At 46.3% G+C, this 71,670-nt stretch overlaps 2 protein-coding genes and 1 long non-coding RNA gene across 3 annotated transcripts in view; all 3 read right to left on the reverse strand.

Annotated features, from left to right (window-relative positions):
* Nucleotides 1–476: 476 nt before the first annotated feature.
* On the reverse strand, nt 477–40,452 carry LOC115083798 (zinc finger protein 11-like). Its single transcript, XM_029587819.1, has 4 exons — nt 39,408–40,452; nt 25,922–26,048; nt 14,668–14,787; nt 477–4,774 (listed from the first exon to the last, which is right to left on the reverse strand). Exons 1-4 carry the CDS (start codon nt 39,429–39,431, stop codon nt 1,482–1,484), a joined length of 3,564 nt encoding a protein of 1,187 aa, XP_029443679.1. The 5' UTR covers nt 39,432–40,452; the 3' UTR covers nt 477–1,481.
* A 4,097-nt stretch (nt 40,453–44,549) lies between these two features.
* On the reverse strand, nt 44,550–48,772 carry LOC115083799 (zinc finger protein 729-like). The gene has a single exon (XM_029587821.1). It carries the CDS (start codon nt 48,709–48,711, stop codon nt 45,310–45,312), a length of 3,402 nt encoding a protein of 1,133 aa, XP_029443681.1. The 5' UTR covers nt 48,712–48,772; the 3' UTR covers nt 44,550–45,309.
* A 17,652-nt stretch (nt 48,773–66,424) lies between these two features.
* LOC115083806 overlaps nt 66,425–71,670 on the reverse strand; it is a 7,218-nt gene continuing 1,972 nt past the window's right edge. The window contains exons 2-3 of the long non-coding RNA XR_003854408.1: nt 71,482–71,608; nt 66,425–67,936 (exon numbers count right to left, since the gene is read on the reverse strand). This is a non-coding gene — a long non-coding RNA (uncharacterized LOC115083806). The remainder of the gene's footprint in view (nt 67,937–71,481; nt 71,609–71,670) is intronic.

Here is a 71,670-nt window from a genome sequence, read left to right on the forward strand (position 1 = left end):
GCATTAACGGAGCGGGATGCCAGTGGCCGGTGGTAGGTGTCCACCTTCACAGAGTAGAAGGATGAAGGGCATCCATCTCCCAATTAAAAAAAGAAAAGAAAAAAAGAAAAAAAAACAGGGATGGGTTCATGGGCTTATAGGTATTACCAATTATTAGGCTTTTCAATATTTGATGATAGTTAATGTGACTTTCAAGGCATTCTTCACTTTCGGTGCATGTCCGGCATGACTCCTTGCTTCAATGACAGGGGAAAAGAAAAACTGATACTTCACACATTTCCAGCATTGCCCTCTGCTTCATGGCAGAGAGCTATGCTGCCGCTTACCCAACTAATCAAACTTAATATTTCACTTGGAAGCAGCTCCAGCACTGCTCTCTACATTAATGGTGGGGGTGAAAAGGGAATTAGAACATAAGGTTACTAAGAGCCAAGAGAAACAGTTAAGTATGAGAACAAATGTGTGAAGCTTGCTGGGCAGACTGGATGGACCGGTTGGTCTTCTTCTGCCGTCATTTCTATGTTTCTATGGAATGGGGATGTCCCAGGTGATCACAACTTCTTCATTCTCTCAGGGTTGTGATCCCAGTCCTTTTCTGGTACAGAGATGCTCTCCTGTTTATACAATTCCCAGGGGATGAGCCGAGACACCTTACTACGCCTTTCTGTATCCAGGACTTCTGACATCAACACTTGGCGTCCAGCAGCGAGGTGTGAAACTGTTTCTAGCTCTGGTTTACTGAATCTGCTTTTAGCTGATTTACCTTTTCATTCTGTGCTGGCTGTAACCATCTTCTCTGTAATCCGCTGACCTGTGCTGCGATAATCAATCTCTCCCCTTCAGGTCTAAGCTCCCCTCTCTTTCCCACTCCTGCTAGCACTTTACTCCAGCTCTCCTCTGTATTTCTCTTTCTGCAGCAGCTCTTAAGGGCTCCAGACTGGCATCACTTCCACACTTCTTTTTCTTATTAAAGATCATACAGTTTCCTTTTCCTTATTATTATTCTGCTTTCTTCCAATTTTTGGCATGCTTTATGTACCTCTTGATTTAAATATAGGATTTGTAGCATGAAAACAGCAGGGCATTACCTCCGTTTTGTATTCAGAGGTCCATGGTGTCTCCAAATGGGTTTGTTTTGCACATACCTGGAGAGGAATAAACTTCACTTGTCAGCCGCTTTACAATGAATGCCCTTGTTAGTACTTTAATTGTGCCAAAGAGGTAATAGAACAAGATGCACATGAAACCTCTTCTTAATCAGGCACCCAATATAACTGGGACTATGCATGTATTTTTCTGCCACACTTAATTGGTCTCTGATTACATCCCTTGATACTTAAGGATCAATGTGGATCCTCTGCTGCATTATTGAGTCCGATTTCTGTTTGAAGCTACTATCATACCTAGTAGATGGAAACCATTTCTCCCTTGCATGACTTATGTGGTGCATTGTCAGTTCTGATAGCTGGCAGAAGCTTTTATCACACTCTGTGTATCATTTGATGCTTTTTCAGATCTGATCTCCGTATGAAGCTTTTATCACATTTAGTACATTTATATGGCTTCTCACCTGTATGTATCACTTGATGCTTTTTCTGTTCTGATCTTGTTTTGAAGCTTTTATCACACTCAGTACATGAGTATTTTTTTTCAGTCAGGTGGATCATTTGATGACTTTTCAGGTAAGATTTCTGTGTGAAGCTTTTATTACACTCAGTACATGTGTATGATTTCTCTCTCGTATGGATTCCTTGATGTCTTTTCAGTTCTTGTCTCCTTTTGAAGCTTTTATCACATTCAATACATGTGTATGATTTATCTTTCATGTGGCTCACTTGATGTCTTTTCAGTTCTGATTTCCAATAGAAGCTTTTATCACACTCAGTACATTTATATGGTTTCTCTCCTGTGTGTATAACTTGATGCTTTTTCAGTTCTGCTCTTCTTTTGAAGCTTTTATCACACTCAGTACATTTGTATGGCTTTTCACCCAGGTGGATCATTTGATGCAGTTTTAGGTCAGATTTCAGTCTAAAGCTTTTATCACACTCAGTACATGTGTACGGTTTCTCTCTGGTGTGAATCATTTGATGTCTTTCCAGTTGTGATCTGCAATAGAAGCTTTTATCACATTCAGTACATTTATATGGGTTCTTTCCCTTGTGGATCATTTTATGCTTTTTCAGTTCTGATATACTTATGAAATTTTTATCACACTCATTACATGAGTATGTTTTTTCAGCCATGTGGACCATTTGATGAGTTTTTAGGCACAATTTCTGTATGAAGGTGTTTTCATTCTCAGTACATGTGCATGGCTTCTCTCTCATGTGGCTCACTTGATGCCTTTCCAGTTGTGATTTCCAATAGAAGTTTTTATCACACTCAGGACATTTATATGGATTCTCACCAGAGTGGATCACTTGATGCTTTTTCAGTTCTGATCTCCTTATAAAGCTTTTATCACAGTCAGAACATGAGTATGGTTTTTCAGCCATGTGGATCATTTGATGCATTTTCAGGCAAGATTTCTGTGTGAAGGTTTTTTCACATTCAGTACATGTGTACAGTTTCTCTCCCGTATGGATCACTTGATGTCTTTTCAGTTCGGATCTTCTTTTAAAGCTTTTATCACATTCAGTACACATGTATGGTTTCTCCCCCATGTGTTTCACTTTATGCCTTTCCAGTTTTGATCTCCTTATGAAACTTTTATCACACTCAGTACATGAAAATGGTTTTTTAGTCAGGTGGATCATTTGATGTAGTTTCAAGTTACGGTTTTCTGTGAATTTTTTATCACACTCAGTACATGTATATGGTTTCTCTCCTGTATGGATCACTTGATGCTTTTTCAATTCTGATCTTATTTTATAGCTTTTAGTGCACTCAGTACAGGAGTATGGTTTTTCAGACATGTGGATCATTTGATGAATTTTCAGGTAACATTTGTGTGTGAATCTTTTATCACACTCAGTACATGTATACGGTTTCTGTCCAGTGTGGATCAATTGATGTCTATTCAGTCCTGATCTCCTTTTAAAGCTTTTCTCACACTCAGTACATTTATATGGCTTCTCTTCTGTATGCATCACTTGATGCCTTTTAAGGTCTGATCTCCTTATAAAGCTTTTATCACACTCAGTACATGAGTATGGTTTTTCAGCCAGGTGCATCATCTTATGAATTTTCAGGTAATATTTGTGCGTAAAGGATTTATCACACTCAGTACATGTGTAAGGTTTCTCTCTTGTGTGGATCACTTGATGCCTTTCCAGTTCTGATTTCCAATAGAAGCTTCTATCACACTCAGTACATACATATTTTTTCTCTCCTGTGTGGATCACTTGATGCTTTTTCAGTTGTGATCTCCTTACAAAGCTTTTATCACACTCTGTACATAAGTATGGTCTTACAGCCATGTGGATCATTTGATGAATTTTGAGGCAAGATTTCTGTGTGAAGGTTTTTTCACACTCAGTGCATGTGTATGGTTTCGCTCTCAAGTGGATCACTTGATGTCTTTTCAGTTCTGATCTCCTTTTGAAGCTTTTATCACACTTAGTACATTTGTACGGTCTCTCTGCTATGTGGGCTATTTGATGTATTTTTAGGTGATATCGTGACCTGAAGCATTTATCACACTTAGTACAAGAATATGGTTTCTCACTCATATGGATCACTTGATGCCTTTTCAGTTCTGATCTCGTTTTGAAGCTTTTATCACACACGGTACATGAGTATGGTTTCTCTCCTGTGTGAATCATTTGATGACTTTTCAGTTCTGATCTCGTACAGAAGCTTCTATCACACTCAGTACATGGGTATGGTTTGTCTTCTGTGTGAATCATTTGATGCCTTTTCAGTTGTGATCTTGCACTGAAGCTTTTATGACACTCACTACATGGATATGGTTTCTCTTTCATATGATTCATTTGGTGAGCTTTTAATATTACTTTATTTACAAATCTTTTTCTACATTCACTGTATGAAATGGGTCTCATCCCAGTAAGCACTCTCGGGTGTTTTGTAAGATATTGTTTCAGCCTGAAGCTTTTCCCATATTTAATGCCAGGAAAGGGTCTCTCTCCAGTGTGAATACTCAGGTGTTGTGCGAGAGATTGCTTCCATCTGAAGCTTACTCCACATTTACTACCAGGAAAGACTCTCTCTGAACTCTGAACACTCAGATATTTTATTAGAGATTTCTTGAGCCTCAAGACTTTCTCACATTTAGTAGACTGCAATGGTTTTTCCTCCAGATGCATTCTCTGGTGTTTTTCCAGGTATTTTTTCTGAAGGAATTTTATTCCACACTCAGGACAGGGGAATGATTTATCTTGGTTAGTATGGAATTTCTGGTGCGCTGTGAGCTGCTGTTCCAGATAGAAGCTCTTACCACGGTCTGTGCGTGTGTTTGGTCTCTCTCCTCCATGCAGTCTCTGGTGTGATTTTAGAGATCCCTGATCCATGTAGCAGTTCCCACAATCATTACACACATACTCTTCTCCTATTGTCTGTTTTTCCTGTTGCTCCGTAGTGTGAGGGATATCACAGGTACTTTGCTCATGGGGAGTCACATTCTCAGTGGAGTCTCCTGCTGGGTTTCTTGGACTCTCCTCTGGTTTACATTGATCCCAGCTGTTTCTCTCCCAGTCACAACATGGACAGGTATCCCCTCCCTCTTCCCCTGTTACAGTGTTAGTCACTTCCAGCTGTTTAGTGGGTTCCTCAGGATGCGTCTCCTTGTGTCTTCTCTTCAACTCATTGATCTCTGGATAACAAAATAAAGGACAGACATTACTTGATGTGAGGGAGACTCTCGGTGATAATTGTCAGGGTTTACTCAGCATGGATGCACATGTGAAAGGGAACGGGGTGTAAAGCAGTCACGTCATTCCAGGATGAACTAGATCAGCGTTTCTCAATCGTGTTACATGCCAGGGGCCGGCTAGCTACTTTCCTTAAATGCTGTGGGCCGGTGGTAGGACTGGTGGTAGAAATACACCCTCCCGCACTCACTCTTTAGTGTCATGAGTCAGCCTGGCAGCTGGTCTGTGTCTTTTTAAGGAGGTAACTAGCCAATTTTCTAACTTTCTTTTGAAAATAGTTACTCTTAAAAAGTCCCCTCTTCTCTCCCAACCAGCCAACAGTATCATCCACAGGGAGGAAAAAACCCCCCACTCTCCCTCCCAGCCAGCCACAAGTTCATGATTGGGAAAAAAAACCCTCTCCTTCTCTCTCCCTGCGTAGCTCTATTAAAATTAATTCTCCCTGTGCACCCCCGTGGACCTTTTCATTCCAATTGGGCCCAGCTCCGATCTCTGGGAGAGGAGCAGCCGCAGCTGAATGTTAAAGGCTCGACATGAGACTGCGTCAGCAGCCAATCAGAATTCTCATAAAAAACCCTGCCTCCTTAGACGCCAAGGTAATAAATGATCAGTCCCTGCTTCAATAAATAAAATAAAGTTAAGTAAAAATGCAAAGTACACTGAGGCGCAGTCTCTAGGCAACAACGTCCAGGTAGAAAGGGCGGTGACTGTTTCCTGGCTCCTAGGAATCCGATTTCTTTCACGGACGGCACTCAGAGCAAACCTTCACTCCCTGCTCCCAAGGAGAGATCTCACTGGGACTGATCAACGTAAGTAAGGACCAAGGTTGTGCAAGGCCTTCAAAACTGAGTCCCAAAGGAACTCTGGAGCCAGGGCAGCTCCTTGTGAAGAGGGGAGATGCTCTCGCTGTGAAACTGACGCCAAAAGGAACTCTGGAGCCAGGGCAGCTCCTTGTGAAGAGGGGAGACGCTCTCGCTGTGAAACTGACGCCAAAAGGAACTCTGGAGCCAGGGCAGCTCCTTGTGAAGAGGGGAGACGCTCTCGCTGTGAAACTGACGCCAAAAGGAACTCTGGAGCCAGGGCAGCTCCTTATGAAGAGGGGAGACGCTCTCACTGTGAAACTGAGGCCAAAAGGAACTCTGGAGCCAGGGCAGCTCCTTGTGAAGAGGGGAGACGCTCTCACTGTGAAACTGAGGCCAAAAGGAACTCTGGAGCCAGGGCAGCTCCTTGTGAAGAGGGGAGACGCTCTCGCTGTGAAACTGACCCCAAAAGGAACTCTGGAGCCAGGGCAGCTCCTTATGAAGAGGGGAGACGCTCTCACTGTGATACTGACGCCAAAAGGAACTCTGGAGCCAGGGCAGCTCCTTGTGAAGAGGGGAGACGCTCTCGCTGTGAAACTGACGCCAAAAGGAACTCTGGAGCCAGGGCAGCTCCTTATGAAGAGGGGAGACGCTCTCGCTGTGAAACTGACCCCAAAAGGAACTCTGGAGCCAGGGCAGCTCCTTGTGAAGAGGGGAGACGCTCTCACTGTGAAACTGAGTCCCAAAGGAACTCTGGAGCCAGGGCAGCTCCTTATGAAGAGGGGAGACGCTCTCGCTGTGAAACTGACGCCAAAAGGAACTCTGGAGCCAGGGCAGCTCCTTGTGAAGAGGGGAGACGCTCTCGCTGTGAAACTGACGCCAAAAGGAACTCTGGAGCCAGGGCAGCTCCTTATGAAGAGGGGAGACGCTCTCACTGTGATACTGACGCCAAAAGGAACTCTGGAGCCAGGGCAGCTCCTTGTGAAGAGGGGAGACGCTCTCGCTGTGAAACTGACGCCAAAAGGAACTCTGGAGCCAGGGCAGCTCCTTGTGAAGAGGGGAGACGCTCTCGCTGTGAAACTGACGCCAAAAGGAACTCTGGAGCCAGGGCAGCTCCTTGTGAAGAGGGGAGACGCTCTCGCTGTGAAACTGACGCCAAAAGGAACTCTGGAGCCAGGGCAGCTCCTTGTGAAGAGGGGAGACGCTCTCGCTGTGAAACTGACGCCAAAAGGAACTCTGGAGCCAGGGCAGCTCCTTATGAAGAGGGGAGACGCTCTCGCTGTGAAACTGACGCCAAAAGGAACTCTGGAGCCAGGGCAGCTCCTTGTGAAGAGGGGAGACGCTCTCACTGTGATACTGACGCCAAAAGGAAATCTGGAGCCAGGGAAGCTCCTTATGAAGAGGGGAGACGCTCTCGCTGTGAAACTGAGGCCAAAAGGAACACTGGAGCCAGGGCAGCTCCTTATGAAGAGGGGAGACGCTCTCGCTGTGAAACTGACGCCAAAAGGAACTCTGGAGCCAGGGTAGCTCCTTATGAAGAGGGGAGACGCTCTCACTGTGAAACTGACGCCAAAAGGAACTCTGGAGCCAGGGCAGCTCCTTGTGAAGAGGGGAGACGCTCTCGCTGTGAAACTGACGCCAAAAGGAACTCTGGAGCCAGGGCAGCTCCTTGTGAAGAGGGGAGACGCTCTCGCTGTGAAACTGACGCCAAAAGGAACTCTGGAGCCAGGGCAGCTCCTTGTGAAGAGGGGAGATGCTCTCGCTGTGAAACTGAGGCCAAAAGGAACTCTGGAGCCAGGGCAGCTCCTTGTGAAGAGGGGAGACGCTCTCACTGTGAAACTGACGCCAAAAGGAACTCTGGAGCCAGGGCAGCTCCTTATGAAGAGGGGAGACGCTCTCGCTGTGAAACTGAGGCCAAAAGGAACTCTGGAGCCAGGGCAGCTCCTTATGAAGAGGGGAGACGCTCTCGCTGTGAAACTGACCCCAAAAGGAACTCTGGAGCCAGGGCAGCTCCTTGTGAAGAGGGGAGACGCTCTCGCTGTGAAACTGACCCCAAAAGGAACTCTGGAGCCAGGGAAGCTCCTTATGAAGAGGGGCAAAAGGAACTCTGGAGCCAGGGCAACTCCTTGTGAAGAGGGGAGACGCTCTCGCTGTGAAACTGACGCCAAAAGGAACTCTGGAGCCAGGGCAGCTACTTGTGAAGAGGGGAGACGCTCTCGCTGTGAAACTGACGCCAAAAGGAACTCTGGAGCCAGGGCAGCTCCTTATGAAGAGGGGAGACGCTCTCGCTGTGAAACTGACGCCAAAAGGAACTCTGGAGCCAGGGCAACTCCTTGTGAAGAGGGGAGACGCTCTCGCTGTGAAACTGAGGCCAAAAGGAACTCTGGAGCCAGGGCAGCTCCTTGTGAAGCGGGGAGACGCTCTCACTGTGAAACTGAGGCCAAAAGGAACTCTGGAGCCAGGGCAGCTCCTTGTGAAGAGGGGAGACGCTCTCACTGTGAAACTGAGGCCAAAAGGAACTCTGGAGCCAGGGCAGCTCCTTATGAAGAGGGGAGACGCTCTCGCTGTGAAACTGAGGCCAAAAGGAACTCTGGAGCCAGGGCAGCTCCTTGTGAAGAGGGGAGACGCTCTCGCTGTGAAACTGAGGCCAAAAGGAACTCTGGAGCCAGGGCAGCTCCTTATGAAGAGGGGAGACGCTCTCGCTGTGAAACTGAGGCCAAAAGGAACTCTGGAGCCAGGGCAGCTCCTTGTGAAGAGGGGAGATGCTCTCGCTGTGAAACTGAGGCCAAAAGGAACTCTGGAGCCAGGGCAGCTCCTTATGAAGAGGGGAGACGCTCTCGCTGTGAAACTGAGGCCAAAAGGAACTCTGGAGCCAGGGCAGCTCCTTATGAAGAGGGGAGACGCTCTCGCTGTGAAACTGACGCCAAAAGGAACTCTGGAGCCAGGGAAGCTCCTTATGAAGAGGGGAGACGCTCTCCCTGTGAAACTGACGCCAAAAGGAACTCTGGAGCCAGGGAAGCTCCTTATGAAGAGGGGAGACGCTCTCACTGTGAAACTGAGGCCAAAAGGAACTCTGGAGCCAGGGCAGCTCCTTATGAAGAGGGGAGACGCTCTCACTGTGAAACTGACGCTAAAAGGAACTCTGGAGCCAGGGCAACTCCTTGTGAAGAGGGGAGACGCTCTCACTGTGAAACTGAGGCCAAAAGGAACTCTGGAGCCAGGGCAGCTCCTTGTGAAGAGGGGAGACGCTCTCGCTGTGAAACTGACGCCAAAAGGAACTCTAGAGCCAGGGCAGCTCCTTGTGAAGAGGGGAGACGCTCTCGCTGTGAAACTGAGGCCAAAAGGAACTCTGGAGCCAGGGCAGCTCCTTGTGAAGAGGGGAGACGCTCTCGCTGTGATACTGACGCCAAAAGGAACTCTGGAGCCAGGGCAGCTCCTTATGAAGAGGGGAGACGCTCTCGCTGTGAAACTGAGGCCAAAAGGAACTCTGGAGCCAGGGCAGCTCCTTGTGAAGAGGGGGAGACGCTCTCACTGTGATACTGACGCCAAAAGGAACTCTGGAGCCAGGGCAGCTCCTTGTGAAGAGGGGAGACGCTCTCACTGTGAAACTGAGGCCAAAAGGAACTCTGGAGCCAGGGCAGCTCCTTGTGAAGAGGGGAGACGCTCTCACTGTGAAACTGACGCCAAAAGGAACTCTGGAGCCAGGGCAGCTCCTTGTGAAGAGGGGAGACGCTCTCACTGTGAAACTGAGGCCAAAAGGAACTCTGGAGCCAGGGCAGCTCCTTGTGAAGAGGGGAGACGCTCTCACTGTGAAACTGACCCCAAAAGGAACTCTGGAGCCAGGGCAGCTCCTTGTGAAGAGGGGAGATGCTCTCACTGTGATACTGACGCCAAAAGGAACTCTGGAGCCAGGGCAGCTCCTTGTGAAGAGGGGAGACGCTCTCGCTGTGAAACTGACGCCAAAAGGAACTCTGGAGCCAGGGAAGCTCCTTATGAAGAGGGGAGACGCTCTCACTGTGAAACTGACGCCAAAAGGAACTCTGGAGCCAGGGCAGCTCCTTGTGAAGAGGGGAGACGCTCTCGCTGTGAAACTGATGCCAAAAGGAACTCTGGAGCCAGGGCAGCTCCTTGTGAAGAGGGGAGACGCTCTCGCTGTGAAACTGACGCCAAAAGGAATTCTGGAGCCAGGGCAGCTCCTTGTGAAGAGGGGAGATGCTCTCACTGTGAAACTGAGGCCAAAAGGAACTCTGGAGCCAGGGCAGCTCCTTGTGAAGAGGGGAGACGCTCTCACTGTGAAACTGACGCCAAAAGGAACTCTGGAGCCAGGGCAGCTCCTTGTGAAGAGGGGAGACGCTCTCACTGTGAAACTGAGGCCAAAAGGAACTCTGGAGCCAGGGCAGCTCCTTGTGAAGAGGGGAGACGCTCTCGCTGTGAAACTGACGCCAAAAGGAATTCTGGAGCCAGGGCAGCTCCTTGTGAAGAGGGGAGACGCTCTCACTGTGAAACTGAGGCCAAAAGGAACTCTGGAGCCAGGGCAGCTCCTTGTGAAGAGGGGAGACGCTCTCACTGTGAAACTGAGGCCAAAAGGAACTCTGGAGCCAGGGCAGCTCCTTGTGAAGAGGGGAGACGCTCTCACTGTGATACTGACGCCAAAAGGAACTCTGGAGCCAGGGCAGCTCCTTGTGAACAGGGGAGACGCTCTCGCTGTGAAACTGATGCCAAAAGGAACTCTGGAGCCAGGGAAGCTCCTTATGAAGAGGGGAGACGCTCTCGCTGTGAAACTGACGCCAAAAGGAACTCTGGAGCCAGGGCAGCTCCTTGTGAAGAGGGGAGACGCTCTCGCTGTGAAACTGAGGCCAAAAGGAACTCTGGAGCCAAAGCAGCTCCTTGTGAAGAGGGGAGACGCTCTCACTGTGAAACTGACGCCAAAAGGAACTCTGGAGCCAGGGCAGCTCCTTGTGAAGAGGGGAGACGCTCTCGCTGTGAAACTGACCCCAAAAGGAACTCTGGAGCCAGGGCAGCTCCTTATGAAGAGGGGAGACGCTCTCACTGTGAAACTGACCCCAAAAGGAACTCTGGAGCCAGGGAAGCTCCTTATGAAGAGGGGAGACGCTCTCGCTGTGAAACTGACCCCAAAAGGCCCCAAGATATATATTTATAATGATTTAGCAGCAGTTACTCTGCGCAAATGTTATGAACTGCGGGCAGCAACCACAGCCTTACAGGAACACAACACACGGTACGGATGGACATTTCCTTTTGGCCTCATGTTTACCATTGATGGTACCACATACAGAGTTAAAAATCTGGCAGAGGCAAAAGAAGCCTTCACTAAAACAAATCTACCACTCTCCTGTGCGCGCGATTCACTATTCAAATTACGCCCGGCGGTAAAAACAGACAAAAGGAGGCGCTAGGGACACTAGCACCTCCTTTTGTCCAAAAAGAGACGCTAGGGACACTAGCGTGTCCCTAGCGTCTCTTTTTGGACAGGAGCAGCGGCTGTCAGCGGGTTTGACAGCCGACGCTCAATTTTGCCGGCGTCGATTCTGGAGCCCGCTGACAGCCACGTGCTCGGAAACTGGCAAAATTGAGCGTCTGGTTTTCGCCTCGTGAGCCGCGGGACGACTTCAAATTTTTATTTTTATTTTTTTACTTTTGGTAACTTTCGGGACCTCCGACTTAATATTGCCATGATATTAAGTCGGAGGGTGCACAGAAAAGCAGTTTTTACTGCTTTTCTGTGCACCTTCCCGGTGCCTGAAGAAATTAGCGCCTACCTTTGGGTAGGCGCTAATTTCTGAAAGCAAAATGTGCGGCTTGGCTGCAGATTTTACTTACTGAATCGCGTGGGAATAACTAATAGGGCCATCAACATTCATTTGCATGTTGCAGGCGCTATTAGGTTGGGGGGGTTGGACATGCGTTTTCGGCCCCTTACTGAGTAAGGGGTAAAGCTAGCGCGTTGAAAACGCGCTTCCAATAGAGGGTTGCCAGAGCGCACTGTACTGTATCAGCCCGTTAGTGAATAGGGATCAAGTTGGATTTATACCACAGAGAATGGCAGCGGAGAATGTGCGCCAAGTCACTGATATTCTACGGTGGGCTAAAAAAGAAAACGTACCACTTGTGCTGTTAGCTATCGACGCTGAAAAAGCATTCGACTCAGTCCACTGGGATTTTTTATTTGCCACTTTGGAAAAGCTGAGATTTGGTGCGATGTTTCTCCAATGGGTAAAAAGTCTTTATCAGGATCTGGCAGCTCGGATTAAGGTTAATGGGGGGCACGGTGACCCATTTCCAGTTCAAAGAGGGATGAGACAGGGGCTGCCCGCTGTCCCCTCTATTATCTGCCCTTTTTCTGGAGCCTTTCGCTACGAAGGTCAGGGACTCTGATCAGATTGAGGGGATACGGCTGGGTAACTCTACATCTAAAAATCTCCCTCTTTGCAGACGACATTTTACTGCCTATCCCAAACCCCGAGGCATCCCTCCAAGGTGCAACCGCCGAGATGCAGGCTCTCAGCGCAGGATCCGGTTTCAGGATTAACTTGGATACATCTGAACTTCTCAATATATCCGCTGGCCAGGCAGTGGTACAGGAGCTGAGACACAATACCCCTTCAAATTAGCCTCAAATTCAATGAAACATCTCGGTGTGCACATCGGACCGGAGGCGAGTGATCTCTTTCAGCTTAACAACAAGCCATTGGCTTCAGGCCCATCCAGAGGGACATTCAAAAGTGGGAGAGGGAACAGTTTTGCTGGTTTGGATGCATTGCCATGGTAAAGATGAACGTGCTGCCCAGGCTCCTGTATTTGTTCCTCACTTTACCGGCTTTCTTAAGCTCCGCTGTACTGCATTTGTGGCAAAAAAAAAATTCCATTTGATTTCATCTGGCGCAGGCGCCCCCCTCAGGCTATCTCGGCGCTTGCTATACCAACCAAGGGATGGAGGGGGGGGGGGGCTGGGTGTACCGAACCTGGAACGGGTAACCACGCCTCAGCGCAACTCGCAGCGATTCCAGATGTGCCCAGACAGGCGTCAGCGAAGCATTGGGGGACTTTGGAGGAACAGCTGCCTTGGTGTGGCAACCTCGCAGCGCCCGGCTGTCAACGAGCAGATTGCCCATTGCCGCTGGCCACCGCTGTGAAACGACGGCCCAAATGGAAAATTCGACCAGTGGGCAGCAGGGGCACATTTCGATTCCGCACGCCTCTTTTATCGCACCCGATTCCCAGCTGCTTACCCTTAACCAGACTTTTAGGGAGCGGCACAATAAAGGTATAACAAAGACAGAGCAGGTTATCAGCAGGGGGGTCTGTAATGCCGTGGAAAGAGATGCAACCAATTCATCAATTGTCATCCTTGCAGGTTCCCAAATTATACATTTTTTTGAGAACACCCGACATTGTATCCTCCCTAAGACAAGGGGAAAACACTATTTGCGCTTCTGTGTGAGGATAGAGATAAAAAAAAAAAAAAAAGGGGGGCATGGTATCCAAACGTTATGCTAGGCTGTTGAGCCCTGAGATGCATCAACCTCCGCCCACTGCTGGGTGGGAAAAAGATCTGGGACTCCCCGTAAGGGCAGAGGACGGGGCGCAGATGTCCATGCCGGCACGGAAATGTCCGACCTCTGCTGCGCTGCCAGAGAATTGCTATAAAGTGATCACAGGCTGGTACATAACGCCACACGCCTTGCATCGCAGATACCCTCAAGTCAGTGAACTATTGCTGGCGTAAGTGTGGGCACGTTGGCTCGCTTTCTCACATGTGATCATGTGCATAATCTTTGGAAAAAACAAGTTTTTATTGCACCCAGCTTGGCCATTGCAAAGTGTTGGAAACAGACCGACATCCCAACCCTGAGTGTCGTACCACAAAAAAAGGTCATCGCTTTTGCAGGATGGCTGCAGTGACGGTGGAACTACATCACATGACATCTCTGTTCAGGGCAATATGGACACCACATCTGCAATGGGAGAAAGCGGCTGCCATACAGGAGTGTCACATGTACTTTGGGACCGGATTGCGTGGTTTATATATATATATATATATATACTTACTCTCTTTCTGACACTTACCCAATAGGGACGATCAGAGTTCTTTCTATAAATGCGACTCAGTGAGCTCATGGGGGGATGGGGGACCAGGGGGGGGGGGGGGATTTCAATATTGTTATTATTATTGTTCAGTATTCGTGCTATGGTTTGTTTCCATACCAACATTTTACATTGATTTGTTTGCTAATGTTTAAACCAATAAAAATTATAAATTAAAAAAAACAAAACAAACCAGTAAGGGAGGAGAAGCTGGCAGATAAGGTGGAGGGGGTGGGGAGAGGAGGGAAGGAGAAGGAGAAGGAAGGATCCCATCAGTCCTCAACTGAGGGAGGGAGCACCAAGCCGTCTCCTCAGGAGCCAGGAGCTTCAACCTTTTTTTTTTTTTTTTTTTAATTGGTACCACCAAGGACCTTGCTCAACTCAGGGACAGAGACAAATTTGTCAGTTCTGAAGCCTCCAGCAATTCATTTCCTGCTTCAGCTTAACAAGCCATTACCCACAGCACAGGATGCACGTCCACCATCTGCTGGAGACAGAGAATACCGGCAGCACAGGAGTGTACATGAAGTGACATCAGCGAGCCTGTAATCTCTGTCTCCATCTGCTGGCTGGCATGGAAAACTCATTTGTATGGTCTGGCCTGACTGGATGAAGAAGAAACAAAGTTTTATGCACATAAATTGTGTTATAAAATTGTCAGGGGAACAGCTCATGTAGAAGTTTGGATTTTGCACTTACTTTTAAGCACAGAGAAAAAATGATCTGGGGACAGATCATATTAGGTAAATCACATACTCTACTCCTTTTGGTATCTGAATATGAATAAATGACCCAGACACAGCCAATGCCTGTCACGGAAACCCTGTGAGTGATTACAGAGATCTGCAGAGGAGCTTGTGAAGGGGTCTCTGCACTTCCACTCTCCAGCTCAGCAGTTTTACCCCGGTCCCTCTTATTCCCGCACTCACCTGAGCAGCTGCTTCTCCCAGTTCCTCCTTCCTCTGATCCCGGCTCATCCCTGACGTACGGCTCTTCCCCTCGTTCAATGTGGGAGATAATCTCAGGGGTGGTGGTCGGGGAGCCTGTTCCTGAGGTAAGAAAGCCGCATTAGGTTTCTCACAGTCACTCGGAAAAATATTATTGGTTAATTTATGGAGAAGGCTTGCAATGAACTAAAATATGAAGAAGGGAAAGATGGGCTGCACCAGTGTACAAGAATGGAGCATTTCCTATAGAAAAAGGCTCTGGGCACAGAGATAGGAGGAGGGAGACTCAAGAGGAATCAGGAGGAAATATTTCTTTACTGAGAGGGCAGGGAAGGCCTGAGAGAGCCGACCAGAGGTAGAAGAAAGCACAAGAGTGACAGAAATTGAGCAGGTTAGGGGCAGATACTGAGGGGACTGGTGAGGGAGACCAGAGTCAGGCAGGGTCAGGGGTGACGGTGATAGTGTGGAGGTCCTAAACTGAAAAAAGCTGCTGTGTAAGTATCTCAAGAACATTTATCTCTTTTAATCTGCAAACAAAGAGGAAACACAGTAAGCGTCTGTGCCTCCAGCTCGGGACACGTATGAAGAGAGTTCACTGTACACAGGAAGCCTAACTCCCAAACCTCTCCGTGGTACAGCCTGTGTGTCCTTAAGACGACGCGTGGAGATTAATGTCAGTATTGCACAGAAGTGTAAACAGCACATACTTCTGCTCCAGAAGCAAGCAAGCTTACATTTCAGAACGTGCAAATATTTCCAGTGCAAGAGCATGCAGACCTTCTCTCTCCTACGAACACGCGCGTGTATTATTTACCCGTGAAACAACTCAGGCGCTGCATGGGTAAACACCCAGAATTAAATGCGGAGGCCGGGATATTTTAACGCGGGCGCGTGTACCGGTTTGAAAATACTTGGAATCACCGGTTCCACAACACCTGCACCAGTTCACCCAAACCCTCTAACACTTCACCCAGATCTCCCAGCCAGTAACCGCCGGCAACAGACAATTCGGATCTCACGTGCAGGCGTCAGCAGGGTAAAAGCGCAGGCAATGTGTACAAAATGGCAACTTCTCAGCTCTTTCATCCCCCAGTAAAATGGAGACAGGAAACCAAAAACCACACGCGTACTCTCGACGTTTACAAAACAGCCTGTGCCCACGTGCGTGCTACTTCCACGTGTCCCAGCTATTTCTACATGAAATTCCCTCCGAACGTGCAGAGCCAGATTTCCAGCCTCTCCGCCTCACAGAAATCCTACCGGGGTGAGGGTTCCCTGGAGTCTCTGAGCTCGCACCTGACGAAGGGGCCTGTGGGGGTCTCAAGAGCTCTCGCACCAACTTCATCTGTGGAAGATTCTCGTTTTGTACTTTAAAGTTTATTCACACACTACAGTGGTACAATAGTAAAGGCGCAAATCTTTCAAACTGCCCAAGATGGAACAGAATAAAAGTAACAAAGCAATATAAAGCAATACACACCCTGCCACTCGTTCCTCCCCCTCCAGTCCTGGGACCGATGCCTCGTCGAGCACTAAACAACATATAAATATAACCTTACATAGTCTAACCGATGGAAAAGAGATAGATAAAGCCGTACTGATTCACGAGGAATTAGGCTGTGACCAGTTCATACAAGGCTGCCATTCGCTATTAAACTTCTCAAGTGAATTCTGGCGTATCGCAGTCAATTTTCCCTGAAAAAAAAATCTTATGAAGGCGTTGATGAACCTGCAGAAGTGAAGGGAGCTCCGGTTGTTTCCAATGTGCCACCGAGGACACTCCTGCCTCAAGGAATATTTGCAAAATTAAAATCTGGAGAGATGTAGGCCCATTTGGTATTGGAATACTTAACAGAAAACATTCAGGGTCTTTTGGGTATCCGGACCTTCACTATTTATTAGATTAAAAACAATCATATCCCAAAACTTCTGGATCTGGGGACAAGCCCACCAGATATGAAACAAGGAGCCCTCTCCCTCACGTAACTGCCATCAGATTTAAGATGGGGGTAAATTTTATGAAGTCTTTCTGGTTTCAAGTATTGTATGGAGACCCCAAATTCTTACCAACTGTAGATGTGGCTAAGATGGATTCTCGGCCGTTGGCAAAATGGACATTGGCCTGTTTGCATCCGGCCGCAGAGAGCAAGAGATGAGAGACTTTTCTAGTCAAGATGTGAATGCGCGCAGCTTATCCGATTCACAGAGCCGCGCCAACCACGAAGACTCTCCAAGCGCAGAGAAAACATAAGGACACCGGGTGCTGTGTGTCTGTGAAAGAGAGAACATCCCTGAGCCCCCGGTTTACAGGACTCAGGCTAATCAGGGCCGGACGCTGCCAGCTGCTTAGTCCCAGCCTGGCCTGAAGCTGAACCAGGAGAAGGAGACAAAGAATACTTGAAGCACTCGAGAGATGAGCCAATCAGACTTTTAATTGTGCATTCACCTTAGTATGCATTAACTCACACAATAATATAGAGTAACATAGTAATAACGGCAGGAAAAAGACCAAATGGTCCACCCATTTTCTTATGGTAGAAACTGCCGCTCCGTCCAGGTTACCCCAATGCTTTCCGTTAGGAGTAATAATCTCGCTCCATGCAGGTTACCCCTAGGTTTCTGTTAAGGGTAGTAAATGACGCTCCATCCAGGTTACTTCCATGTGTTCTGCTAAGGGTCTGGGATTCCACTTAACAGCAGGTTACCCCATGTTTCTGTCAAGGGTAGTAACTGCCGCTCCGTGCATGTTACCCCATGTTTCTGTTAAGGGTAGTAACTGCTGCTCCATGCAGGTTACTCCCATGTTTCTGTTAAGGGTAGTAACTGCCGCTCCGTGCAGGTTACTCCCATGTTTCTGTTAAGGGTAGTAACTGCCACTCCGTGCAGGTTACCCCCACGTTTCTGTCAAGGGTAGTAACTGCCGCTCCATGCAGGTTACTCCCATGTTTCTGTTAAGGGTAGTAACTGCCGCTCCGTGCAGGTTACCCCCATGTTTCTGTCAAGGGTAGTAACTGCCGCTCCATGCAGGTTACTCCCATGTTTCTGTTAAGGGTAGTAACTGCCGCTCCGTGCAGGTTACCCCCATGTTTCTGTCAAGGGTAGTAACTGCCGCTCCATGCAGGTTACTCCCATGTTTCTGTTAAGGGTAGTAACTGCCGCTCCATGCAGGTTACCCATGTTTCTGTCAAGGGTAGTAACTGCCGCTCCATGCAGGTTACTCCCATGTTTCTGTTAAGGGTAGTAACTGCCGCTCCATGCAGGTTACCCCCACGTTTCTGTCAAGGGTAGTAACTGCCGCTCCATGCAGGTTACCCCATGTTTCTGTCAAGGGTAGTAACTGCCGCTCCATGCAGGTTACTCCCATGTTTCTGTCAAGGGTAGTAACTGCCGCTCCATGCAGGTTACCCCCATGTTTCTGTCAAGGGTAGTAACTGCCGCTCCATGCAGGTTACCTCTATGCATTCTGGTAAGGGTAGTAACTGCCGCTCCATGCAGGTTACTCCCATGTTTCTGTTAAGGGTAGTAACTGCCGCTCCATTCAGGTTACTCCCATGTTTCTGTTAAGGGTAGTAACTGCCGCTCCATGCAGGTTACTCCCACGTTTCTGTTAAGGGTAGTAACTGCTGCTCCATCCAGGTTACTCCCATGTTTCTGTCAAGGGTAGTAACTGCCGCTCCATGCAGGTTACCCCCATGTTTCTGTCAAGGGTAGTAACTGCCGCTCCATGCAGGTTACCTCTATGCATTCTGGTAAGGGTAGTAACTGCCACTCCGTGCAGGTTACCCCCATGTTTCTGTTAAGGGTAGTAGCTGCCGCTCCATGCAGTTTACCCCCATGTTTCTGTTAAGTGTAGTAACTGCCGCTCCGTGCATGTTACCCCCTTGTTTCTGTTAAGGGTAGTAACTGCTGCTTTGTGCAGGTTGCGTCAAAATCATGTAAGCTAACTGCCCAAGCCTTCTGTTAGCGGGAGTAGTTGCCACTCCATGCTGGATACCCCTTGTTTCTTAATTTCCAACTCTAGGCTTTAAGGATCCACAGTGTTTATCCCATGCCTTTTTGAACCCATTTACTGTTTTTTTTCTTCACTGTCTCCTCCGGGAGGGCATTCCAGGCATCCATCAATCTCTCCATGAAGAGTCACCCTCCTGGCATTCCAGGCATCCATTAATCTCTCCATGAAGAGTCACCCTCCTGGCATTCCAGGCATCCATCAATCTCTCCATGAAGAGTCACCCTCCTGGAGTTTAATTTCATGACCCCTAGTTCTACTGATTTCTTTCTAATGGAAAAGGTTCAAAGTTTCTGCTTCATTAAAACCTTTCAGGTTTCTGAAGGTCTGTATCATATCCCCCGTACCCCCTTCTCTTCCAGAGTATAGATATTAAGATCCTTCAACCTCTCCTCATAAGTCTTCCGATGCTGACCCCACAATATTTTGGTCGCCCTTCTCTGGACCGCCTCCATCCTGTCTCTATCCTTTTTGAGATACGGTCTCCAGAACCGAACACAGTACTCCAGGTGAGGCCTCACCAAGGACCTGTACAAGTGCATTATCACCTCCTTTTCCTTACTGGTTATTTCTCTCTCTATGCAGCCCTGCATTCTTCTGGCTTTAGCTATCGCCTTGTCACGTTGCTTCACCATCTTCAGATCATCAGACACAATCACCCCAAGGTCCCTCTCTTGCTCCGTGTACAACAGCCCTTCACCCCCCATCACATACAGCTCTTTTGGATTACCGCATCCCAGATGCAGGACTCTGCACTTCTTGGCACTGAATCCCAGCTGCCAAATCTTTCACTACTCTTCAAGCTTTCTTAAATCACTTTTCATTCTCTCTATGCCTTCCGACGTGTCCACTCTGTTGCAGATCTTAGTATCATCTGCAAATAGACAAACTTTACCTTCTATCCCTTCCGCAATGTCGCTCACGAAGACATTGAACAGGTCTTAATACCTATCCCTGTGGCACTCCGCTTAACACGGCTCTCTCTTCAGCGTGGGGTTCCGTGTCCCCTTACACGCTGTCTCTGGTCAGTCAAACAGTTTGTAATCCACGCCACCACCTTGGTGTCAAGTCCCAAGCTTCTCATTTTATTCCTGAGCCTCCTACGTCGGACCGTATCAAAAGCTTTGCTGAAATCCAAGAAAATCACATCAAGCGTTCATCCTTGATCCAATTCTCAATGTAATGCATAGGTAATACATTAGTAAGCCCTTGCAAACAGCAGGGAGTGAAAGCAATGGGTCGCTGACCATCCCAGAGAAGCTGAAACAACCCTCAGCAGTGTGCTGAGAACCCGCTCCGCGGCTCGCAAGTGACAGGGTGAGCTCCCTTTTAGCAGGAGGCATTTCAGGAGACCGGAGGAGAGTGGAGACAATCAGAGCACGAGATGCAGCCTCAGAGATTCCAAAGGGAGAAGCCTGGTCAGAGGTCACAGCAGGGGTGAGAAACAGCTCTGGTCAGTGGATTAGTCAGCTCGGCTTCTTTACCACCTTCCTATGCAAGTCCAGGCTAGGGTCATGTCATAATGTTGCTAATTCTTTAATCTGCTAAGATCCCGCTGTCACGTTTCCTAGTAAGAAATGTTTTGCCTGGCTACTAAAGTTACTACAGTAATCCCTCAGAGTAAAGCAAACCTGTAATAAAATGGTTGGCATTATCTAAGCCAAAGGAAGGAGGGTAATTCTGATACTCTCAAGACTGCTGGTAAAATGAGAAATGACTACTTACCTGAGAATTTCCTTGTCTTCAGTCAGATGAATCCAGGAGAAGTGGGTTATGCACCTCTGCCAGCAGACGTCACAGTACATATAGCCCGGCAGTGACCTCGGCCCGCCAGTATTCTCGTCAAAAGCAACAGTGGACAGACTAGCAAAAGACTTGATTAAAAAACAGATAACCATTTCAATACTCAGCCAACAGGCAACACTGAGCTCAGAAAAGAAAGTAATAACACTAAGCTAGGGACCAGTAAGCCCTGTAAAACGTCAGCACACAGAAGGATCATCTGGCAGCCGAGGGAAGGAAGCTGGATTCATCTGACTGTCCTGAAGATAAGGAAATTATCAGGTACGTAGTAATTTCTCATTTCTTAGCATCCGGTCAGATGAATCCAGAACCAGTGGGATGTACCCAAGCTACTCCCGAAGAGGGTGGGAGGCTGCCCGCGCTCCAGTCAAAACCACACGCATAAAGGCCGCATCCTCCCGGGCCTGCACATCCAGACCACATCGCAGCTCGGCAAATGTCGATGGGAGACAACGGTCTAACCTCTGCCCATGACACTGCCTGAGCCCTAGTGGAATGAGCCCTAATCTGACTAGGCAATGGCTGCTCAGCATCCACAGACACGGCCTCCTTAATCCAGCGAGCTATCGTAGCTCACGAGGCCGGCTCTCCCTGTCTAGCCGGCCTCGCCATGCAGAACAAACAGGCGATCCGATTTCCGCATAACTTCCAGTTACCTGTCAATACGTCTCTTGACATCCAAGGGTCGCAACAGACGATGCACCTCTGCATCTCCCTCTCTGTCCAGAGACGGCAGAAAGATGGATTGATTCAAGTAAAACTTTGGTAAAAAGGAAGGAACAGTACGCAGCTGGACTGCCCTGGAGAAATGGCTCCCAGCAGGACAAGGCCTGCGGTTCGAAAACCCTACGCACAGAACAAATTGCCACAAGAAACACCTTCAAGGTCAGCAACTACAAGGACAGAGTACATAGTGGTCTAAATGTAGGGCCTGCCAGAAACTCCAAAACCAAATTAAGACTCCATAGGGGAACCGGAAACTGCAAAGGAGGCAGCAATTTCACTTCTTTCAGAAAATGGGCCACATCAGGATGAGCCGACAAGGATCCACCATTTACCTGACCCCCTGAAACAGGTGAGAGCCGCTACCTGTACCTTTAAGGAACTGAAAGCCAAGCCTTTATTCAAGCCAGCCTGCAAAAATTCCAAAATAAGCAGAATCCTGACCAAGGAAAGGAAGAGTACCTCGATCCTCATACCAGGCCTCAAACGCTCTCCAAACCTGCACATAGGCCAAGGAAGTGGAGAACTTTCTAGCTCTTAGCAAGGTGGAGATCACTGCCACAGAGGATCCACGTTTCAGCAAGCGAGTCCTTTCAAGGGCCATACCGTAAGACAAAATCGAGTCAGATCTTCGTGAAGGACAGGTCCCTGCCACAACAGGGTCCTGTGTGCTGGAAGTCAAAGAGGCAACTCCACCAGGAGCCTCCGCAGATCCGCATACCATGGATTCCTGGGCCAGTCTGGAGCTACCAAGAGCACCATCCCTCTGTGGCATTCAATTCTTCGAATCAGTCTGCCCAACATGGGCCATGGAGGAAAGGCATTCAGCAACTTGTCTTCCGGCCACTCCTGCACTAGGGCATCGATCCACAATGACTCTGGATCTCTTCTGCGGCTGAAGAATCACAGAACTTTCGCATTGTGCGAGGTCACCAACAGGTCTAGGAACAAGAGACCCCAGCAATCCCAAATCAGCTGAAACACTTTGTCTGACAATGCCCACTCTCCTGGGTCTAGACTCTCTCTGCTGAGAAAGTCTGCTCTTACGTCTTCTTTGCCTTCAATATCTGAGGCTGATATCATCTGGAGATGTACTTCTGCCCACTCCACAAGTTGAGCTATTTCCTGCAACACTTGCTGGCTCTTGGTACCTCCCTGCCGATTGATGTAGGCCACAGTCGTTGCATTGTCCGACATTACTCAGACCGACTGAACCTGCAGCTTGACGCCAAACTGTAAACATGCCAACTGGACCGCCCTGGCTTCCAGCTGATTGATGTTCCAGAGAGACTCTTCTGCATTCCAGTGCCCTTGCGCTGTCAGTTCCTAACAGTGAGCTCCCCATCCCAGGAGACTCGCATCTGTCATCAGAACTAGCCAGTCCGGCGGGGATAGGGAAACTCCCTTCCGTAGATGATCTGCCTGCAGCCACCACTGCAGTTGAGAGGAGACCTCCATCGGCAGATGGAGCCGCATCGAATAGTCCTGGGACTGCGGATTCCACCGAGATAGCAGGAAGTGCTGAAGAGGATGCATATGCGCCCTCATCCATGGTACCACTTCCAGGGTCGCTGCCATTAAGTCAAGACCACACAGAATCAGAGTGTTCAACAACAGATGGAATTGAGCTAGCAACTTCTGAATTAGAACTTCTGGCAGGAACACCTTGCCCTGCTTCGTGTCGAACCAAACCCCCAGGTATTCCAACGACTGAGTAGGCTGAAGACTGCTCTTGGCTAGGTTCACCAACCAGCTGAGCTCCCGCAACAGAGAAATCGGCTTGCGAGTCACCAGGCGGCTCTCTTCCAGCGACTTGGCACAAATCAGCCAGTCGTCCAAATATGGGTGTACCAGGATTCCATCCTCTCTCAACTCTGCCGCAACCACCACCATTACCTTGGAAAAGTTCTGGGAGCGGTGGCCAGACCAAAGGGCAGTGCCCGAAACTGATAATGGCATCCCAGAAAGGTGAACCGCAGGAAGCGTTGATGTTCTAGTTGGATGGGAATGGGAAGATACGCCTTGGACAGATCCACAGGGGTCAGAAATTCTCCCAACTGAATGGCCATGATCACTGAGCATAAGGTCTCCATTCGAAAACGCTTCACTTGCAGATGACAGTTGACGCCTTTGAGACCCAGGATGGGACGAAAGGAGCCCTCCTTCTTTGGCACAATGAAATAAATGGAATATCGCCCCGTGTTTTCTTGCGACGTGGGCACAGGGACCACAGCCTTCAGACTAAGGAGACTTGCCAATGTACCCTCCACTGCCCACTTCTTTTGCGGGGAGTGGCAGGGAGACTCCATGAACACGTAGCATGGAACAATGCGAAACTCTATTGCATACCCTTCTCGTATCACCTCCAGGACCCACTGATCCGATGTGATTTCAACCGACCTCTGATAAGAGAGAGAGGCGTCTCCCTATCTCCTGTTCCCAGGGGAAGGTCGGCAAAACTTCATTGGGAGGTTCAGGAAGTTCCACTATACGAGCCTGCACCTCTTCTGGGTTGACGGGGACAAAAGGCCTGAGACCTACCAAAAGATCAAGTCCTTTGAAAGGTCGCTCCTCTATAGGATCAAAACGCTTGGATCCCCTAGCACGACCTCTCATGTTGGGGGAGCTCTGCACCTGATACTTATCTTCCGGCAAACGAGGAACCGAAGATTCTCCCCACTTACTGGCCAGTTTCTCCAATTTGCTGCCAAACAAAAGCGAGCCTTGAAAGGGCAACTTGGTGAGATCAGCCTTTGAAATCACATCGGCCAACCAATTTCTCAACCATAATTGACGCCTGGCCGCCACTATCGAAGCCATCCAGTCTGGCTGAGTTGCAGACCAAATCACAGCCCACAATGTGCCAAAAAGGCAGCAGCTGGTTCCATAACTGCCCTGGAATTTACCCCAGAATCATCGACCTCCTGGGAGAGAAGCAAATAAGAGCCACCAGGGGACAACAAGAATCAATCTGCAGTCATTGCTACGGCTTCAAAGGCTTCCTTAAGGATACTATCAATCGTTTTATCATGAACATCCATCAAGGCTGCACCTCCTTCCACAGGAATAGTGGTCCACTTGGAGACTGCACACACAAGTGCATCCACCTTAGGACAACATAAGTGCTCTCTTACGACTGGATCCAGAGGGTACAGGCCTTCCAAAATCTGACTCCCTTTGAAATTAGCCTCAGGGGTGCCCCACTCAAGATCAATCAATTCTTGAATGGCCTCCATCACGGGGAAAAAACAAGAGGCTTTATGCAAGGAAAGCTCTTCCTCACTACAATTACTAAGAAATACTTTCCCTTTCTATCCTGTTACACTCCCCTCCCTCATTTATCCCCATCCCCCTCCTCTTCCTCACAATTACTAAGAAATACTTTCCCTTTCCATCCTGTTACACTCCCCTCCCTCATTTATCCCCATCCCCTCCTCTTCCTCACTACAATTACTAAGAAATACTTTCCCTTTCTATCCTGTTACACTCCTCCCCCACCTCCCCTCCCTCATTTATCCCCATCCTCTCCTCTTCCTCACTACAATTACTAAGAAATACTTTCCCTTTCTATCCTGTTACACTCCTTTCCCACCTCCCCTCCCTCATTTATCTCCCTCCCCCTCCTCTTCCTCACTACAATTACTAAGAAATACTTTCCCTTTCTATCCTGTTACACTCCCCTCCCCTCATTTATCCCCATCCCCCTCCTCTTCCTCACAATTACTAAGAAATACTTTCCCTTTCTATCCTGTTACACTCCTCGCCTACCTCCCCTCCCTCATTTATCCCCATCCCCCCTCCTCTTCCTCACTACAATTACTAAGAAATACTTTCCCTTTCTATCCTGTTACACTCCTCGCCCACCTCCCCTCCCTCATTTATCCCCATCCCCCTCCTCTTCCTCACTACAATTACTAAGAAATACTTTCCCTTTCTATCCTGTTACACTCCTCTCCCACCTCCCTCCCTCATTTATCCCCATCCCTTCCTCTTCCTCACTACAATTACTAAGAAATACTTTCCCTTTCTATCCTGTTACACTCCTCTCCCACCTCTCCTCCCTCATTTATCCCCATCCCCTCCTCTTCCTCACTACAATTACTAAGAAATACTTTCCCTTTCTATCCTGTTACACTCCTCTCCCACCTCCCCTCCCTCATTTATCCCCATCCCCTCCTCTTCATCATTGTAATTACTAAGAAATATTTTCCCTCATACCTCCTGTCATTTATCCCCATCGACGTCCTCTTTCACACAATTGCTAAGAAATACTTTTCCTTTCTTTCTTCTTGTGACCTGGTGGTTTTCTCCTGCTGCTTTATACTTCCAGTTCATTCAGATCCAGCATTGGTTCTGGTACCTTTATTTTTCATTCCCAGCTACCTGGGAATTTCTCCCCCCATTTTACATTCCTCCCAAAACGCTGAGCCTGCTCATTGCAATGATGGCCCTGGGCTGGAAGGGGAGGGGGCAGATGTCAAGGCACCTTCCAGAGCCCTGCAATCATGGAATATGAATCCAACCATTAGGTGTCACCTCTGAGCAATGACGACTCTGTGTCCTCCACTGGGGCAATGAATGCTGCCTCTGTAGAATTCCCAGCCCCTGGCAATGCAGAAAGCTGAACTTCACTCAATAATCAAATAACATTCTGTTTTCCCCTCCTAAAAATATGAATTTCTTAAAAACGTCTCTCCTTACCTAGTGAGCTGAGCATCTGATAATTCTCCTTCATCACCTCCTTGTAAAGCTCCTTCTGCCATTCTTCTAAATCCTCCCACTCCTCCTGGGAGAAATAGACAGCGATGTCCTGAAAGGTTACTGGGACCTGAAACACAAACCAGAAACACTCAGCACCTTCTGCATTACATCTCCCAGTACCAGGGCTCAGAAGGGTAGGAGGGAGCTTCCTGGTGTATATAATTCACAGTCACATAACACACAGTCCAGGAGCAGGACTACTGCAACCGGAAACCAGTGACACCCAGAACATGGGACACAGAATCTCTCTTTGTGGGACTCCTGTTCTCTCTTCTCACACCCAGGAGGGTCCCAAATTGCCTCTTCTGTGTCTCGGGTATGCTCAGGGTCCCATCAGAGTCAGAGCTGACTGCAGTATCCCAGGTTACAAACCTGCAGCAGTGTTTGTACAGAGAGGGCAGGATTGCAATGTTTAATACCTGTCATTATGAAGCTCTCCCTTTTTGAACCACTAACTTAATAAAGAATGACAGGAGGGACGTCCGGTGACGTCATGCAGCTGTGAAGTTGGGAACCTGAAGAACTCTGCTCGGGCTGCCCCTTGAGCACCTCGATTTTGTTGTTATTTGTGAAAAATTCTCACAAACGGCAAGTGACCACCAGCAGCGTGACTAATGAGAGGTGCGAGAAGGAATGACGACGAGACCGCAATGACAAACGCAGGATAAGATAAAGGCTGGAGATTTGCAAATGGCGTCGGAGTTTGAAAAATCGATGCAAGAGCTCAAAGCTGATTTAATTAAAGAAATTTCCAAACATGGATCAGCGCTTTTGGAAGACAAATTAATCAAATTGCAATCGTCAACAGACGAAAGAAAAGAATCTTTTGAGACACATAATCGTAGAATCAAAGAACTAGAGTCCCGAATGGTGACACAGGAAACACATATGGATGTACAGAGATAGAATTGCAAGCCTTAAAGAAAGAAAATGCGGTCTTGAAAGATCAACTCGTAGATCAAGAGAATAGAGGATGGCAAAACAATTTACGTAACCTTGGCGTCCCGGAATCGGTGAAAGATCCCGGTCTAGTGCCGCTAGTCCAAGTGTGGCTGCCAGAAACTTTGGGCCTATCTTTGACGACGGAACCGGTGGTAGTGGAAAGAGCCACCGATTGGGGACAGCCAACCAAAACACTACTAAACCGAGGCCGGTGATAGTTAGGATATTGAACTTTGCCAAGAACCCCTAAAATATGAAGATTCCCGGATCCTCCTGTTCAATGACTATTCAGCAAAAGTCTCAGAGGACCGACGGGCCCTCTCAGGCATATGTGCAGCACGTTATAAAAAAGGAATCAGATTCACTCTGCAATATCCCGCCAAGTTAAAAATTACCCACGCTGGGAAAACGACTACATGTTTATCTAAAGAATCAGCGCTAAAATTCATGGCATCATTATATTCCGAGAATCATGCCCAACAGGATTCCTAAACTCCTGCGCCATTTGAATCTAAACAATGGAAACGCAATGGACTGGGGCCTATTCGTCCCATTAAAGGCCTTCCTTCCTGCCACTCATGGTAGGCATCGCAGCAGCGTTTCTAACAGAAAGAAGGAAGGACCTATTGCTCACGGTGAACCAAAGGCAGCTCGAAATAGCTGAGAATAGTATTTGGATCGATTGACTGTTACGCTTTACAACTTTCCATATTGCATAGCGACAGCTCTCCCTCCTATTCCAGTAATTATTGAGAGCCAACACTGACCGGGTGACCAGTGGTGATGGTTACTAAAAGCAATTCAAAGCCCCCCTGGAACGATGGGACAGCGAATCCTCCAGTCTATACCCGATTGCGAACTACTGGTCTGCAACAGATCGCTTTATAATGGGCAAGCCCGACGGACATATCTTCACCCAGAAGGAAGCGGATCAGAACCAAATTGGGGAGGATGTGCATTAGGAGCAAGGTTTTTGGTGTGGATGTGTTGTGTGACTGAATGTATGATTCAGAGCGTAAGTATGCCTGAGGGAATGAATGTAGTAAAATGTAGAACAAGAAATAATCGACAGAGTGCGGGTGTTGTTTGACTGGCTGTGATGTCTTACTCTAGGAAAAATAATGTAAAAGTACTTGATAATGTGTTTAGAACTGGGACCCTCGAGGCTGGGCGGGGTTTCAAGACCTTATCACTGCTTACTACGTTGGCGTAGCAATGCTGAACTGATCTGAAATTAGTATCCCTCAATGTGCGGGGATTACATTCCCCTATTAAACGAAAAAGATTTTGGACCATTTAAAGAGGGCAAAAACACAAATAGGGTCCTTGCAAGAAACCCATTTGAATGACAAGGAGCATGGAAAATTAAAACAAGATTGGGTAGGTCAATGCTATTATGCATCCTACTCTACAAAAAGTAGGGGAGTTGCCATCGTAATCCATAAGGATTGTCCATTTGTCTTGGAACACCAAGAAAAAGATTAAAATGGTAGCTTCATAATCCTATGCGGCACTATTGACCAACAGAAAATTCTGTTGTGCAATATTTATGCCCCTAATGTCTGTGGCCTCGAATTCTTTGTGGGTCTGACCTCTGAAATAGGCCACCATCTTCAGCATAAAGTAATACTGGGAGGAGATTTCAACCTGCCGCTGGACCCTAAATTAGATACTAACCCAATTAGAACTGGAACCCCCGGCAGAGGCACAGAGGGGATATATTTTTTAACGAAAGAGCTCCAACTGATAGATGCTTGGCGAGTTCTCCATCCAACAGAATTAGATTTTACATATTACTCAAAGGTCCATAATTCCTATTCAAGGATAGATTTTTTCCTAATCTCAACTGATATATGCTCCCTAAGCTTCGAGATGCCAGTATTGATCTTCTAGCGGTTTCAGACCATGTGCACATATCTATAGATTTAGCTATCCTGACACGGCCCAAAACTCCCTACCAGTGGAGGCTTTCGCCTACTTTACCATGATACAGAGTTTGTCACATCCCTACAAAATAAATGGGAAGAATATGCTGAATTCAATCCTGAAGCAGATGTTGCAAGTGATACCTACTGGAACGCTGCTAAAGCTGTACTACGAGGACAAATAATAGCGTATGTAGCTCATAAAAATAAACTCCGAGATCAAGAGATACTCTCATTACAACGTCGACTCAGAGACTTAAAAAAAAAAAAAAAGCATATCGCTAGTTTGGCTAACTCGCTGCAAGATGAAATAACTTTGGTTACAAAACACTTAATCACTTTCTATATCAAAGGGAGGTGCAGCACATTCTCCAATTTAAAACCCAATCTTTTAGGCAAGGCAATAAGGCCGGCAAACTGTTAGCACGGTTAATCAAAAACATCAAACCTAAACACTTCATTACGAATATGGTTGACTCTAGTGGAAACATTCAAACCTCCCAAGCCAACATCACGGCAATAATGCTTAAGTTTTACAAACATTATATTCCAAAAAGGAAACAGATAAAAACGCCCAAAAAAATTCTTTTGCGGATTTACAGCTCCCACAGATCTCAGAGGTTGGCCTCAAAGATTAGCGAATCCCATCCCTACCTCGGAAATATCATATGCAATTCCTCGGCCGTCTCTGGCAAAGGCACTGGGGTTGGATGGCTTTGGGGCGGAATTTTATAAATTCCTGAAAGAGGACGTAGTCACCCCCTTGCAAAATCTATATCAGACCTGGGTCCAAAAAGGCTGCTGGTCTCCAGAAATGAGACTTAACACAGGCAGGCAGCCAGGCAAAGACTTAACACAGGCAGGCTCCTATAGGCCCATTTCACTGATTAATGTGGATATTAAAATCTTAGCCTCAATATTAGCCAATAATTGCTCCTGATCTCATTGCTCCAGACCAGGCTGGCTTTGTAAAGAACAGGAATGGAGTTACTAATATACGTAAGCTATGGTCCTTAGAAAATCCTGATGGCTTAATTGCTAGCTTAGATGCTGAGAAAGCGTTCGATGACGTCCAATGGGACTATATGATCTATATGATGGTTTTCCATCAACATTTATAGCATGGCTCAAACTATTGTATATGATGCCCACTGCCTGTATAAACATAAATGGTGAATTATCTGAGTTGTTTTCCCTAGAAAGTGGTACAAGTCAAGGATGCCCATTGTCTGCCCTACTATACATCCTGTCATGAATTCACACAAATATAAGAGAGCCAAACTGTATATATAAAACATACAAAATTTATTCAAAAATATCACACATGTAAACCTACATAGACAATAAAACTAAGCTAGCACACTCACACATTCATACCCACAAGTTAAAAAATATGTTTTTTTGAGATGCAAATTTCAAACATTAGCATGAATTCTTATTGTAAATTAATTTCACAAATGCTTATAGATTAATCAATTAATAATTACATATGTCACATATTTTCGTGACCAGGATCATTTGTTCGTTCGTATGTCTGACAAAAGATGATACAAGATCTCTTCGTTTCACCCCTATCGTTAGGGGCTTCCTCAGGGACTGATGTTATTCATATATTTTAAATATGCTGATACACTGAAAAACACATGTAAACAGCTATCAATAAATTACACTAAATTGAAAGCAAGTTTTATAAGTACCCAAAAATAAAAACTAGTTTAACCCTATTCCCAAAACCTTACAAACTACAATACGTCATTTCCCTTCCCCTAATTTTTAAACCATAAAGTATAATAAATCTATTTATGATCAAATCACACAATTTTTCTCCTAACCCTATACTGAACACCTGAGTGAAAACTCAGATCTGATTTATTAAAAGGCCATACCTACCTAAAGATAGAAAACTTGTCATATATATGACTCAAAACGTCCTTTAAAGTTCATCCAATACAGCGTTCCCTTCTGTTTACTGAACACGTTTTTCAAACATCTGTGTAGCGCGGCGTTCCCTTTAACTATTATGATGCCTTTAAAACTTCACATGTTTACACATCTATTATGGAACCGCCGACCTACAATCTCAAGAAAACATATTCTGCAACAATATAAACAGAGGGTTACCATTAAATTGAAAATAACGCTTACCGTTAACCACAGGATTACCTACATCACAAAACGAAAGGTTTCCGATACTCACGTTAATCGGAAGTGACGAAACACGTCGTCACCCGCTGAAATGTGAACTACCAGCATATCCAAAAACTTTATATAGAGGAAACAATAGCCATTTCGACAATCAATTCAATTATCTTTTAACAACCGAAGCCAATTATCACAAATGTTGCAAGGGCAATACTAAATTACATCTGTTAATAAAATGCACTCCACTCTATTGGTCCATTTAATCCTGCCGGGGCAATTGTACGCCAACTGTAAATGAATCGCTGTTCAATCTTTCTTAACATCAAAGACAAGTCTACCCCATGCTGAAGAGTGACTTGTTTAATCACAAAGAACCGAATTTCTTCCACAGTGTGATTACTTTCAACCCAATGACTTACTAAAGGGGCATGTTCACGTAGTGCCTTAATGCGGCTCCGGTGCTCAATAATACGACAACGAATGGGACGCGTTGTTTGCCCTATATAAATTAAATTACAAGGACAAATATTATACATCCTGACAGTAGAGCCACTGATTATCAAAATAAAAGAATCCCTGGATATTCAGGGCTTTCATCCAGGGTCAAAAAAGTATAAAATGGGTTCATTTGCTGATGACATGCACCTCTTTTTAAGAAATCCCCCTACTGCCCTACCAGCACTAATGAATCTTATCGAGCAGTTCGGGCAGTTCGCTGGCTTGAAAACACATTTTTCTACATCCGAAGCACTGCCTATATCACCCTCATTATAAGCGACATGGCAAGGCGTCTTTCCTCTATCATGGTCCAAAAGGTCTTCCAAATATTTGGGGCTGCAGATCCCGCGAGATCTCTCTCAATTGTATGATATGAATATCTCTACTTTGATAGAAAGCATGCGGGAGGGAGCAAGTGACAATCTGGAAGGACCTACCCCTGTCATTGCTTGGTAGAAGCGCCCTATTCAAGATGGCCCTTTTGCCGAAATTGCTCTACAAACTGCAAATGCTTCCAGTATGGCTTAGGCGCTCCGATTACTTGCAGATACGTACAGCGCTGATCCTAGTTCCGTGGCGAGGAAAGAAAGCCCGCGTGAGCTATAAAGTACGGGACTTATGTTGTCAAAAAAATATGGAGGCTTGAAACTGCCACATTTCTATTTCTACAACACGGCCTGCCAGCTGCGTTTTTGTTGGGAATGGTATCGTGCACAGTAGAAGTTTGAAGTCCCAGAATTAATAACAGATATTGTGAGCCCCCTGAAACCTATAAATGTGTTACACAGTCGAAGGGTTGATCTCCCTGCGGTTATTAGAAATCATATTTTAATAAAACCACTTAGACTGGCTTGGCAGTACTTTTGCCGTGAGTTCAATGGTAAATCCTTTCGGCACTAAACTGATGAGTTTGACTGGAAATCCGGCGTTCTTACCAGGACTGAACCACCAGATATTTGAAAAATGGGCATCAAATGTTGACTAACAAACTTAAAATGTGGGAGAACCTACCGTTGTCCTTGACAGGGAGAATAGCCTTATTAAAGATGCTAGAACTGCTGCGGTGGCTTTACATTCTGCAACAGATCCCACTTTGGCTAACCTCGGGAGATATAAACAGTATTAAGAAGATAGTGCGGAAGTTCCTTTGGAGGGGACGCAAAGCTAGGCTCTCCCTTGATACCTCACGGCTAGAAAGAAATCAAGGAGGTTTGGGATGCCCGAGCTGGAGAGATTATAATCTTGCATGCTTATTACGACATATTCGAGACTGGTTGGATGGGACAGGCCTATACACACCACTTGAATTCCTAATGGAATGGTGCCGCCCTTATACAACTGCCGGGATCACTGGTACCAGCACATTGTAAAAGGAGTATGATCCTATGTTCGGGTAGGAAAGCCTGGCGTTTCTTATGCTTAAATAAACTGAAAATGGGGACATGTTTGACTCCACATATTCCGCTGAGGGGAAACCCCCAATTTATACCAGGGATCTCGAGTTCGGTGTTCCGGGCTTGGGGAATGAAGGGCCTGAAAAACGTATACCAGCTAGATGCTCCCAGGACAGGGATATTATGGAGCTTTACGGAACTCCAGGAAGTGTATGAGATACATAACCATGATTTCTATGCCTATTTGCAGATCAGGCACTATGTGTCCCAGGGCTTCAGATAAATAGGGCTCATTGGGAAAATTTAGATAATGTCATAGATCCAGGATGTAAAAAACGACATTCTTGCTCTGTGTTCTCTCGAGCCTTAAAAGAGTTGAAGTTCACTTCAGCGGTGGTTTCTATACAAAATAAATGGGTCGTTCATGCTGATATTTACTTATCACTACCGTCTAATTATGCACCTCTTGCAGAGTAGTTATAAGTTGTCAGAAAATGTGATTCTATGCGAAATGAGGTTCAAAATTCTGCATTGCATATATATACCCCAAATTAGCTGATTCCGATTTGTGTATTAAATGTCAGACTCATAAGGGTACATATTTACACAGTTTGTGGGAGTGTGACACGCTGGTTTTGTTTTGGGAGGAGGTACTGGAACGGTTGGGAAGGATTTGGGGAATTCAGATACCTAAGGATCTTACACTGTGTCTGTTGCATTTGCAAATGACTCACTTCAAACACTGTCAGAATATGATCAACAGTTTCTGCATAAAGCCCTGCTCGTAGCTGTTCAAGCTATTTTGTCGAGGTGGATCTCAACGGAGGAGACCTACGAGGGAGCAGTGGCAAGGTAGACTCGAACTTTATGTCAGCACGAACTTAGGACGGCGTCTACGCAGAAATTGGTGAAACGGACTGAGTGCCTCTCCATATGGAATAAGTTTTGGTGGTCACTCCCAGCTTCCAAGAGAGACATTATTCAAAAACTCACCAGACATCAATACCAGGAGAATACGCGCCTAGCATCTAATTAGTAGATACTCAAATGGAGGGAGATACCTTTGTCTTTGTAAATGTTACTGTTTGTTTGTCCTGCTGCAGAGGAAGGGGGGTAAGGGGGGGGGGGGGAAATAAGGGGTTATGGGGGTTAAAGTTTCATTTCTTGCACTGTTCAAGGTAAATTGGAAAGTTGTTTGATTATGAAAATCCTAATAAAAAAGATTCAAAAAAAAAAAATGGGCATCAAATGGCGTAATATCTTTGGAGGACTTATACTGTGTAACCAGCCAAACAGTCATTTCTTTCGATCAATTGAGCTCCCCAATTTCAAATACCACCTAAGCATTCTATATTTTTTTGGAAGCGAGACACTATCTGCTGCGCACACTGGGGGCAGATTTTTAAAAAGTATGCGCACGCGAACCAAAGTACGCCGGATTTTAAAAGATACGTGCGTAGCCGTGAGTATCTTTTAAAACCAGGTTCGGCGCGTGCAAGGCTGTGTAAAAATGGCAGCCTGCGCGCGCCAAGCCACGCAGCCTGCCTCCGTTCCCTCCGAGGCAACTTTTCTTTTGTCACCCCCACCTTTCCCTCCCTTCCCCTATCTAATCCCCCCCCCAGCCCTAACTAAATCCCCCTCCCCTACCTTTTTTCGTTGAGTTACGCCTGCCTCTGGCTCCCTGCCCCGGCACAGGCCGCTGTGCCGGAGCACTCGGCCCCACCCCCAGACCACCGTCACACCTCCGGCCCCGCCCACTGACTGCCGCCACGCCCCCCCCGAGCAAAGCCCCGGGACTTACGCACGTCCCGGGGCTTTGCGCACGCCGGCACGCAAGGCTTTTAAAATCTACCCCACTGTCTTGCACCCACAAATCTTTTTGGCCCAATATCTGTTATTAACATATTTGCTAAGGTAAAAAAAGATTATAACTCATTGTCATTTTGCTATAAACTGCGATTTAGCAAAGAGACTGAACATCTCTGTGCACCAACAGCCAAATCATGGTCGAACCTACTGGGACATTTGGTATCCCAAAAGGACATATTAAAATATTTTGGATATGTCTTTTCCACAGCAGTGGATGTCAAGATTCAGGAAATGCAATTTAAGTCGTTACATAAACTGCATATAGATAATGTATGTGCCTGCAAGATGCACATTTCCACTACAGATACAGGTCTGAAGGGCCACAGAGATAGAGGCACAATGCGACATAATTTCGTGTTTTGCCCTTCTGTATTCCCCTTTTGGAGTGCAATGTTCCAAGTCATAGAAGGCTCCATCCAGCAAAAACCACCTCTCACTGGAGATTTTATATTGCTAGGCTCCACGCAATGGCTATCTGTCGCTACGAAAGCCGTCGTGAAATACATGCATACGGTGACCTGTTTGGCCAAAGCGTGTATCCTCGTTAACTGGATTAAGCCTCTCAGTCCCACGCCCCTTATGTGGTTCCGGAAGCTGGCGGATTGGATGCAAGTTGAGAGATCGGATGTCACATGTACTAATCGTAAGGTATCACGGGAGTACTTAAAGCTTTGGGACTTGACGCACGCTCAATTGCCAGAAACCCTCCGCCAGTCACTTTTAATCAGTCACTACCCCAGTGACTGGTAATGCGTGTACGTCTAACATATACGCTCCAACCACAACTCACCACGTGACTTGTCATATTCACTAATGAACAATAAGCGCTTTGCACGCATTGTTTGGAGAAGACATCAGAGCTCAGCCGGTTTGACTGGAAGAATGATTCAAGTGCGGATGTGAGAATTAGGGTATGAATGGTTAGTGTGAATGGTGTAAAAAAAACCCACCAAAAACTAAAAAATGTACGCAGGAGTGGTATATTAAAAGCATTTATTATAACCTGCCACCACATGCACAGCCAGATGTTGTTAATTATGTTTACGGTTAATGTACAATCAACCATCATTTATTTATTTATTTATTTAAGTTTTTTTTATATACCAACATTCAAGACGATAGTCCCATCATGCAGGTTCACAAGAAACAGGGGTGCAATTAAAATAAACTTTACAATTTGAACAATAGTGCAGAAAAGCAGTTACATGTAACAGGGAAACAATAACTTGGAGTAAGAAGGAAAATGAAGATCAGATAATTATATATATATAAAAAAAGTCATGGCATTATACATTTGAAAGATATGCTTACAATGTACATCAAGCGTTTACTTGTAAATGTCTCTTTCTTGTGTTAAATAAAGATTTAAAAAAAAAAAAAAAAGGACGACAGGAGTCGGGTGGCACCTTACAGACTGTCATTGTTTGCCACACCAGACTTAACTCGGCTATCCTTCTGAAGATTAGTAATTACAGGATATTAAAGGCATAGCATGATAATATGTGGGCAGTTATAATCATCCCCAGTAGTAGTTTCTTTAACCTTTATTAGATACAGTGAAGGGTTCCATGATAAGACTGGGAGAGGAAGGCTTATTTTAAAGAAACTGAGCTATATATACATTTCCTTAAAATATCAGCTTCAGCACTCATTGATCCTCTTGCCTTCTATCTGTCGGCTCCCAGACTTCACCTTTTCACACAGGAAGCAGTTCCTAGGCTGCCACCTCCTTAGCATTTTTATGTCTGTATTTCGCGATACCCCCACACTTTTTCCAATATATCACTCTGTAATGGCTTTTCCCACAACGCCTGCAGCCGTGTGACTGATCTTTGCCCCACTTCCTACCACTACTGCAGATGCTCTTCCTCTGTGCTGCTGTTGGTCCCATTGCTCCGAGTAAGAACTCCACAGGCCAGCTTCCATCGGTTATTTCTTACTGCCGCCAGTCTCTCCTGCCTGGCCCTGCCAGAAGTAGCTAACAACAGTGGCTCACAGTAAAGGAAGACGCGTGGATTTAGCAGACATGGTGGTGGTGGGGGGGGCACAGGAGCAGCAGTCCCTTATCCTGTATGTTTGTCTTATTAGATTGTAAGCTCTATGCAGCAGGGTCTGACTGACTTTTTGCATGTTTGTACAGTGCTGCAAATTTCGTGCAGCACTTTAGAAATATTAAGTAGCAGCTAATAAAGCAGGGAGGACTTACTGGGGAGCTGGAGGAGTAAATGAGAGGAAGGCTATACGGCAGGATAGGGAGAGTGAGCAGGCAAGAGAGAGAGAGGAGAGGAAGGAGATTAATGAGCGAGGAGGGACTGGTTGGCTGGAAGCAGACTAAAGGGAGACACTGGAATGACATGAAGGAAAGTGAAAAAAAGACAACACTGTGGGACAGGTCCATAAATACGTATGTGGCCGGACGACCTCCGCCCCCAGTCACCACTAATTGTCCCTAGGTCCCAGGTTTGGATATTTCATCATGAGCCATCCATCCCTTTTGGCCCCTCCCAACCTGGAGGTTCTGGATTGGATGCTTCACTTCCTTTTTAACCCAGCCATTTTGTCATTCGAGGTGTAGCTGGTGGTTAGAGTTTGATAAGACACAGAGCAAGAAAGACGTCTGTTTTCTCCTTCCTAGTCAGGCCTCCCTGCCTCATCAAGCTTTTACCTTTTGAAGAGGACCTCCACCGTGCACTTCCTGCCAGTGGCTCTTTTCGGTTTTGGTTGCAGTAAGATAGACTTTTGTCAGAACCCCTGTGGGCCTCCTGTTCCAAGGCAGAGGACCCCTGAGCCCATTCCCTCCCTGAATGAGGCAAGCACCTGTGTCAGGCTTGGCAGTGTTAGAGGTCTGATAGCCAGAAGATATCTATTTTGAGAAGGGACTGTGTTTAAAACTTGCTTCTTTGGGGAAGATCATCCTCATTGGCCAGTCAAAGGAGTAAGCCGCCTAGTGGGTAGAGCAGCTGGTTTTGAACCAGGGAGACCAGGGTTCAAATCCCATTGCCCCTCCTTGTGACCTTGGGCAAGTCACTTTACCCTCCATTACCTTAGGTACAAACTTAGATTGTCTGTCCCCCTCTGGGGACAGAGAAATAAGCACAGTATCTGAACGTAATCCACCTTGAAAAGTGGAATATAAAAATCTGATAAATAAAATAAATAAGGGATGAAGATCAGTGAGCTCATTCACCCTGTGAATGAGGAAAGCATCTGTGACATCAAAACACCCAGTCAAGGAAGATTTTGTCTTCAGTGAAGAAATGTCTCTGTTTTTGAGGTTTTTTAGCCCCCCATTCTTAACATAGAAACACAGAAATGACGGCAGAAAAAGACCAATCGGCCCATCCTGTCTGCCCAGCAAGCTTCCACTTATTTTCCCATACTTCTCTGATTCATCAACCACCAAATTCAGGGCCCTTGCTGCTGTTTGATTCAAATTTCCTGCCATCCCCTGTCATTGATGCAGAGAGTAATGTTGGAGTTGCATCAAAGGTGAGCATAAGGCTTATGGTTAAGGGTAGTAACCGCCGCATCAAGCAAGTTACCCTGATGCTTGTTTACCCTGACTGCACAGATCATTGCCTTGTTGGATGTTGTCTGAATGTAAATCCTCTTTTCTACATTTTCCCCTGCTGTTTAAGCAGAGAGCAACGCTGTATATGCTTTCAAAGTGATGTATCAGGCTTAATTGGTTTCGGGTAGTAACCGCCGTAATAAGCAAGCTACCCCCACGCTTATTTGTTTACCCAGATTATTAAATTTAGTCCTTGTTGGTTGTTGTCTGAATGTAAACCATTGTTTTCCACATTTCCCCCTGCCATAGAAGCTGGGAGCAACACTGTATATGCATTCAAAGTGATTCTCACTGGGAGCCAGGCTGGTATAGCAGGGACCTGAATTTAAAGACTTTTCAACATGAGGAGTCACCATTTAAACAACTAAGGAGACAAAGTAAGACCTGGAGACATCCATCTGGATCTCCACCTAGTTGGGACCAGGACACAGGGGTGGGTGTTCGAGAATGAGTGTGAGACTCGAGTAGGACTGTTTTCGGGGGGACCCCTCAACTAGCATTCCCGGTGTGTCAATGGGAGAGCTTTTGTGCATTCAACTATCACCATGGGGAGCTCTGCTTAGAGGTCTGAACAAAGGGTACCTACTCAGGAGAAAAGCACATCTCTGTACCAGAATTCAACTGTAACTTCATACTTATGGATAAAATGAATTTTAATTTGACTTTTAACAAATCAGTAAAATTATAATTTAACACCCAGTGCCTTCTTCTGCTTGATCTGTCCCAGCATCTCACCCCTTGGATACAGCAGCTGAGAGCAACACAGCCACTGCCTGGGCCATAAGCGAGAAATTGCCCCCCACAGAAAGAATCCCCCTCTGAGACAGAGTACAAGCCATCGGAGCAGCCCCAAAGATAATAAATAAGTTTGTGTGCCCTTGGAACTAAACACTCATTAGTTTCTCCATCTCTTATTTCTTCCACAGAACAACATAAAACAGACTTTTGTATTTTGCTGGCTACATCCCGATCACCTAGTGGAGACAGAATGCTGGGCTCAGTGGTCCACTGCTCTGACCCTGCCTGGCATTTCTTCTTTTTAGTATTCATATAGAGAAGGCAGGAAGCTGGGGGCAATCTCCTACCTGAGCAGAAGCTCCTGCAGGCATTTTCCTCTCTGCTGTTGCTTTCAGAATTAGAAATCTATCGGGGGCTCCTTCTCGGGCTGGGGAAGAGCTTAGTGTTTATCTCTTTCTGTTAGAGGGAACGAGTAAAACTGAGAATTGGAGCTTAGCGATGGAAGACGAGTCTCGTTTTCTTTAGAATGGACTCTCAGCAGCTGCAAAAGTGCAAAACAGCTCCACCTCCTGCTGGGCGCAGACTGATGACATCACACAGGAAGCAAAAGAGACTTGCACTGCACGCATAATGATGACATCACAGAAGATTTTTTTTTTTTTTTTTTTTTAAAGCTCGTTGAGGATGTGGGGAATGTCAATATTGCTAATTGTGATTTTGTAGCTAGATCTGGCGACTCTTTGAACCAAAAGGAGATTTTAGAAATGTGAAGGAGACAGGGAGATAATTTAGCTATTCTTGGACAATTTAGTTACAAATCTAGTGACTCTCACAGCTCTAAAATTTCCATCGGGCACCCAATTTAGGGAGCATGGCTAGAAGCAGAAAAGTGCAAGAAAGTGAGCCCTCGGACTAGAGTGCCCCAGGAATGGGCAAGAGAGATCTTCTCTGACTATAGAGTGCCCCAGCATATGCAAAACAGCAAGACTTCCTCTATCTAGAGTGCCCCAGGCATGTGCAAGAGAATGAGACCTATTCTGTCTAGAGTGCTGCATGAGATTGCAGAGTGAGACCTCCTCTGGTACAGTGCTGCAGGGCATGCGAGAATGAGACCTCTTCTGACTAGAATGCCCCAGAAATGTACAAGAGTTGAGACCTCCGACGAGTAGAGCGCCCCAAGCATATGCAAGAGTGAGACCTCCTCAGACTAGTGTCCCAGGCATGTGCAAGAGAGTAAGTCCTCTGGCTAGAGTGCCCCAGGCATGTGCAAGAGAGTAAGTCCTCTGGCTAGAATGCCCCAGGCATGTGCAAGAGTGAGACCTCCTCTGGCTAGAGTGCTGCAGGAATGTGCAAGAGCGAGACTTCCTCTGGCTAGAGTGCTGCAGGAATGTGCAAGAGTGAGACCTCCTCTGGCTAGAGTGCTGCAGGAATGTGCAAGAGTGAGACCTCCTCTGGCTAGAGTGCTCCAGGAATGTGCAAGAGTGAGACCTCCTCTGGCTAGAGTGCCCCAGGAATGTGCAAGAGTGAGAACTCCTCTGGCTAGAGTGCCCCAGGAATGTGCAAGAGTGAGACCTCCTCTGGCTAGAGTGCTGCAGCAGTGTGCAAGAGTGAGACCTCCTCTGGCTAGAGTGCCCCAGGAATGTGCAAGAGTGAGACCTCCTCTGGCTAGAGTGCCCCAGGAATGTGCAAGAGTGAGACCTCCTCTGGCTAGAGTGCTGCAGGAGCATGCAAGAGCGAGACCTCCTCTGGCTAGAATGCTGCAGGAGTGTGCAAGAGCGAGACCCTCCTCTGGCTAGAGTGCCCCAGGAATGTGCAAGAGTGAGACCTCCTCTGGCTAGAGTGCTGCAGGAGCATGCAAGAGCGAGACCTCCTCTGGCTAGAGTGCCCCAGGAATGTGCAAGAGTGAGAGCTCCTCTGGCTAGAGTGCTGCAGAAGCATGCAAGAGTGAGATCTCAACTGACTAGAATAGGACAGGAAAGTACAAGAGAGAGACACCTTCTCTGGCTAGAGTGCTGCAGGACAGTGATACCTGCTCTGGCTAGGATGGGGCAAGAAAGTACAGGAAAGTGAGATCTTCTTTGGCTAAAGTGCCATATTGGCTGATCCTTTCCTCCCTCCCCTCCCTACTCAGAACAGACTGGTGGTTTAGTCTCTCCCCTATATGAACTCCCTCCTCTAGAGAATCAGATGACATCACAGCTGAGCACTCTCTGCTCCAAAGAGGAAAAAAAAAACAAATCACAGCCAGGAAAATAAAAAAAAGCAGGAGTAGCAGCAACTTTATCATCAACCAACGACAGACTGACAGCAGCAGCAGAACTGTACAGAAAGCATTTTTCATGCTCGTAAATCTTATTTATGCATGAAAAACCCCAGTCTAACCTCCCAGACCAGGGCAACCTTTTCGTTACTTGTAAACCGAACTGATTTGTATTGCATACAGGAATTCCGGTATATAAAAATTAAAAATAAATAAATAAATAAAATATGTGCACATAAACCATGTTTTCTGTGTGCTAAGCCTTTTCTGTGCACACATTTTCTGGTCCGTGTACATTTTTTAACTCCTGGTGGATTAGCTTAATATTACCTTACTGCACTGGTAGTCAAATAAAATAATTAGCTTGTGAGTTAAGAAACTGCACAGACAAAGTACATTGAATCTGACTTCAATGCCACAAATTCATTGCTAGTGCCCTTCATAACACTTGCATTGTGTAAAAGAGAGCTTCCTTCTGGGGCTCATAAGATGTTATATGTATATGCAGCATGTCTAGATGGAGCTGGAAGGCCAGTGACTCCCAATACCTTTGGGAACATTTCTGGATCTTTCTGCCACATTTCTTGGTCTTGGATTACATCATTTGATACTCGAGGTTCTCCTCTCTCTGTCTCTATGGTGCACAGAATAGTCCCTTTGTACTGACACGTCCGGCAGCAATGCTGTTCTGGTGCTTTTCAGGTTTTGAGCTTTTTGTCTGTTGGAATGGGGATGTCCCAGGTGATCACAACTTCTTCATTCCCTCAGGGTTGTGATCCCAGTCCTTTTCTGGTACAGAGATGCTCTCCTGTTTATACAATTCCCAGGGGATGAGCCGAGACACCTTACTATGCCTTTCTGTATGCCTGGAATGCCCTTCCGGAGGAAGTGGTGAAGTCCAAAACTGTGAAGCACTTCAAAGGGGCATGGGATAAATATTGTGGATCCATCAGGTCCAGAGGACGCATATAAAGAGCAGGTAGTAAAATACTGCACGGAGCGGCAGTAGCTACAGAGGCATTCACGGAGCGGGATGCCAGTGGCCAGTGGTAGGTGTCCACCTTCATGGAGCGGAAGGATGTAGGGCTGTCATCTCCCAATTAAATAAAAAACAAAAACAAAAAACAAAACAGGGATGGGATCCATCAGGTCTAGAGGACACATATAAAGAGCAGGTAGTAAAATACTGCACGGAGCGGCAGTAGCCACAGAGGCATTCACGGAGCGGGATGCCAGTGGCCAGTGGTAGGTGTCCATATAAAGAGCAGGTAGTAAAATACTGCACAGAGCGGCAGTAGCCACAGAGGCATTCACGGAGCGGGATGCCAGTGGCCAGTGGTAGGTGTCCACCTTCACGGAGCGGAAGGATGGAGGGCTGTCATCTCCCAATTAAATAAATAATAAAAAAACCCAGGGATGGGATCCATCAGTTCTAGAGGACGCATATAAAGAGCAGGTAGTAAAACACTGCATGGAGCGGCAGTAGCCACAGAGGCATTAACGGAGCGGGATGCCAGTGGCCGGTGGTAGGTGTCCACCTTCACAGAGTAGAAGGATGAAGGGCATCCATCTCCCAATTAAAAAAAGAAAAGAAAAAAAGAAAAAAAAACAGGGATGGGTTCATGGGCTTATAGGTATTACCAATTATTAGGCTTTTCAATATTTGATGATAGTTAATGTGACTTTCAAGGCATTCTTCACTTTCGGTGCATGTCCGGCATGACTCCTTGCTTCAATGACAGGGGAAAAGAAAAAACTGATACTTCACACATTTCCAGCATTGCCCTCTGCTTCATGGCAGAGAGCTATGCTGCCGCTTACCCAACTAATCAAACTTAATATTTCACTTGGAAGCAGCTCCAGCACTGCTCTCTACATTAATGGTGGGGGTGAAAAGGGAATTAGAACATAAGGTTACTAAGAGCCAAGAGAAACAGTTAAGTATGAGAACAAATGTGTGAAGCTTGCTGGGCAGACTGGATGGACCGGTTGGTCTTCTTCTGCCGTCATTTCTATGTTTCTATGTTTCTATGTATCCAGGACTTCTGACATCAACACTTGGCGTCCAGCAGCGAGGTGTGAAACTGTTTCTAGCTCTGGTTTACTGAATCTGCTTTTAGCTGATTTACCTTTTCATTCTGTGCTGGCTGTAACCATCTTCTCTGTAATCTGCTGACCTGTGCTGCGATTATCAATCTCTCCCCTTCAGGTCTAAGCTCACCTCTCCTTCCCACTCCTGCTAGCACTTTACTCCAGCTCCCCTCTGTATTTTCTCTTTCTGCAGCAGCTCTAAAGGGCTCTAGACTGGCATCACTTCCACACTTCTTTTCTTAATTTTTATTACTAAAGCATCTTACAGTTTCCTTTTCCTTATTATTGTTCCTCTTTCTTATTATTTTTGGCATACTTTATGAAACTCTTCATAGAAACATAGAAATGATGGCAGAAGAAGACCAAACGGCCCATCCAGTCTGCCCAGCAAGTTTTGCACTTTTTTTTTTCTCATACTTATCTGTTACTCTTGGCTCTTAGTAAACTTTTGATTCTATTTCCCTTCCACCCCCACCATTAATGTAGAGAGCAGTGTTGGAACTGCCTCTAAGTGAAATATCTAGCTTAATTAGTTAGGGGTAGTAACCGCCGCAATAAGCATGCTTATTTGTTTACCCCGACTAAATAATTATTTGTTTACCCTGACTAAATAATTCAGACCTGTTGGTTGTTGTCTGTATATAGATCCACTTTTCTTCATTCCTACTGCCGTTGAAGAGAGGGTTATGCTGAATATGCATTGAAAGTGAAGTATCAGGCTTATTTGGTTTGGGGTAGTAACCGCCGTAACAAGCAAGCTACTCCCCACTTTTTTGTGAATGCAAATCTTTTTCCACGTTTCCTCTTGCCGTTGAAGCTTAGAGCAATGTTGGAGTCGCATTAACCGTGTGTATGTTTATTGAATAAGGGTATTATCTCCAGGTAGTAGCCGTCATTCCCGCGAGCCACCCACTCTTCATTCACATCCTCTAGACTTTATGGATCCACAGTGTTTATCCCACGCCCCTTTGAAGTCCTTCACAGGTCTGGTCTTCACCACTTCCTCAGGAAGGGCATTCCAGGCATCCACCACTCTCTCCGTGAAGAAATACTTCCTGACATTGGTTCTGAGTCTTCCTCCCTGGAGCTTCAAATCGTGACCCCTGGTTCTGCTGATTTTTTTCTGACGGAAAAGGTTTGTCGGCTTTGGATCATTAAAACCTTTCAAGTATCTGAAAGTCTGTATCATGTCACCTCTGCACCTTCTTTCCTCCAAGGTGTACATATTTAGATTCTTCAATCTCTCCTTCAAGGTTTGAGGCATGAAAACACAGGGCATTACCTCTTTTTTGTCTTCAGAAGTCCGCAATGTCTCCAAATGCGTTTGTTTTGCTCATACCTGGAGAGGAATAAACTTCACTTTTAAGCCACTTTACTACTGATGCCCTTCTTAGTACTTGTATTGTGCCAAAGAGAGCCACTTCCTGGAGTTCATAGGGTGTAATCTTTATAAGCAATAGATCAAGTTGCACATGAAACTTTTCTTAATGAGCCCAATGGTGCTCAATATAACAGAGAATATTTCTGTATCTTTCTGCCACATTTATTTGGTCTCTGTTTTTATCTCTTGGTACTTAAGGATCAGTATCGATCCTCTAGTACAATACCGGGTCTGATTTCTGTCTGAAGTTTTTATCATACTCAGTAGAAGTAAATCATTTCTCTTCTGCATGGCTTATATGGTGCATTCTCAATTCTAATAGCCGGTGGAAGCTTTTACCACACTCAGTCCATATGTACAGCTTTTCTCCCGTGTGGGTCATCTCATGCTGTTTTAGGTTTGATCTTCTAGAGAAGCTTTTATCACATTCAGTACATATGTATGGTTTCAATCCCGTGTGGATCACTTGATGCCTTTTCAGATCTAATTTCCAATAGAAGATTTTATCACACTTAGTTCATTTAAATGGATTCTCTCCAGAGTGGATCACTTGATGCCTTTTTAGTTCTGAAAGCCTTATGAAGCTTTTATCACAGTGAGAACAGGAGTATGGTTTTTGAGCCAAGTGGATCATTTGATGCACTTTCAGGTAACATTTTTGTGTGAAGGTTTTTGCACACTCAGTACATGTGTACAGTTTCTCTCCTATATGGATCATTTGATGCCTTTTCAGTTCTGATCTCCTTTTAAAACTTTTATCACATTCTCTACATGTGTATGGTCTCTCTCTAGTGTGGATCACTTGATGACTTTTCAGTTCTGAATTTGTTTTGAAACTCTTATCACAATCAGTACATGTGTATGGTTTCTCTTTCATGTGAATCACTTGATGCTTTTTCAGGTCAGAACTCCTTTTGGAGCTTTTACCACACTCAGTACATGTGTATGATTTCTCTTTCATGTGGCTCACTTGATGTCTTTTCAGTTCTGATTTCCAATAGAAGATTTTATCACAGTCAGTACATTTATATGGGTTCTCTCCCTTGTGGATCACTTGATGCTTTTTCTGTTCTGATCTTGTTTTGAAGCTTTTATCACACTTAGTACATTTAAATGGATTCTCTCCAGAGTGGATCATTTGATGCCTTTTCAGTTCTGAAATCCTTGTGAATTTTTTATCACAGTCAGAACAGGAGTATGGTTTTTGAGCCAAGTGGATCATTTGATGCACTTTCAGGGAACACTTTTGTGTGAAGGTTTTTTTACAGTCAGTACATGTGTACAGTTTCTCTCCCGTGTGGATCACGTAATGCCTTTTCAATTCTGATCTCCTTATAAAGCTTTTAGTACACTCAGTACATGGGTATGGTTTTTCAGCCAAGTGGATCATTTGATGCACTTTCAGGTAACATTTTTGTGTGAAGGATTTTTCACAATCAGTACATGTGTACAGTTTCTCTCCCTTGTGGATCATTTGATGCTTTTTCAGTTCTGATCTCCTTTTGAAACTTTTATCACACTCTGTACACGTGTATGGTCTCTCTCTAGTATGGTACAATTGATGACTTTCCAGTTCTGATTTACTTTTGAAGCTCTTATCACATTCAGTACCCGTGTACCTTTTCTCTTTCGTATGAATCATTTGATGTTTTTTCAGTTCAGAACACCTTTTGTAGCTTTTATCACACTCAGTACATGTATACGGTTTCTCTCTTGTGTGGATCACTTGATGACTTTCCAGTTCTGATCTCCAGTAGAAGCTTTTATTACATTCCGTACATTTATATGGATTATCTCCCGCATGGTTCACTTGATGCTTTTTCAGATTTGATCTTGTTTTGAAGCTTTTATCACACTTAGTACATTTAAAAGGATTCTCTCCAGAGTGGATCACTTGATGCCTTTTCAGTTCTGAAATCCTTATGAAGCTTTTATCACAGTCAGAACATGAATATGGTTTTTCAGCCAAGTGGATCATTTGATGCACTTTCAGAGAACATTTTTGTGTGAAGCTTTTCTCACACTCAGTACACGTGTACAGTTTCTCTCCTGTATGGATCACTTGATGCCTTTTCAGTTCTGATCTCCTTATGAAGCTTTTATCACACTCAGTACATGGGTATGGTTTTTCAGCCAAGTGGATCATTTGATGCACTTTCAGATAACATTTTTGTGTGAAAGTTTTCTCACACTCAGTACATATGTACAATTTCTCTTCTGTGTGGATCATTTGATGCCTTTTCAGTTCTGATCTCCTTTTGAAACTTTTATCACACTCTGTACATGAGTAGGTTCTCTCTCTAGTGTGGTACAATTGATGACTTTCCAGTTCTGATTTACTTTTCAAGCTCTTATCACATTCAGTACCTGTGTACCATTTCTCTTTCGTATGAATCACTTGATGCTTTTTCAGTTCAGAACGCCTTTTGTAGCTTTTATCACAGTCAGGACATTTGAAAGGTGTCTCTCTGGTGTGGATCACTTGATGACTTTCCAGTTCTGATCTCCAATAAAAGCTTTTATTACATTCAGTACATTTATATGGATTCTTTCCAGTATGGTTCACGTGATGCTTTTTCAGTTTTGATCTTGTTTTGAAGTTTTTATCACACTTCATACATTTAAATGGATTCTCTCCAGAGTGTAGCACTTGATGCCTTTTCCATTCTGAAATCTTTATGAAGCTTTTATCACAGTCAGAACATGAGTATGATTTTTCAGCCAAGTGGCTCATTTGATGCACTTCCAGGTAAGATTTCTGTGTGAAGGTTTTTTCACACTCAGTAGGTGTGTACAGTTTCTCTCCCATGTGGATCATTTGATGCCTATTCAATTCTGATCTCCTTATGAAGCTTTTATCACACTCAGAACATGTGTATGGTTTTTCAGCCAAGTGGATCATTTGATGCACTTTCAGGTAACATTTTTGTGTGAAGTTTTTTTCACACTCAGTACATGTGTACAGTTTCTCTCCCGTGTGGATTATTAGATGCCTTTTCAGTTCTGATCTCCTTTTGAAACGTTTTTCACACTCTGTACATGTGTAAGGTCTCTCTCTAGTGTGGATAACTTGATGACTTTTCAGTTCCGATTTTGTTTTGAAGCTCTTATCACATTCAATACATATGTACGGTTTCTCTTTTGTGTGAATAACTTCATGCTTTTTCAGGTCAGAACTCCTTTTGGAGCTTTTACCACATTCAGTACATGTGTATGATTTCTCTTTCGTGTGGCTCACTTGATGCCTTTTCAGTTCTGATTTCCAATAGAAGATTTTATCACACTCAGTACATTTATATGGCTTTTCTTTCTTGTGGATCACTTGGTGTTTTCTCAGTTCTGATCTTGTTTTGAAGCTTTTATCACACTTACTACATTTGAATGGACTCTTTCCATTGTGGATCGCTTGATGCTTTTTCAGTTCAGAAATCCTTATGAATCTTTTATCACATTCAGAACATGAGTATGGTTTTTCAGCCAAGTGGATCATTTGATGCACTTTCAGGGAACATTTTTGTGTGAAGGTTTTTTCACACTCAGTACATTTGTATAGTTTTTCTCCCGTGTGGATCACTTGATGCCTTTTCAGTTCTGATCTCCTTATGAAGCTTTTATCACACTCAGTACATGGGTATGGTTTTTCAGCCAAGTGGCTCATTTGATGCACTTTCAGGTAGCATTTTTGTGTGAAGGCTTTTTCACACTCAGTACATGTGTACAATTTCTCTCCCATGTGGATCTTTTGATGCCTTTTCAGATCTGATTGCATTTTGAAACTTTTATCACACTCTGTACATGTGTAAGGTTTCTCTCTAATAAGGATTATTTGATGCCTTGTCAGTTTTGTTCTAGCACTGAAGCTTTTATCATAATCCATATGTGTGTACAGTTTCTCTCTTGTGTGGGATATTTGATGCATTTTCAGTTCTGATCCCCTATGAAAGCTTTTATCACATGCAGCACATGTAAATCGTTTTTCTCCCATGTGGGGTTTTTTTATGTTTTAACCCCCTCAGTACATGCAGTTGTTTTTCCTATGTGACTCTGTTGGTGGTTTTTCAATTGCAATGAAAAAATGAAGCTTTGATTGCATTTATTACATGCATATGGCTTCTCTCTCATATGATTCTTCTGGTGAGCTTTTAATATTACTTTATTTGCAAATCGTTTTCCACATTCACTGCATGAAAAAGGCCTTATCCCAGTAAGCACTCTCAGGCATTTTGTAAGATACTGTTTCAGCCTGAAGCTTCTCTCATGTTTAGTGCTAAGAAAGGGCCTCTCTCCAGTGCGAATACTCAGATATTGTCTGAGAGATTGCTTCCACCTGCAGCTTACTCGACATGTACTACTGGGAAAAACTCTCTCTGAACTTTGAATACTCAGATATTTTGTTAGAGATTCCTTAAGCTTCAAGACTTTCCCACATTTAGGAGACTGCAATGGTGTTTTCCCCAAGTGCATTCTCTGGTGTTTTTCCAGGTATTTTTTCTGAAGGAATTTTATTCCACACTCAGGACAGGGGAATGATTTATCTTGGTTAGTGTGGAATTTCTGGTGCGCCTTGAGCTGCTGTTCCTGATAGAAGATCTTACCACAGTCTGTACATGTATATGGTCTCTCTCCTCCAAGCAGTCTCTGGTGTGATTTTAGAGAGCTCTGATCCACGAGGCAGTTCCCACATTCATTACACTCATACTCTTCTGTTTTCTGGGTTTCCTGTTGCTCCTTAGTGTGAGGGATATCATCAGTACTTTGCTCACAGGGAGTCACATTCTCAGTGGAGTCTCCTGCTGGGTTTCTTGGACTCTCCTCTGGTTTACATTGAGCCCAGCTGTTTCTCTCCCAGTCACAACATGGGCAGGTATCCCCTCCCTCTTCCCCTGATACAGTGTTAGTCACCTCCAGATGTTTTGTGGGTTCCTCAGGATGCGTCTCCTCATGCCTACTTCTGGAATCAGCGATCTCTGGATAAGAAAATAAAGGACAGACATTACTTGATGTGAGGAGATTGACAGTGACAATAGTCAGGATTTAGAGAGGGAATAGGAGTGTACAGCAGCCATGTCACCTCTCTCTGCATCATTCCAGAATGAACTAGATCAGTGTTTCTCAATCTTTTGAATGACAGGGACCGGCTAACTACTTTCCTGCTGGCGGAAATACACCCTGCTCCACCCACTCTTTAATTTCATAAATCAGCCCAGCAACTGGTCTGTGTCATTTTAAGGAGGTAATTAGTCAATTTACTAACTTTATTTTGAGGAAGGGGGAATAGTTGCTCTTAAAAAGTCCCCCTCCTTCTCTCCCAGCCAGCAAATAGTACTATCCACAGGGAGAAAGAAAAAGCCTATGATTGGGAAAAAAACAAAACCTCTTCTTCTCTCTCTCTCCCCATTGTGAAACTCTACTAAAATTAATGCCTCCCCTCGCTTTGGACTTTTTTATTCCTTTTGAGGCTGGTTCTGATCTCTGGGAGGGATGCAGGATGCAGTGCAGTGGGTGCAGCTGCAGAGCAGGTCTTGCTTCCTCCTTGTCCTCCTGCAGTGTGAGGGTGGGACTTAGGAAGAGGATCTGCTGGCTGGGATGCAGGATGCAGTGCAGGGGGTGCAGCTGCAGAGCAGGTCTTGCTTCCTCCTGCAGGGTGAGGGTGGGACTTAGGAAGAGGATCTGCTAGCTGGGATGCAGTGCAGTGGGTGCAACTGCAGAGCAGGTCTTGCTTCCTCCTTGTCCTCCTGCAGGGTGAGGGTGGGACTTAGGAAGAGGATCTGCTGGCTGGGATGCAGGGTGCAGTGCAATGGGTGCAGCTGCAGAGCAGGTCTTGCTTCCTCCTTGTCCTCCTGCAGGGTGAGGGTGGGAGTTAGGAAGAGGATCTGCTAGCTGGGATGCAGTGCAGTGGGTGCAACTGCAGAGCAGGTCTTGCTTCCTCCTTGTCCTCCTGCAGGGTGAGGGAGGGACTTAGGAAGAGGATCTGGTGGCTGGGATGCAGGTCTTGCTTCCTCCTTGTCCTCCTGCAGGGCTGAGGGTGGGACTTAGGAAGAGGATCTGCTGGCTGGGATGCAGGTCTTGCTTCCTCCTTGTCCTCCTGCAGGGTTGAGGGTGGGACTTAGGAAGAGGATCTGCTGGCTGGGATGCAGGGTGCAGTGCAGTGGGTGCAGCTGCAGAGCAGGTCTTGCTTCCTCCTGCAGGGTGAGGGTGGGACTTAGGAAGAGGATCTGCTGGCTGGGATGCAGGATGCAGTGCACTGGGTGCAGCTGCAGAGCAGGTCTTGCTTCCTCCTTGTCCTCCTGCAGGGTGAGGGTGGGACTTAGAAAGAGGATCTGCTGGCTGGGATGCAGGGTGCAGTGCAATGGGTGCAGCTGCAGAGCAGGTCTTGCTTCCTCCTTGTCCTCCTGCAGGGTGAGGGTGGGAGTTAGGAAGAGGATCTGCTAGCTGGGATGCAGTGCAGTGGGTGCAACTGCAGAGCAGGTCTTGCTTCCTCCTTGTCCTCCTGCAGGGTGAGGGTGGGACTTAGAAAGAGGATCTGCTGGCTGGGATGCAGTGCACTGGGTGCAGCTGCAGAGCAGGTCTTGCTTCCTCCTTGTCCTCCTGCAGGGTGAGGGTGGGGACTTAGAAAGAGGATCTGCTGGCTGGGATGCAGGGTGCAGTGCAGTGGGTGCAGCTGCAGAGCAGGTCTTGCTTCCTCCTGCAGGGTGAGGGTGGGACTTAGGAAGAGGATCTGCTGGCTGGGATGCAGTGCACTGGGTGCAGCTGCAGAGCAGGTCTTGCTTCCTCCTTGTCCTCCTGCAGGGTGAGGGTGGGACTTAGAAAGAGGATCTGCTGGCTGGGATGCAGTGCACTGGGTGCAGCTGCAGAGCAGGTCTTGCTTCCTCCTTGTCCTCCTGCAGGGTTGAGGGTGGGACTTAGGAAGAGGATCTGCTGGCTGGGATGCAGTGCACTGGGTGCAGCTGCAGAGCAGGTCTTGCTTCCTCCTTGTCCTCCTGCAGGGTGAGGGTGGGACTTAGAAAGAGGATCTGCTGGCTGGGATGCAGTGCACTGGGTGCAGCTGCAGAGGCAGGTCTTGCTTCCTCCTTGTCCTCCTGCAGGGTTGAGGGTGGGACTTAGGAAGAGGATCTGCTGGCTGGGATGCAGTGCACTGGGTGCAGCTGCAGAGCAGGTCTTGCTTCCTCCTTGTCCTCCTGCAGGGTGAGGGTGGGAGTTAGGAAGAGGATCTGCTAGCTGGGATGCAGTGCAGTGGGTGCAGCTGCAGAGCAGGTCTTGCTTCCTCCTTGTCCTCCTGCAGGGTGAGGGTGGGACTTAGAAAGAGGATCTGCTGGCTGGGATGCAGGATGCAGTGCACTGGGTGCAGCTGCAGAGCAGGTCTTGCTTCCTCCTGCAGGGTGAGGGTGGGACTTAGGAAGAGGATCTGCTGGCTGGGATGCAGGATGCAGTGCACTGGGTGCAGCTGCAGAGCAGGTCTTGCTTCCTCCTGCAGGGTGAGGGTGGGACTTAGGAAGAGGATCTGCTGGCTGGGATGCAGGGTGCAGTGCGGTGGGTGCAGCTGCAGAGCAGGTCTTGCTTCCTCCTTGTCCTCCTGCAGGGTTGAGGGTGGGACTTAGGAAGAGGATCAGGTGGCTGGGATGAAGGATGCAATGCAGTGGGTGCAGCTGCAGAGCAGGTCTTGCTTCCTCCTTGTCCTCCTGCAGGGTGAGGGTGGGACTTAGGAAGAGGATCTGCTGGCTGGGATGCAGGATGCAGTGCAGTGGGTACAGTTGCAGAGCAGGTCTTGCTTCCTCCTTGTCCTCCTGCAGGGTGAGGGTGGGACTTAGGAAGAGGATCAGGTGGCTGGGATGAAGGATGCAGTGCAGTGGGTGTAGCTGCAGTGCAGGTCTTGCTTCCTCCTTGTCCTCCTGCAGGGTGAGGGTGGGACTTAGGAAGAGGATCAGGTGGCTGGGATGAAGGATGCAGTGCAGTGGGTGCAGCTGCAGAGCAGGTCTTGCTTCCTCCTTGTCCTCCTGCAGGGTGAGGGTGGGACTTAGGAAGAGGATCTGCTGGCTGGGATGCAGGATGCAGTGCAGTGGGTACAGTTGCAGAGCAGGTCTTTCTTTCTCCTTGTTCTCCTACAATCACCTTCACTCTGTGGACCAGCAGAAATGCTGCCAAGGATCTGTGCCAGTCCATGGACCGTTGGTAGAGAAACAGTTAACTAGAGCACATCACTGGATCTCAGGAGGATGAAGCTGAGGAACATAAGAAAATGCCATACTGGGTCAGACCAAGTGTCCATCAAGCCCAGCATCCTGTTTCCAACAGTGGCCAATCCAGGCCATAAGAACCTGGCAAGTACCCAAAAACTAAGTCTATTCCATGTAACCGTTGCTAATGGCAGTGGCTATTCTCTAAGTGAACTTAATAGCAGGTAATGGACTTCTCCTCCAAGAACTTATCCAATCCTTTTTTAAACACAGCTACACTAACTGCACTAACCACATCCTCTGGCAACAAATTCCAGAGTTTAATTGTGCGTTGAGTAAAAAAGAACTTTCTCCGATTAGTTTTAAATGTGCCCCATGCTAACTTCATGGACTAATCTTTTCTACACCATCAGGTGTATAAAATTCTCAAAATGTTGTTTTATGTAACTCACCAGGCCTAAATGAAAATGTGTTCTTACCTGCTAATTTTCATTCCTGAAGAACTACAGATCAGTCCAGACAAGCGGGTTTTACATCCCTACCAGCAGATGGAGGCAGAAAACAAAAACTTTGAGGCACTGCTACATAACCAAAGCACCCCTGCCCTGAGCGGGCAACCAAAAGACCTGCTCTCAACACACTCTCGCCAAGACTCGGCTTCCCCAGTGCGCAAACATCCAATCGGTAATGTTGGGAGAAAGTGTACAGTGGTAACCATATTGCTGCTCTACAGATCTCTTGTCGTGACACCAACTGACACTCAACTTATGAGGCAACCATTGCAAATATTATTCGAAAAGATAGCTCCCTTCAACCAGCGGGCAATTGTGCCCTTCAAAACTTTGTTTCCCTTCCTTGGTCCTCCAAACAATACATATAGGTGATCCGACCTCCTAAAGCTGTTGGTGACTTTCAGGTATTGCAACAGCATCCATCAAATATCCAACAAATGGAGCTCTCTCTCTCCTCTGGAGATGCAGAAGACCAGTTCGGAAATGCAGGGAGCTCCACTGTCTGGTTAAGGTGGAACGAGGAAACCACCTTGGGCAAAAATGAGGATACTGTACGCAACGATACCCCAGCATCTGAAATTCTCAAAAAGGGGTCCCTACAGGAAAAAGTCTGCAGCTCCATGCCTGGCTGAACAAATTGCCACCAGAAACACTGTTTTCAAGGTGAGGTCCTTTAGTGATGCCCGCTGTAATGATTCAAATGGAGACCCACCTAGCACCTTAAGCACCAAATTCAAGCTCCGTGCTGGACGCATTCTGGAAAACCGGAAGTCACAAATCCTTGACCTCCTTCAAAAACTGGACTACATCCAGATACAACACCAAAGTCCTCCCTTGCAGTTTACCTGAGACACCCCAATGATGTCATCTGTACGTGCAGGGAATCATATGCCAGACCCTTAGACAAGCCCTGCTGTAAAAAGGCTAAAACATGAGGGATATCCACCCTTAACAGGTCTAAGTCTTCCTCCCTACCCCATGCCTCAAACACCTTCCATACTCTGATATATGCCATGGAAGTGGACGGACTCCTGGCCTGAAGGAAAGTGGTGATTATCGGCTCCAAGTACCCTTTCGATCTAGAATACCTCTCAAAAGCCAAGCCGCAAGACAAAAGTGATCCACCCAATCTAAGAAGATAGAACCTTGCCACAACAGCCCTGACAGATGAGATAGTCTGAGGGGTCTGTCCAGGCGAGCTTGATCAGATCTGCGAAATACGGCCGCCACAGCCAGTCTTGTGCAACAAGAATCACCCTTCCCGGGTGCCTCTCAATGAGCCGCAACAGATGGTCTATTAATGGCCATGGAGGAAACAGGTACTGCAGAGTCCCTGCCGACCATGGAAGAACCAAGGTGTCAATGCCCTCAGCCCCGACTTCCCATCTGCGACTGAAGAACCTTGGCATTGCATCACATCACCATTAGAGCCAGCTGTGGGTTGCTCTACGTAGTGAGCTCGGATAAGGCCAAAGGTTTCCCCTGACAATTCCCATTCTCCCAGGTCCAACTGTTGCCTGCTGAGGTAGTCCACCTGCACATTGTCCACTCCAGCCACATGTGATGCCACAATTCCCTGCAGATGCCCTTCTGCGCAAATAAAAAGCTCCTGGGCCTTGAGAGCTACAGTGCAATTTGTAATTCTGCCCTGGCGATTGATATATGCCACCTTCGTCGCATTGTCTAAGAATACTCATACCACTTGACCTTGGACCTGAGGAAGGTCAACCATCAGTGCCCTGCGTACCACCTTTGTTTCCAAGCGATTGATTGACCAGGTTGTTTCTACCTGTGACCACTGACCCTGGGCCGTCTGCCCTTGACAGACAGCCCCCTAACCAGTGAGGTTGGCTTCCGTGGTCACCACCACCTAGTCCAGAAACTCCAGGTCCACCCCTTTCTCCAAACTGTGATGAGAAAGCCACCATGATCTGGATTCCTCCTGTAATGGTAACGGCTTTTGATACTCCTCCGACAACAGACTCCACTAGTTCAGCAGGTCCCACTGCAGAGATCTCAGGTAGGCAAATACCCATGGTACTAAACTAGTGTAGGCGCCATACAGTGGCAGATTCATGATGAAGACCGGCCCAGGGATTCGCCACCCAGGCCGGCCCAGGAGATACCACATGGTCTGCCGAGCATGGCTCTGTCACGGCCGCGCTTGGCAGACCACGTGACTAGCGCGACTGGCCCACCGTGGGATGCCCGATCCCCCAATAGGCCAATCCGCCCCTGGCGCCATAGAACCCAGAACCTGTAGATAATCCCAGGTCTTGGGAATTGTCAGATGTAAAAACTGCAGTACCTGTGACTAAATCTTTTCCCCCTCTCTGGGGTGAGAAAGAACCTGCTGGCCCGGGTATCAAATCGTGCTCCCAGTAGTCCAGAGACTGAGTTGGCACCAGGCGACTCTTGGCCAAGTTTATCGCCCAGCCGAGTGACTGTAACATTTCCATCACCCGGCATATTGCTTGTAAACACTTCCCTTCGGACTTTGCCCGAATGAACCAATCACCTGATGGGAGGGGATTCTGGTTCACCTGTATTTGAGTGATTGGTTCATTCGGGCAATATTCTACCCGCTTTATTACTGCCCTCAAAATATTTTTGTTTCGTGTGCTCTAATGCATGGGCTACCTGTGCAGCTTCCAACAGATTTAGCTCTTCACGGACTGCAAAACATGTAATACCTGATGGTAGGCTAAGAAGTCCCCACCAGATAGCTGATACATGTCCCTGATCTCTGCCTGAGACATCAGCTTGTCTTCCCCTTAGCAAACACTCCATTCCTTAAAAGAGTTCTTACTTCGCCCTGCTGGGAAATGTTGATAGTGGAATAAATGGGATAATCAGAAGTATTCCTCGTTACCCACCAACTTTCCTCGCCACCGTGTCCAGACTTTCAAAGTCGAATCCAGGGAGTAAGCTACCTCACCAGTAGTGCACCATGTGTTGCGTGGCTGCCATGATAATGCATTGAGAGGCATTGCAGCTAATATGCTTCTTTCTTCCAGTTTAACCCATTCTTTAGGGTGCTTTCCCCGTGCATGCCTGATATGGCCTTTAGTTCCACTCTAAATTTGACACTCCTAGCCCACCTCTATCTCTGGGTTGATAAAGTACAAGTCGGGACACTCTGGGAGGTCGTCTACACCATATGTAGCTGAACATTTTCCTTTGCCATGCCTGTAATATGACTGAGCTAAGAAAATCTGGCAGGGGGACGAACAGATAAAGATATCGTGGTAAAAACGTTCATCTTTACCACTGCGATGCGCCCCAGCCACGAAATATGTTCTCCATCCCATCTCTGCAGGTCCTTCTCGATTGCCAGTTGTAGGGGGATATAGTTTAATCGACGCAGATCTGTCCCTTCTGGCCCAATGTGTACTCCCAAATATTTTATGGATTTATTTGCCCACCTAAATGGCTATTCAGCTTTGAGCTGGATGACTTGGCGTTCTGTCATACTTCTAGTCAGGATTTCAGATTTATCAAACTTATTTTAAAACCAGAAGCCCCACTGAAGGATTGCAGTTCTGAAGTTAACACCCCTAAGGGAAGTAGTCGGCTCGGACAGGGTCAATAGAATATCATCTGCAAAAAGTGAGCTTTTCATGTGAAGATTCCCCTTTTGTATGCCGGAGATACTGGGAGACTCTCTAATTCTTGTTCCAAGGAGAGCGCAATTAATAGAGGAGATAATGGACACCCTTGCCGGGGTCTTCTTTGTACCTGAAAGGGCTCTCCATATCCCCCAGTAACCTTGATTCTGGCTTGTGGGTTCTGATATAGTTGACTGATCCAATTTAAAAAGTTCCCTCCAAATCGCATTTTCTCCATAACTGAGAATAAAAAAGTCCAGTGGACCATGTCAATCTCCTTTTTCAGCTTCAACGGCAAGTAATAATAATAATAGTATGTTCTCTTTTTGGCCCACCAGAGGAGATCTATGACCTTGCGCACATTGCCGCCGCCATTCGTTGCAGGCAAATCCCACTTGATCCTGATGTACTAAGTGAGATAGGATGGGTTTTAGCCACCCCGCAAGTACTCTAGCTAGGATCTTCAGGTCAACATTAATCAATGAAATAGGTCGGTAAGACCCCACACAATGCAGGGTCTCTCCCTGGTTTTGCCAGGATGGTGATCCCAGCTAACATCAGAATGAGCCGGTAATGTTGCCCCCGCCCTTATGCTATTAAAAAATTCTGTGAGAGGGCCTATTAATAATGGACCAAATTTCTTATAATAGCTTCCCGTGAAACCATCCAAACCGGGGGATTTTCCCACTCTGAGGGCTTTTATTGCCTCCTTTACTTCTACTGAGCTAATGGGATCATCTAGGTACTGGATTTGGGCTTCTGTCAGAGAGGGTAAGGATATGGTTTTAAGATATGCCATTATATTATATAGGCTAATTGTGTCATCCCATTTATACAGTGCAGAATAAAATTGGGTAAAACACGCTCTTATATCTGAAGAGGAAATTTTCATATCGCCTGCGGCATCTTTAATTTTGGCAATGTTATTTTATATATTTAATGTTTTCAGTTTTCGAGCTAATATTCTACCCGCTTTATTACTGCCCTCAAAATATTTTTGTTTCGTGCGCTCTAATGCTTGGGCTACCGTTGCAGCTTCCAACAGATTTAGCTCTTCACGGACGGCATTTAATTGACGCAGCACTGTATTATTTTGAGATGTCGTATGGGAACGTGCCAACCTTGCCAATTCCTGTTGTAATTCATTTTGTCGCCTTCCCCTCTTTTCCTGCAAGGAGGCTTGTGCGATTATCCGCCCCCACTTTGGAGCATTCCCATAGCCTTCCCGCCGAACCTGCTGTATCCACATTCAGCTGGAAATACTCTTTAAGGTTATCAGTTAAGCTGGCATGAATGCTGCCCTCCTGTGACAGGCTGTCATTCAGGCGCCAGAATCTCAAACCTTCGTCTAGATCCGTTAATTGTAGGGTAATCCATGTGGGAGCGTGGTCAGACCACACTATATCCTCTATCCCTACTTTCACTACTTTATTTTGCAGAGCTTTATCAAGTAATATGAAATCAATCCTTGAGTGCCTCCCATGGGGTTTTGAGTAAAATGTGTATGACCTTGAGGTGGGGTTACACTAGTGTCTCCATATATCTATCACCCCCCATTCGGATGTCAAGGTGGCTAATTCTGCCCTAGCTCTCCAGCTAGGGCAGAATTCTGTAGTTGGCTGTGTCTAGTCTGGGGTTCCTTAGCAGATTATGATCCCCTCCCCAAATAATTAACCCCTCTGAAATTTGTTTCAATGCGTTGTCTAATCAATTTTAAAAAGAGTGCTGATCTACGTTAGGCGCATATACATTAACAAAGGTGTACACTTCGTTCCCAATTTTTATTTTTAATATTAGATATCGCCCATGCTGATCTGATATGTGTGACACATATTCATGTGAGGTTTTGTGAAGTAAAATTCCCACACCCGCATATTTTGTGCCCTTTATACTAGCTGCCATCTATTTAACATGGAAACCTTTTATGTTCAATAACGCTTCATGTCTTTTCTTTATATGCGTTTCCTTGGTTTTGCACTAGATCCTGCTGAAGCAGCTGTCTCTTTTTCGGTGTGTTTAATCCCTTGACATTAAGAGACCATACCTCAAGTAATTTCACCATCCCTTCATTCTATGTAAGCATTCTTCATAACTGAGATCGAGTCTCAACCCTTTCATTATGTTCCTCCTGTCTATTCCCACTGTACCATATCTTTGTAACTCGGATCTTCCCTCCTCCCCCTAGCTTCATTTATTTATTTATTTATTTATTTATTTTTGGTTTTTATATACCGGAAGTTCCTGTATACAATACATATCACTCCGGTTCACATTTAACAGAAATAACTATCGCCGGGGAGGCGGTTTACATGGAACATACCCCTTCCTTCCTTTCCCATATCCTCCCCTTGGATACCTCCTCCACATAGGGGCATAGTACACCAACTGGTTGTTGTCCGCTCCTCTCAAGAGCATCCCCAGCTCCCCTTTTAAAGCGGAGAGTTATTCAGTCTTAATGCTTTCCTATGACCAATATAGCATAGAAAAAGAAAGAAAAATTGATTTTTAACTTAAGCTTCCGTCCTCTCCACAGTTATGCGCATTGTTCACCAACCATTAGTGTCGGACCACATTCTTTACAGTGATTCAGTCCAGGCTCCTCTTTCACGTACTTTCCAAGGTTCCCAACCCGGATTCTGTTATGACTGGCATACGGTTTTGCTGCTGCAGCCGCTTGTGGCTTCCTGCTCTTTTCCATCGCGGGGTGGCGGCCATCTTGGGAAGGGCGTCCTCTGCCTTTTTAGATGTGAACAAGATGGGTAGGTTGGCTTGCTTAAATGCTGCCTCAGCATCCATTGCTGTTTTAATTTTATAAGAAACACCGTTCATCATAAATATTAGCCCGAACGGGAAAGTCCATCGGTATCTTATATTTTTCTCCTGTAAGGTTTTAGTTACACTTCTAAGATCGTTACGTTTACAAAGGTTGATGCTGCTAGATCATTATGGTATGTCCATAATGTCCTTCCCATGTCCACTCATGCTTTTTCCTGGCAATTGAGAGTATCCGTTCCTTAGTAGTGAAGCTGTGTAGGCATATCACGATGTCCCTTGGCCTGCTCGCAATGTTAGGCTCCAGAGACCGATGTGCCCTCTCTATCTTTATTTGTTCTGGAACTCTGGTCTTGTTGGTTCCCTCAGGTGAAGTCGTTTGCAACAGGAACGTGCAAAGTGTCTGGGCGACCGCGTGGCAAGTCCTCGTATTCCGGCATCTCCGGTACGTCGCGAATACGGAGATTACTCCTTCCTGACCTGTTTTCTAAGTCCTCCGTTTTGTCCATTAAGCTGTCTTGGTCCTCCGGGAGTTGCTTATGAAGGTGCGTGATCTTTCTCAATGATTCCTCCTGTCCTTCCATTTTCGAGGCATTGAGAAATTATAAAAGATGCTGTTAACATTGCATCATCAGAGACAAAGGGAAAATCAATGGAAGAAGAAGATGACATCTCTGCATCCTGTCTCCCACTTACCCTGAATTAACTCATCGGGATGATTTGGAATAAGTGTCAATGCAGAAATGAAAAACAGGAATTTAGAATTGCACCACATTGCTACTATTTTATTCTTAAAGGTCCCTAGAAAAAATGATAAGAGAAGTTAATTATACAGTATACTTTTATTTATTTAAAATTATTTTTGGCCCGTGCTCTCCAAAATTTGGGGCGGGTTACAATGATACATGCATGGAAGCAAGTATACCCATACAAAATCAATTTTAAAAAAACTACAAATAAGACTTAAAACAAGAATTGCATAATAATACAAATAAATACAAAAAAAGTGGTTTATATTATCTCAATTTGCAAGGCAAGGCCTCAAGAAACTGGGGTCTCACGATGACATAAAGCTACTTTGTCATTGGGAGAGCATTAAGGTAGCGTTGAGGGAGAGACAATTGTGAAAAAATATGTTTTTAAAGCTGTTTTAAAATCTTTATTTATTCATGAGAAGTCGTATGTACTGCGGGAGGGTATTCCAGAATGTGGGCCCGGCCAATGAAAATACTTTCTCCCGCACAGATGCCAATCTTACCGTTCAGATGTGCCTACACGTCCTGTTTGGCAAAAAATAAGTAAATATTTTTTTGAAACTTTTTAGTAGTGATAATAAAGTGAACCATGTACTTACCTTTTAGTGTCCATCCTTGGACCGATGATTCTATAAGACCCAGTTGGTTCTAAAGAACATACATTTTGTTCTGAAACCTAGGGTGGTCTGATGGTCCATTCATTCATCTATTGGGTTGAAAATATTTACTTATTTTTTGCCTAGTAATACGTGTGCGCACATCTGTGATTATTTCACTTGCGGCAACATTGGACTTTAATTTTTGTGACTCTTACTGTTCAGGCAGAGGGGGTTTCTAATCGTGCTTGAGAAGATGATTTGAGTGCTCTGGATGGTACATGGAATTTAAGAGAGCTAATGACCTGTGGTGATTTTACGTGATATAATAAATTCTGAACCAGAGAGGCAAGTTTGTATTGGATCCTAAATTCAATCCGTAACTAATGTGGGGTTTTGTAAAGCTGGGGTAATATGTTTGTGTTTCTGGGTATTGGTAAGTATTCTCGCTGTTGCATTTTGAATTAACTGGAGAGGTTTGATAGAATTATATGGAAGACCTACGTATAACACTTTACAGTAATCGAGGGAGGTTAGGATTAACAATTGTAATACTCTTCTAAAGTAGTTTGAATCTAGCAATGGTTTTAAGTGACAAAGTAAGCATAATTTATAAAAAAAAGACTTTGTAACAATTTTTATATGAGGTTGCTTAGATAGTGTTGGATCTAATTGAACATCAAGGTAGCGAACAGTGGCAATAGGCTGAGAATCACAATAGACAGAAGCTGGAATTGGATAGGGAGTTGAACGACCTAATACTATCATCTCCGTTTTGTTAAGATGCAGTGACAGTATGTTATGGATGAGCCAAGCTCTGAGACAAGAAAGACATAATGAAATAAACTGAGAAGTTGTTGTCCATGAAGCTGAGATCAGGAAAAAGAAACGGGTATCGTTGGCATAGATACGACAGGATAACCCTAAGATAGCTAGAAGACGACAAAGGGGTGCTTTGTAAACGTTGAACAAAGCGGCCAAAAGAGCTGAGCCCTGGAGAACACTTGTGATAGGAAACCAGGAGGATGTATTATCAACTATTCTTATTTGCGGTGTTCTATCTGTCAGATAGGATCTGAACCACGATATTACGGTTCCTGAGATACCAACTTCAGCAAGACAATTAAGGAGTACGCTATGGTTTAATGCAGGGGTGGGCAATTCCGGTCCTCGAGGGCCACAAACCAGTCTGGTTTTCAGGATATCCCTAATGAATATGCATGAGAGAGATTTGCATGCACTCTGCCTCAGTTGTATGCAAATCTATGTCATGCATATTCATTAGGATATCCTAAAACCTCGACAGGTTTGTGGCCCTCGAGGACTGGAATTGCCCACCCCTGGTTTAATGTGTCGAAAGCTGAACTAATGTCAAGAAGAATCATGACGTATGAAGTACGAGAGTCAAAGCCCTTGGTAATTATGACAATGGTAGAAAGCAACTAAATTTCTGTGTTATGATACTGACGAAAAACGAATTGGCATTGATCTAACACCGCATGATCACCAAGGAATCGTGTGAGCCGCTTAAGAACAGATGCTTTCATTGTTTTAGATAAGAAAGGAAGTGATGAGATTGGACAAAATTTTGGAAATCAATGGGATCTACGTTTTGTTTCTTCAGTATTGGGCAAACTGATGCTGTTTTCAATGTAAACTGTAATGAATAATAAGATAAAGCTTATTTACTTCTTATCTTTTATTAAGTTTAACAATAAATTATCTGATGTGCAAATCAATTAATTTGTTTCTAAATTTTCATAATCAGAAAAAATATACATTTTTATATACAAAGTTAGAAGTGGCTTTTTTATATTGTTATATTCCCCAAAACACTAGGACCCCCATAGCAACGCTGTATCCTTCCCTTCTTGCAGGTTTAGCCTCTAATGGAGAAATTACTTACCTGATAATTTCGTTTTCCTTAGTATAGACAGAAGGACTCAGGACCAGTGGCTTTATGCTCCCCTGCCAGCAGATGGAGACAGAGCAAGCTGACGTCACAGTATATATAATCCTGCAGTGACCCCAGCCTGCCAGTATTATCGTCAAAAGCAACTGTGGACAGACTAGCAAAAAATGTGATTAAAAACAGTCAACCATTACTGTACTCAAGCAACCATAAACACTGACCTCACGTAAGACTGCAGGAACCCCAAGCTAGGGACTGGCTAGGGACTGGATAAACACTCACCAGTAATCCCTTGGGACCCAGAGCCCCACAGGAGGGGGCTACCACCAGCATAATCTTGGAAAATGTTCTGGGAGTGGTGGCTAGACCAAAAGGCAGCACCCCAAACTGATAACAGCGCCCCAACACCGCAAAGTGTAGAAAGCACTGGTGTTCCAATCGATGGGAATATGAAGGTAGGCCTCTGTCAGATCCAAAGACGTCAGAAATTCCCCCGACTGCACTGCCATTATTACAGAGCGTAAGCTTTCCATTAGAAAATGAGTCTCCTTCAAGTGTCAGTTGACCCTTTTGAGATCCAAGATGGGACGAAAGGAGCCTTCCTTCTTGGGAACAACAAAATTAATGGAATATCGCCCCATACTTTCCTGAGACGTGGGCACCGGAACCACAGCCTTCAGGCTGAGGAGCCTTTGAAGCATGAACTCCACTGCCTGCCTCTTCTGTGGGGAGTGGCAAGGGGACACCAGGAACACATCCCGGGGAATACTGCGAAATTCCAGTGCGTACCCTTGGCGTAGCACCTCCAGGACCCACTGGTCCGAGGTGATCTCGACCCATCTCTGATAAAAGAGAGAGTGATGTCCCCCTATTTCCTGTTTCAGAAGGTGGGTCGGCAAACCTTTATTGGGAAGCTCAGGAAGGTCCAGCACCCGAGCCCGCTCCTCTCTTGGGCTGCCGGGGATGAATGGACTGAGACCTACCGAAAGGCCGTATCCACTGAAAGGTCGTCCCTCTGTAGGGACAAAAACGCTTGGAACCCCGGAAATGAACCCTCATGTGAAAGGGGCGCTGTAACTGTTTGTTATCCTCCGGCAACCGAGGCACCGGAGACTTCCCCCACTTACTAGCCAGTTTCTCCAACTCGCTCCCAAACAAGAGCGAGCCTTTAAAGGGCATCTTGGTAAGATTGGCTTTGGAGGCTGTGTCAGCTGACAAGTTTCGCAACCAGAGTTGACGCCTGGCCACTACCACCAAAGCCACTCCTCTGGCCGAGGTACAGACCAAATCACAGCCTGCGTCTGCTAAAAAGGCAGCAGCAGGTTCCATAACCGCTCTGGAATTCCCTCCAGATTCAACCTCCTGAGAGAGAAGCAGACAAGATCTCGCCACTAGGGCGCAACAGGAGGCAATCTGTAAATTCATCACTACTGCCTCAAAGGCTTGCTTAAGAATAGCCTCAATCCTTCTATCATGTACATCCGTCAAGGCTGCTCCTCTCTCTCTACGGGGATAGTCGTCTGCTTAAAGACAGCATATACAAGTACAACCATGTTGGGAAATCGCAAATGCTCTCCCACAGCCGGCTCCTGGGGGTACAGGCCTTCCAATGTCCGACCCCCTTTAAAATTTGTTCTGGGGTATCCCATTCCAGATCAATCAATTCTTGAATGGCATCCATCACAGGGAAAAAACAAAAGGCTTTACGCAAAGAAACCAAAATGGGATACTTCCTCAGCTCCGACATGGCATCCGAACCAGGAACACCCAGCTGTTTCAAGGTCTGGGAAATCAGGGCCGGCAGTTCATCTCTATGAAAGATCCGCAACATGGTTCGATACAGCTCCAGTCCTGGAGGAATTTCCCCATCTTCCAGGGAATCAGGATCAACCCCATCATCCGTGCCATCCGGATTCCTGTTGGGAACATCTGCAGGGAGCTGAGACGAGCCCTGGCTCTTAAGCATAGGACTGGAAGAGGGAGGAGCCACCGGCTGAGGGTCCGACTGGACAGAAATGGGGGAAGCGGAGGACTGCGCCTTTAAAAGGTTTGTAAGCCTTGAAAAAATTCCACCCAAGAAAAAGCAACCGGGTCCAGACCAAGGCCAGAAGGAAGTGGAGCTGGTCCCACAGAACTGCCCTCGCTAGCAGAGGAGCCATTCAAGGGAGAACCAAGATCTGGCATCCCCTCAGACAAGGCCATGACCAATCCATCATCAGAATGAGAAGAGCCAGGCTTAGCAAAATCTGAGGAAGACAACTCTCCCTGAGCGTCTGAGCAGCGCTGACACAGGTTAGAAGCCAGGTCACGCTGATAAGCCCTAATATGACAGGCCTAACAAATATGAAGGCGCTTAGGCTTCTTGCTTAGCACGCCATTGCTGCGGTAAACATGCGTCAGAACGGCTTGCGCTCCAGAATGAAATGTGCCCAAAAGATAAGAGCCTAGAAGAAAGCACAGCAAGGCACATGCACAACCTGTTCCCCAAGTTAAGCGCATAAAAAAGTTTGTGTGCGCAAAAAGAGCACCCAAAAACCAAGCGTACAATGTATGTGCAGAGCTGACACACTGCACACACTGATGGCCTATAGAGGGTACAGCAGACACAAGAGCGCACGAAAATGGCTGCTGCGGCCTACCACACAGCGTGCAAGAGAAAAGCCCTCGGTGCAGGGCCTAGCCCACCGGGGGCCACTCAACCCGCCAGGCTGCTCAGTTCCCCAAACTCAGCGTGAGCAGGAACGAACTTCGGCATGGCACGCCGAGAATGAAGACCAGAGGAAGTCCTGAAAGCGCTCTGTCTCTGAGTCAGGTAAAACTTTCTCCCTTTTGTTTTTTTTTAAACCTTACCTGAATTCAGCATTTACCAGCTGAGTATAGAGATGGTCTCCAGCTGCAGGGGTAGAGGGCATCTGCCATCACCACTGTGCTCGGCCTACTGCATCCACTGCCTTTCAGCAGAACTAGCAGCTAAGTCCACGCCTGGAAACCCAGCTACCGGACCAAGGCACAGCTCTGAGGGACCACGGAAACTGCCTCAGGAATTCTCAACTGGAGGAGGGACCTTTAGGTATCACCACAGGAAAGCGAGGCTTTTTTTTCCTGAATTCAGAATTTCAAATTTCTTCTTTCAAAAAGCTCAAAGCAATCCCTGTAGGGAGATGCACGTGCACCATCTGCTGGAGACAGAGAATACTGGCAGGATGAGTCACTGCAGGACTATATATACTGTGACATCAGCTTGCTCCCTCTCCATCTGCTGGCGGGGGAGCATAAACCCACTGATCCTGAGTCTATCTGTCTACACACTAGGAAATGCTTTTTAAATGAATGTGGCAATGCCCAGGTGGTTGCTCTACAAATGTCCACGAGTGTTATTGCCCTGAAGTCTACCAGTGAGACCTGTTTTCAAGCAGGTCTTCAAGCTGGTCCAGTGTAATTTAGTTAGTGACTTCAAGCTCTACAACTGTTTGCTTAAGCTGCGATATCACCGAGCCTTATTTTTCCCATGTGGTTTTTCAGCTTCCTCTATCCCCCAACCCAAATCAGTGAGATTACTGCACAATTCGGTGACCGTTTTAAAATATCAGCTGTCACTAAGGAAATATTTTCATTCAGCTCACTGAAACACTTGGAAAAGTCATCCCACGATAAGTCTTCCATCGAGATTGATTTGGAGATAGGGATTGCAATACCTTGATCCTCCTCCTGTGTGGGCAGCGTTTCAGGCTCCAACATCTTGACTTTCTCTTCTGAAAGCACGTTCAGCGCCTCGTAAGAGAATCGTCACAGGTCCACCGATTTTTTTTTTACATGACAACGTTGCAGTGTTGGGAAGGCTCTCCAGTTTCTAATCTGCTAAAATTAAGAGGGATACTGGGGAGAGCAGATTGCTCAAACTGGCATCAGGCCGGTGACATCAATTCCTCTCTCATCTGTGGATGATTCTTATCCCAGTCTAATAAAAGGGATCAGGCCCTCACAGAGGGTCCAGTTTCCTCGATACATGCCTGAGCCCTCTGCTTGTCAGGTTTATGTCATGGACTATCAGGCTGGAGTTTGGGAGCAGCCCCACAGAGGCAGTACGGGGCAACAGGACTGGAGCGGATCTTCTGCCCAACCAACCCCCTCCCCTGCAGGTGAGCCCTTTGTTCTCCAAGCCTGTAGGACTTGTCTTCTGTGAAACATCAGAGTGCAAACAGAGTGGGAACTTCTGTGCAGGTTGGGAACTGGATACCGATCACAGACTGAGGACTGACTGGGAAGTGGTTACAGAGTACAGGCTGCAGCTTGGACACCGAGCACAGTTTAATGCAATTGAACTCTTGTGCTGTGGCATGGTTGGCACAACCTAGTAGGCGACCTTACTAGGCCCATGTTGACAGCTGGTGGACCCGCCCTGGGCTGGGACAGAACTGGGGCTTCACCTGTCCAGACCCGTTCCTCACAGGTTGAGCCCTTGAGTTCCAGGGGCCGGCAGAACTTGGGTGATGATCCCACAGGGCAAGGATGAAGGGAGAGTCCAGGGCCGAGTTGATGTCAGGGCAGGCAGCACTCAGAGAATCACCGGGTACGGGACAGGCAGCGAGAAGACATAAGTGGGACAGGATTCCACATAGTATTTAATATCTGTCTTCAGTTGGGGCCATCAACAGTAGCGAACAATGAATTCAAGGATTCTGGCAATCTCAGGGTGTCCAGCCATATCAGTATCATGTGCCCATTTGAGTAACTTCTCTTGGAGTCATTTGGTAACTATGTTCTTCCTGGATGTACAGGGATCACCGCTGAGGCAATTAATCTTGCTAGATCCATCTGAAAAAGTTAAAGAACAGTGATCACTTGGCCTGTTGAGGATTGAGGCATTGAGCCTGTGGCAGATATTCTAGATTCTTCTGATCAGTGTACATGGTGATCGGATGTCTGGCTCTTCCTAAGAGATGACGCCACTCTTCTAACACAAGTTTTACTGACAGGAGTTCCTGATCTCTGTATTTTTCTCAGCAGGCATAAATTCCCTGGAGAAGTATGAGCATGGCAAGAGGGTCCCTTGGTCACTGTGTTGAGTAAGGACAGCCCCCAACCCGAGGGCAGATGTTTCTACTTCCAAGACAAAGAGCTGAGAAGGAGCTGGGTGACGCAGGCAAGGCTCTTGTGAGAATTCTTGATTGAGCCTCTGGAAATATAGTAGGTCCCATATGTTGGAAGACTACAAGGTCGTTACATAGTCCAAAGGCCATGACAAGGTACTCAGAGTGATCATCCCTTGTATTAAACACTGACTTTCACTTATCACCTTCTCTTATGCATATAAGATTATATAGCCCCCAGAGGTCTACTTTGGTAAAGATGTGCTCCTTGCGGGCGAGCAACATCTCCGAGATCAGGGGCAAGCAAAACCAATTCTTCTTGGTAATAGCATTAAGGCCCCTGTAATCTATACAGGGCTTAAGGGATCTGACCTTTTTACTGCTCTGCATCTGCAAGGAAGTCGAGGATGGCCGGTTTTGGTAAGTGGTAAGGTAAAGCCCCTTTCCAAGTTCTCTTTGATGTACTGTATCATGGCAGTCATCTCCAGTGCTTATAGGGGATAAACCTTCCTCAAGGTGGTGTCTTCCTCCCTGGCAGCAGGTCTATAGGTCAGTCATCGGACTTGTGTGGGGGCAAGGTTTCTGCCTATAATATGTTGATGTCAGTGTAGAGGTGTACTGTGGTGGTAGCTAGAGTCATGTTAAGACGAGGCAAGATTGAGGGAGAGAAATGTCGCAGGGACATGTGAGCCCCACTGGCCAGCTGCAGCGCGCCCCAGTTTATGGAGGGTCAGTGTTGTTGGAGCCAGGGTAGTTCTAAGATAATGGGGTTTGATTGCCTTAGGCAATTCATAAAAGGTGAGGATCTCCTTCGCAGAAGCTCTGTTTTACATAGTAAGAGGCAGGGTTACTTCAATGAGCCAACCCGGGAGAGACTCACCATAGACAGAAGAGATGGCAACTGAGTTCTCCAAGGTGGTTTTGCAGATGAAGCAGTTACCATCTGCTCTAGCACCCAAGAATGCCTCAATGTGGATTTATGATTTTTCCGGTGGTAAGGCAGACAGGTACCAACATCTATTGAGAGGGAGGTATCCGACCTAGGGTTGCCTCACCAACCAAGCCTAGGGATGGGAGTTTCCTGACTTTTCAGGACAGTGGCTGGCAAAGTGCCCCCTGGTGGTGCAATACAGGTAAAGCCCAAGTTGTTTCCACCTCTGTTTCTCCTCTTTGGAGTGCTATGAACGTCCCAATTGCATGAGATCTTCTGCGGACAATGCAGGCTCCGGACTAGGTGTGGGTGCCAGAGGACCCTGGAACTGAGTGGCCATATGGATGGGCGGCCAGAAGGCCTTGGATTCCTGGGCCTGCTCTTGAAATCTCAGGTCCACTCTGATGGCCAGGGCAATTAAACTGTCTAAGGTGGGAAGAATATCATGGCCAGCCAATTAATCTTTAATCCGACCAGTCAGTCAATGCCAGAAGATGACTGTCTGGCTAACTTCGCCCCATTGGAGATCAGATGCCAAGGTACGAAAATTGTATCATGTGTTCTCCAATCGCGCGGGTGTCTTGGTGGATTCTCCGGAGTTCTGCTGTTATGGAAGAAGCATGGCCAGGCACGTCAAAGACCAGGCGGAATTGGTGAAGAAATTCCTGGAGATTCTGTAGAATCGGGTCTTCACGTTCCTACAACAAGGAAGCCCGGCAAGAACCATATCACCCATTAAAGAGAGCATATAGGTTATCTTAGCCTGAACAGAAGGAAACAAGGCTGACTGGAGCTCAAAGTGCATGAGTCACTGATTTATAAACCCCCAGCATTCCTTAGGATCTCTGAGATAGTGGGGAGGTGTTGACAAGAACCGAATGGGTCCTGGGAGATGGACCAGGTTGGGTTGTAGTGGAGCCTCAGGAGGTGGAGCCGATGTCAGTGGGGAGCACTGAGTCCTGGTTCCCGCCATGGGGCCTTTAAGAGCAATACAGAAGTGTGTGCATACACCTTAGGAGTCAGCGCAGCACAGCCGGAGAATGATGCAATGGCGGCATTCCTGTCGCGATGTGAGTCCGGAGGCATTGGGGCTGGTCGGAAGCATCCAGGCTAGGGCAGGATACAACGTACAAGCTGGACGAAGGACAAGTAAAGCCGGGGGTAACAGACAATGGCTGAACTGGACTGGGCAGCCAAGGATTAGACAGGTAATGGGAAACAAGAATCCCAACAGGGCACAATACAGGGCAAGGTAATCCTAAGTAGGCCCATACACCGTACGGTAAGAGTAAAAAGCCCAGGAGGGAACAGAGCATGGAGGGAGGCCTGAGAAGGCACAGAGAAAGGCCAGAAAGCCTGGAAGGGCCTAGAGCAAGGCAAGAGGCCAAGAGAGGCCATAGAGCAAGGTGAGGGGCCCGGATGGACCACAAGGCAAGTTAGAAGATCTGGATAGGCCACAAGGCTAGACAGGTAGGAAGGCCCAGAGGCCACAAGGCTAACAAATGTACAAGGCCCAGAGGCTACAAGGCTAAGCAAGGCAGAAGGCTCAGAGGCCATAAGGCTAGACAAGTAGAATAGTGAGATAAGAGTGGTCAGGTCAGAGAGCCAGGATACCTCGATGAAGAGGCACTGAGGTATTGGACAAGCTGGGTGAAGTAGAGCTGATGCTTGGGCATCGTGTAATCAGTGAGGAGGTAAATGGCAAGGTACTGAGCAAGGCTCACTGAGGACTCCTGGTGGAGGGAAGACTGTGCAGCAAGTAAAACCAGGGCAATTTACTACAGACTCTAAAAATAAAAACAATTTCTCAGACCTTTTTTCCCACTGTTAGGAGTCTGTATTGCAGACACTGGAAGGACAGACAAACTCATCTCTTTATTTCCTCCTCCTCACTACAATTCCTTTTCTTTCTTTTTGTGACCAAGGAGTTTTCTCCTGCTCATTTGTACTTCTAGTTCAATCAGAAACAGAGTTGGGTCCTAGTGCCTTGAGCTTTCATTCCCAAATAACTGAGAATTTCTCTCCCCATTTTACACCCCTCCCAAAATACTGAGTCTGCTCATTGCCATGATGGCACTGTGCCAGAAAGGGTGAGGGCATACCCCAGAGCTCCTTCTGGAACCCTGCAGTCATGGACCTTGAATCCAACCACTAGATGTCATCCCTGAGCAATGACCACATCTGCCTGCCCCCCCAGGGGGGACAATGAATGCTGCCTCTGCTTAATCCTCAGCATCTACCTATTTAGGAAGCAGAAGTCCCAACTTCATTCAACAATTCAATAATCTTCTGTTCTCCCCTCCCAAAAATATGAATTTCTTAAAATCTTCTCTCCTTACCCAGTGAGATGAGGGTCTGATAATTCTCCTTCATTACATCCTCATAAAGCTTCTTCTGCCATTCCTGTAAATCCTCCCACTCCTCCTGGGAGAAAAGAATGGCGATATCCTCAAAGGTTACTGGGACCTGAAACACAGACCAGAAACACTCAGCACCTTCTGCGTAGGGTAGGGGGAGAGCTTCCTCTG

This window comes from Rhinatrema bivittatum, chromosome 2 (assembly GCF_901001135.1).
Source record: "Rhinatrema bivittatum chromosome 2, aRhiBiv1.1, whole genome shotgun sequence".
In the NCBI taxonomy this organism is placed as follows: Eukaryota; Metazoa; Chordata; class Amphibia; order Gymnophiona; family Rhinatrematidae; genus Rhinatrema; species Rhinatrema bivittatum.

Excerpts from the sequence above, each read along its gene's own strand:
- LOC115083798 (XM_029587819.1), bottom strand. The coding sequence starts at position 39,431 with ATGCCTGCAGGAGCTTCTGCTCAG. Across the intron at positions 26,049-39,407 it reads CTGCAGGAGCTTCTGCTCAG|GTCCCAGTAACCTTTCAGGA; the intron begins GTAGGAGATTGC and ends TTTGTGTTTCAG. Across the intron at positions 14,788-25,921 it reads TCAGATGCTCAGCTCACTAG|GAACAGGCTCCCCGACCACC; the intron begins GTAAGGAGAGAC and ends TTCTTACCTCAG.
- LOC115083799 (XM_029587821.1), bottom strand. The coding sequence starts at position 48,711 with ATGCATCAAATATCCCACACAAGAGAGAAACTGTACACACATATGGAT.